Genomic DNA, 68,236 nt, shown 5'->3' with positions numbered 1-68,236 from the left:
GGGTGTTTCCAGGTAATTCAGATCACCTTACCAGAAGAAATAAGGCTTTTGTCTGGTGATGGCTACTGAAAAGGTTTTAGCAGGACTGAATTCTCGTGTTTCTCCCTTGGCAATATTATTTATGTTCCTCAGTTATTCTTTATTCACAAGGTAGCATTTTTTTCCTTTTTGCCATTCCAGTTGCCTATGGAGTCCCACCTGCAGGACATGGAGCCCCACCTCCCAGATATGATGTCCTGCCTCCTGGATACGGAACCAGGGTATATGGATCCCCTCCTCCTCCATATGCAGCTGTCCCTGTGGGCTATGGAGCCCTGCCTCCTGAATATGAAGCCCCTAATACGGAGTATGGAGTCCCACCTCCCAGATACGGAGTCCCACCTCCTAGTTATGGAGTCCCACCTCCCAGATACGGAGTCCCACCTCCTAGTTATGGAGTCCCACCTCCCAGTTATAGAACAACAGCTGTGGTATCTGGATCTCCACCTCTCGGATACGAAGCTCTGCCTATTGGTTATGAGACTCCTCCTTCAGGATATGAGTCCATACCTTCTAGATCCAGAGCCCCGCCTGCAGTACAGGAAGCTCCACCTGCTGGGTCTGAAGCAGGACATCCCATTTCTGTGGCAGCCCAGACTCCTGAATTCCAGGCATCTTTTCCTTCTACCTCATCTTCACAAGCCCATTCTTCTTCTAAGATGTAAACCTTGAAGTTTCACCAAGTAAAACTGCACACTAGCATTAGGTCTGTGATCCCAGCCCCATCCTAGGTAGTTGCTCCCCCACCTCTGAAGTTCTTCATCTCCATGCCTTGATTTTAGAAGTAGTGCCAACTCTTGATTAGCTGGATAAAGGAGTAGCACTAGAGGGCTAATTCCCTAATGACTTGGTTGACATTGGCTGCATTTAAAAACATAACCTTGATGTGAGCTTGCAAAAAGCCTCCTGCCTTTCTCCTTATCTGCATTAGAAACCCTTTATAACCTTCTATTTGGTAGATACTAAGATCTGTTAAAATGTCATGTTGAGAGCTGAGCCTGGTGATGCGGGCTTAAAACTCCAGCTGCCAGAGAAGATGAGACAGAAGGATGGCAAGTTTAAGGCTTACCTGGACTTTAGAGCCAAAGCCAGCCTGGACAGCCTAGTGAGAACCTGTCTCAAAGGCTATAGAAAGGACCAGGGATAAAGCTCAGTTGTGTGCTTGCTTAGTATGCTGATGGTCCTAGGGCTAATCCCCAATACCAGAGTTAAGTGGTTAACTGAAATGCAGGTGCCAGGCAGGCACGGGTGCACATGTCTATAATCCTAGCACCTGAGCGGAAGAGGCAGGAGGTTCAGAAGTTCAAGATCTTCTCTGACCACGTAGGGTATTAAATGTCAGCTTAGGATACATTAGAACTCATCTCAAAACAAAATCAAAACCTATTCACACTGAACATAGTTGTTTCTTATGGTATTCTGCTCTGACCCGAGGGAAATTCAATGTGGGGACTGGGGGACACCTAGGAGAAAGATGGGGGACAAGAGATACGAGGAAGGACGACAAGACAGGATTCTGATCAGGTCGACAACCTTTATTCATCCCAAAGAGATTTATATAGGGGAAGGGAGGAAGGGAAGGAATGGGGGGGTGTTAACTGTAGCTGCAATGAGCCTGGTAGAGCAAAGGTCAGTGGGGTGGGTAGGTCATCCTGTGTCCTCTGGTAACCTAACTGCAGATTCTAACTTTATCTTTCACAATCTGCCTTCTATTGTTCAAGCCTATGCCCTGGTGACTTGGTAATTTACACTAGGCAGATAAGCCACAAGTCTGTTTTCTCTGAACTTGCTTCCTATCTTTAAGAGGCTGTAATTCTGCAGTGTAGCCTGGAGTCACATCTTCTCTATGAGGATGTGATGGTGCTATGGCTGGATTATGCAGAGGCCCCTAACAGTATTCTTTACATTAGAGAAAGAATGGGACAACCTTAATTTCCAATGAAAGGGGATCTTCCAAATTACATCATATATGTACAATAGAAGAGTATGTAGATATTATAGAGAAGGCAGCCTTTAAGACCAAAACAAAGCAACAAAGGAAAAAGATCACAGGTCTAAAGCAACATGTAATTTCATGCACATGTATTAAAAATCTATAGTCAGAATATGCAAAGAGCTAGAAAAAGAAGCAGAGATCGGGGAGATGGCTCTGTTGTTTTCATGCTTGTCACAGGTGTGAGGGCCTGACTCTGATCGCTAGCACACTCATGAGAAACACACATCTGTAACTCCAGTTCTGGAGGTAGGGGTGCAGAGACAAGACCCTTGGGGCTTGCTGGCCAGCAGTCAGGCTGAATCAGTGAGCCCCAGGGTCAGAGACTATTTCAAATAAGGTGGAGAGCAATTGAGGAACACCCCAGACATTGACCTCTGGCCTCTTCATGCCTATGCATACATAGTCATGCACATCTGTACACAAAATTTTTTAACTTTAAAAGGAAAGAAATGTATAAAATATGTAACCTACCAATTAACAACTGAAGTAATAGCAACTGTGCCAGTAGCATTGATGACAAAATACTTAAATGGATGTGCAACTCAAATAGTACTAGGGAGGGTTGACTGAAATAAAACATTTCCAAAGATTGAATGGGTTTGTCCCTGCACTGTACTGCTGAGTCCAGGGTTGTGCACACACCAGCAAATGCTCTACCACTCTTAGAATATTTGCTGTAGCAGATTCATATCCTATTGTCTACCCCTTAGGGATACTTGCACATGCCCACAAAGATGTTTATGGAAAGGCTGTGTTGTGTTCGTTTCCAGAAGTACAGAATTAGAAATAACATGATAGTTAATTTCTATTGTCAACTTGATCAGATTATGAAACACCTGGGCATTACTAGGATACACCCTTGGGTGTGTCTGTAAGGGTGTTTTCAGAGGTATAATTGAGAAAAATCAATCTGAATGTGGTCAATACTGTCCCATGTGCTAGGATCCTCAACAGAATAGAAAGGGCATAAGGAGAAAGGGCAGTGGGCACTGCCACCCCTCTTCTGCTTCCTGGTCAGGGCTGTGGACCAGCCACACCCACCACAGGTCTTCCCTATGAGGATGGGCTGTATTCCTTTGAACTGTGAGCCCCAAATACCCTTTCTCCTTGAAGTTGCTGTTTGGTCAGAGTAGTGAGAAGAGTAATTAACAAAACATATGCCCATTAATGTGAAGCCTAGAAACGGGTACACTTGCTTTATATACTAACCATTTCCAAGACTTAAATTAGGAAATCAGATGTGGGAGGTATATCAGTCTTCAACTCCATCAGAATGAAACCCTTTAATAGCACATTTGTAGCAAATATATTTTAAACTGTGTACAGTTTAATCCTAACATTTGGTGACTCAGAATCAAAGATTCAAGGCCTGTTGGGCCATACAGTGAGACTTTCTCAAGAAAACAAAAATATATTTACATGCAATATTTTGTAATATGTCATACATAGTCAGTGAAATTTGTCAATTGTTACACATGATTCCACACAATTTCAACTAAAATTATACCATAAATGTCATAGATGAGGGTATAGAAGTAATTAGTCAAGTTTTAAGGGTATGTGTGTATGTGTGTAGGCCTGGTGTCTATGGAGGCAAGAGGTCTGATACCTTGGAATTGGGGTTATAGATGGGTCTGAATCCATATGGGAGGTCTGGGAATAAAACCTTAATCCTCTGCAAGAGCAGAAAATACTTTTAGCTGTTGCGATATCTCTCCAGATGGCAGGATTTTCTCTGTGTAACAGCCCTGAATGTCCTGGAACTCCCTCTGTAGACCAGGCTGGCTTCCAACTCACAGAGATCTGCCTGCCTTTGCTTCTGGGGAGTGATGGGATTAAAGGGGTGTGCCACCACCACCTAGCAGGTCTTGTTGTTAAAACTTGTGTGTGTGTGTGTGTGTGTGTGTGTGTGTGTGTGTGTGTGTCTGTGATGGGGGGATGCACATATGAGTGAATACAGGTTCCTGGGAAGACCAGCAGACATTAGATCCTCCTGGAGCTGGGATTACAGGCATTTGTAAGTCATCTCTTCAGCCATTGTAAAGCAATGCTTAGTGGATCATTCTAGTGAGAGAATGGAAGATAAGAATACTGAGAGAAATACAAACAGTTGGGGCCCACGTTACGAGCATTCCTTCCCACCAACCTGGTCCCACAAACTCATCAACCCCAAATGAGCACTCAGAGACTTATGTTACTATGACACTGTTGACCCCTTGGAAAGGGCTTCTTTTTTTTTCTTTAAATTAGAAACAAGCTTGCTTCGCATGTCAATCCAAGCTCCCTCCCCTCCTCCCCCACCCCCACCAGGCTCCCCCAGCCCCACACCCAATCCCCATTCCTTTCCCCAGGGAGGGTAAGGCCCTCCATGGGGCATCTCCAGAGTCTGTCATTTCATTCAGGGAAGGGCCTAGGCCCTCTCCCAAGTGTTCAGGCTGAGAGAGCATCCCTCATTGTGGGATGGGCTTCCAAAGTCCATTTGTATGCCAGGGATAAATATTGATCTATTACCCAAGACCCCATAGATTGCCAAGGCCTCCTCACTGACACCCACATTCAGGGGGTCTGAATCAGTCTCATGCTGGCCAGCCATCCGGGGTCCAAGAGCTCCCCCTTGTTCAGGTCAGCTGTTTCTGGGGGTTAAACCAGCCCAGTCTTGACCTCTTTGCTCATCAGTCCTCCCTCTTTGTCACTGGATTTCAGGAGTTCAGTTCAGTGTTTAGCTGTGGGTGTCTGCCTCTACTTCTGTCTGTCACTGGATGAAGGTTCTGTTTCCCAGACTCTCTGGCAGTGAGATTGTAGTCTGACACTTCCCTGATCCCTGATCCATGTCTAAAATCTATATATGAGTGAGTACATACTATGTTCATCTTTTTTGTTACTGGGTTACCTCACTCAGGATGGTTTCTTCTAGTGTCATCCATTTACCTGCAAATTTCAAGATTCCATTGTTTTTGTCCCACTGAATAGTACTCCATTGTGTAAATGTACCACATTTTCTTTATCCACTCTTCAGTTGAGGGGCATCTAGGTTGCTTCCAGGTTCTGGCTATTACAAATAATTCTGTTATGAACATAGTGGAACAGATATCCTTGTATGAATGTGCATCCTTTGAGTATATGCCTAAGAGTGGAATTGCTGGGTCTTGTGGTAGACTGATTTCCATTTTCCTGAGGAGTCTCCATACTGATTTCCAAAGTGTCTGTAGGAGTTGGCACTCCCACCAGCAGTGGAGGAGTGTTCCCCTTTCTCCACATCCTCTCCAGCATAAACTGTCATTGGTGTTTTTGATTTTAGATGACACTGTTGGCCCCAAGCTATGGCTTCTTATTGTCTTAATTATTAACCCATAACTACTAATCTATGTTTATCTACATGGTCTTCTCCTACGGGAGAACGACTAACTCATGTCCTCTCTTCCAGGGATCAAATGACGAATCCTACTCTGCCTACACTTCCCAGAATCCTCCTTGTCTCCTAGTTCCACCTATCATTCTACCTCATTGGCTGAACAGTGCTTTATTCATTAACCAGTAAGAGAAACATACTTACAGAAATACATCTCTCATCAGGCCCCACTCATGAATTTTCAGAGGGAAGCAAGGGCTCTTTCATGAACTGGGCAAGGGGGCATTTCTGTCATGTTTTGGTCAAGAATCTGGCTTTATTCTGCTCAGATATTGAGAACTTGAAGTTGAATTTAAAGATAATGGATTTAAAGATAATGGAAGAATTTGGTGGAGGAAGGGCACGTCCCTTGAGACGTGAGTGGCCAGGTCCTGCCCCAGACTATTCTAATGGCCATAGTGGCCTTTCCAGCCACTTGAGACACAGGTAGCCAAGTTCCACCCTACAGGAAAAAAAGAGCCCAAGATCAGGCCACAGAATTCCACCAATCCCAGACCACCCTGGAAAGCTCTGTGCCCCCCAAGAAACCATATATCCAGCCTGTCTCCTGCTCAGTTCTCTTCAGCTTCTCTCCCAAGCAGAGGCAGCCACCCTCCTGTGTCTTTCCTAATCTCTTGTGTGAGATTTGTTGCATGGTGTGACTTTGTGTATTACTTGGTTCCTGACTGCCAGGATACCTTTCTCTTCAAACCTGCAACACTTATAAAATGTGTGAGCAAGATTAAGGTTTGATAAGGAGCCGGCAGACAACACAGCATCTCTAATAAAGAATTGGTGCCATTAAAGAGAAACCTGGCACTTGACACTGGGGCAATAAGAAAGGGTTCTTGGGCTCAAGAGGTGGTTCAGTAGGTAAGGGCATTTATTTCTCTTCCAAAGGACCCTAGTTTGTTTCCCAGTACCCACATCAAGCAGCTTGCAAATGCTTGTAACTCTAGCTCTGGGGATCCAATGCCTCTGGCCTTTCAGGGCACCCACACTCATGTGCGTGAACACACACACAATTCAAAAATCGTGTTAAAGTCCTTTGAGGGCAAGACCCAATGCATCAAAAGCTCCAACTTGCAAAGATGCTAATTTATGTGAAAGGAGAAAGCTTGAACTGAGAATGCAGTCGAGGGGATTCCTTGCTCCTCAAAAGCAACTGCCTGAGGTTGTCAGAGTCAGCACACAGACGCTGATTCAAAAGTGGTTCAAAGACTCCATGTTTCATTCTGTGCTGACAGAACTTAGCAATGTCATTCATGTAGTACTGTTTTGGAAGCATGAAAGATGTGAGATTGAGGAGGCCATGTGGTCTTGCTCTATGGTTTTAGACAGCAGCTGAGCCCAAGCAGTGTATGGCAGGGTGGCTATTCCTGCAAAGTGACCTTAAGAGACCATTGTGTGAAGTTGCAAAGATGAAACCAAAATTGCCTGAGTGGAGACCCTTAGATATTGGAGATGCCAGGACAGTAGGACATCCTTTAGATATTGGAGATGCCAGGACAGTAGGACGTCCTTTAGATATTGGAGATGCCAGGACAGTAGGACATCCTTTAGATATTAGAGATGCCAGGACAGTAGGACGTCCTTCAGGAACAACTGCAGGTATGGAGTAGAGGTGACCCAAGAGAGAGGGTATGTGTTCTGCAGAGTTGGAGGGTAAAGCTGCCCAAACCTTTTCTAACCAATTTCACTATGGATACCAGACAGGGAGCTACGGGGTTTGATGTCTGCCTCATTGGTTTTTTTGGTCTTGCTTTGGTCTGCTCTTTCTTTATATGTCTTGATTCTTTTCTTTTGGAAAAAGAGTGTTTACCCTTTTTCCAAAGTATGTGACTTTGATTTTATAGTTTACAGTTAAAAGAGTGGACTTTAAAATGTTGGAATTGTTAAGGACTCTGGGAACTATTTTTTTCTTGAGACAGGGTTTCTCTGTGTACCCTTGGCTGTCCTGGAACTCACTCTGTAGACCAAACTGTCTCAGACTTAGAGATCCACCTGCCTCTGCCTCCCAAGTGCAGGGATTAAAGGGAACTTTTAAAGTTGGATTGATTAATCCCAGCCTTCAGGAGGCAGAGGCAGGAAGATCTCTGTGAATTTGGGTCTAGCCTGATCTCTATCGTTCCAGGCTAGCCAAGGCTACATAGTGAGGCCCTGTCTCAAAAAAACAACTAACTAATCAAATCAGACTGAACACATTTTACATTGTAACAGTCATGAGTCTGTGGGGATGAAGGATCAAAAGTTACGCCTTTAATCACAGAACTCAGGAGACAGAGACAGGAAGTGATTGGGCAGGGCAGAGACACGATTTCAGCCCTTTTGGATGAAGGAACAGAAACAGGAAGGAAGTAACTGGCAGCTGCTCCCCGTTCTCTGAACTTCCAGGCTTTCCCCCAATATTTGACTCCTGATTTTTTATTAAGATTAATTAGATTCGTGCTTCAAGTCCCAACCACAGCACAATATTCGTTATGAGTCGTTGGTCTGGTTCAAGATCTCTGGCACACCATCATCACTGGACCCTCACTGAAACCCCTCTAGATATCCCGCTATTGCCTCGAGTCATGGAAATCCTGTGGCTGTTGTTCCACAGGACCAGTCCCTTCACAAGATCCAGTAGGTCATAGAGGAAGTAGGGTGGGCTAATCCCAGGCTCATTATGTGGGTATGAGTGGTACCTGAGCTGGTCAGTCCAGGCCACTGGGACCACCCCACTCTGGGGAGGACCAGGGTCATCTCTCCCATGCCCATGGTGAGGTTTGAGGTTATCTCTCCAGAGTGCAGGGGGTCAACTCTTCCATGGGGGTGGTAGGGCCAGCTGTCATGCTGCAGTGTTCAGTGAGGGACAGGTCCAGGAATCCCAGGGACAGTGAGGGGTGGGACAGATTCAGTACGGCCCTCAGATTTCAACATGCATGGTTCTTATAACCCCCTGTGGCAACACAGGCTGTGGACTTCATCTCAGAACCTAGCTGCAGCAGGTACATGGACCCAGACATGACCTTTAGCAGCAGCTCAGGCCCAGACATCTCCGTGGCCCTGGTGGCAGCACAAGCCACCCAGAGCACTATGGCCCCAGTGGCAGCAAGTCCCTCGGACACCAGCATGGTTTCAGGTTGCTGTCTAGACTCCACACGGTTCTCGGTGGCAACAGGAGTCACAGACATCAACAAGGACCCTGGCTCTTGCTGGTCCACAAACACAGGTACTGCTGCTGCCTAGGGCCTCTGTGACACCATGGCTCCAAAGTGGCAGTACAGACCCCTCAGGTAGGAATCACTCTGGCTTCAGGGTGTCCCTTGGGCCCTAATATGGGCCCCATTGAGGGCCCAGATTCTGGGCATCCACACGACCCCCGATGTTGACAGGTGCTATGGACATGATCACAGACCATGGATGCAGTTGGGCCACAGATCCACTCATGGCCCCTGGCTGCAGCTCAAGCCTGGAGCACTCCATGGCCCTGTGTGACAACCCAGGACAATCAGATAGGGATAATCCCTGCTGTGGCATAGCTCTCAGACACCTACTTGGCCGTGTGTGGCAGCTGTGACCCCAGGGCTCCTCATGGCCCTCAGTGGACCAATGACATCTATACCACCATGACTGTAGTAGGTCCACAGACACGACATGGCCCTTGGCAACAGCCTAGGACCTGACAACTCCCTGTCCCCACGTGCAAGCAAGGCTCCCATAACAATATGTTCTTCAGGGCTCTCATCTCTTCAGATTCATCTCTCTCCAGGACATTGTCTTAGTTGGAGTTTTTATTGCTGTGAAAAGACACCTTGATCACAGCAACTCTTACAAAGAAAACATTTAACTGAGGTGGCAGCTTACAGATTCAGAGGTTCAGTCCATTATCATCATGACGGGGAGCATGGCGGCATGCAGGCAGACATGAACTGGTGACATCTTGATCAGAAGGCACCAGAAGGGGACTGTCACACTGAGTGATAGCCCGCCCCCACAGTGACACACTTCCTCCAGGAAGGCCAGACCTCCTAATAGTACCACTCCCTTTGGAGGCCATATCTTTCAAGCAACCACACTTTGTTTAGACAAATCCAGGAAGAACTAAGCTGGGCTGCTACATACCCAAAGCACTTGTGCTGGGTCCCTTAGTAGCCCATTTTGCTCCACTCTTACCTTCCATACAGAAGTTATGGTTCACTTGCTCACATAATCTATATTAGGAATATGAAGGAGTGGAAAGAATTAATGCCTTTAAGCCTGGTGGTGTACTCACAAAATGAACCCCCAAGTGTTCATCTTTGCCTGTGGGTACATGTCCAACAGCCTGTCAAAACAGGGCATTCCTTTGTCAACTGTCCTGAGAAATTCAGGAAGAAATATATAGGCAGTATAGGTGGTAAGCTTTGAATTCATTACTAACATATGAAAGAAACAGTGTATGTCTTTGTTTCTTTAAATTTAATTTTGTTGCTAAGGCACCCCTCATCATCTCTCTAGTTGATGTGTTTTCCCACGGTTATGCAAAAGTAAACGTCAGACTGCTACTGTTGGATCCTGCAGTTCCAGCAAGTCTAAGGGCTTGAGACATGGGAGGCCTTGGGGGAAGCTTTAAACCTGTGTGTCAGAGATCCAACCTAATGCCAACACTGCTCATGATAAATGGTGTAACAGGGCCTTATTGTCCATTCCTTGAGAGACCCACCCTTCTCTCTCTAGGCTCCCATATTTCCCCTCTCCTCAGCTGGTATGGGTCTGTATTGTCTCTACCTCCTCAGCATACCCTGGGTATAAGAACTCAGGTTCCACAGAAGACAATGGTGGGTCTCCAAGTACACACTGACACACAGAAGACAACGGTGGGTCTCCAAGTACACACTGACACACTCTGACACACAGAAGACAGCGGTGGGCCTTCAGGTACACATTGACTTGCTCTTCTTTGTTCAGCACCTGGCTGATTGTTTGAAAATCTTGTCTGTGTGAATATCTTCAAAACAGAGTCAAAATCCAGATTAATACTGCAAAATATCAGTCTGCTGCTGAGGTTACCTAGACACTGGGTAGCAAGTGGAATGTGTAGCGTCTGTCCTGGCCTTTCCTTTGAGTCAGTTCTGGGGAGTGGAGAGGATAGGACCTGTTCATCCCACCCTGCTGGAGAACACTCTTTCAGACGTAGTGTGGTGTAGCAGGGATTCCATCCTACACTCATGAGCAAGAGTTCTTGCCTCCTATAGACCGTTAGTACTGACCACCCAGCTTCTTCCTGACCCCAGAACTCTCTGCCCTTCCAATGCCACCCTTGTCTTTTCACTTGTAACCTCTCTTGCTCCTGGGTTCGCCACCACTGGTACCCTCGTCCCAGTCTGTTGTTCTCCAGGCTCCAGCTGAATGGCAGGTAGGCACCTCCTAACACTGGTCTAGAATGAGCTTAAGCATCTCTTGTGAGAATGCTGACAGCTGCTAGAAAATCCCCCTAATAATCTGGGCAGGCGCAGCCAAGCACAGCACTTGGGGAATCAGTTCTTTCCTCCTACTCTGAGTATGTCCATGGTCAAAGTCAGACCCTTAGGCTTGGTGGCAGGTGCCATTACCTTCTGAGCCATCCTGCCAGCACCTGGGAGGTTGAGTTAGGAGGGTAGTGAGTTGGAGGCCAGTCTGAACTGTGCAGTGAGACCCTGTTACAGAACAAAGCAAAATAACCATTGTGCAACAATATTCTAACCTCCAAAATATAATAAATGAAAAACTGAGTCACAATTCATCCCATTTACATCACCATGACTCTTCCCTATCTAGTAGTTGAGCAGGTCTCATGGAGCGCTTTGACAGAGTCAACAGGTTGCTTCTGGGTGGGGAGCTGCATGAGTTAGGGGAAAGATCGGAGGGAGACTATAAACTCCATTTGTACCTTTTGAATCTTGCTCTGTGTTCATGGGAAGTCTACTTTTTAAATGAATAATTTAAAAGATGAGTAACTTGCCTGGTTCCACTTTGCTTCCAAACTGCACAGTGGCTTCCCACAGTCTCCGGGGTCAGGGCTAGACTTCTGGTTCTTGTGCATACAAGGACCTCATTACTATTTGGGCTCCATCTGCCCCACTCTGACCTCTACAGCTGTGTGATCCAGCTGTGCTGAACACTGGCAGACACTGAAGTGAGCTGGCTTTGCCTCTGTGCCTTCCTCCCCACATCATTCCACTTCTTTCAAAACAGCCTGAAGTCCTTTCTCCTACGAGCGTGCTCTGAGCTCTGCTTCCGGGCTAATTGCCTTCTGCTGGGCTTGCGGAGTGCCCTTTGTGTGTTCCAGCAAAGGGCTGCCTCAGTCCTGTAGGGACTGTGTGTACCTCTCTCCCCTGCAACCTGAAGGTTCCTGGAGAACAGAGGCTATGCCTCATTGCCGGGTCTGGATTTAACACACACACACACACACACACACACACACACACACACCACACACACACACCACACACTGCTGACTTCTAGCTGCCCAATGAAGGTTATATTTGTAGAATCAGTTTTGTTGGGCAAACTTTAGAAAATTAGAAATAAAAATTTCAGATTTGGAGGACAGCTATGGTTCTCTGACTGCTTGAGACATTCAGAGTTGGAGGTAGAGCTTTGTTCCACTGCCTCCCAGGCCACAGTCATGGTTTAGAGGGTTCCAGCTAGCCAAAGCAGACAAGTTCTGTGCTCAAAGACTTTTGAAAATGCTCACTACCATAGTAGGTTGCTAGGCAACATGTCAACTTAATCCTAGAGTGATCAGTGAGGTGGGTGCTCTTCATGGCTTCGTCTTGCAACTAAGCATAATAAAGTTTGAGGCACTGGGCAGTGGTGGTAATAAGATGGTAATAATAAAACATTGAAATTATATATAAAAAATGTTTGAATCCGGGTGTTGGTGGCACACACCTTTAATCCCAGCACTTGGGAAACAGAGGCAGGCGGATCTCTGGGGCCACACAGAGAAACACTGTCTTGAAAGAAACAAAAAACCTATATGGTAGCTATAACTGGAGCCAGGATCCTCTACATGGAGACTTTGGTGTGGGTTTTCACAAAATGATTGGTGGATTCCTGCTAGGAAAACTTGGTGACCACAGTGTCTTTCCAGATGTCAGGATCAGGTAGCTGTAATTCTCACTCTACAGTCATAGCTGGCCTAGTGTTCACTATGTAGACCAGGCTGGCCTTGAACTCAGGGAGGTCCACCTGCCTCTAGCTTTAAAGGCATGCACTACTACATCTGGTCACCTCCACCTCTGAATGGTTGTAGACTCTTTGGTTTTCTAGGTCCTCAAACAGGGTTTCTCTGTATTGTTTTGAAGGCTGTCCTGGAACTCGCTCTATAGAGACTGGGAAGTTTCCTGATCCTTTCATAGTACACCATTACAATTGGATACTATAGTTTCTTATATGACTCAGCTTAGCTAAAGCTTAACAAAGTTACCAAAGACAAAGAAACTAGACATATATTACTGTGAACATGAGTAGACTCTAAGAATTTATAAACTTAGGCAGGTGGTGGTGGTGCACTTTTAAACCCAGCACTCAGGAGGCAGAAGCAGGAGGATCTCTGAGTTCGAGGCCAGCCTGGACTACAAATTGAATTCCAGGACAGCCAGAGTCACATAGAGAATCCCTGTCTCAAAAAACCAAAAAAAAAAAAAAAAAACCAATTTATAAACTTTATCTTAAGTATCTATATTGTTCCTTATTTAAAATTTTCTAGAAGCCTGGTGTTGAACATGAGCAGTTAGACACATTTCATCATCTGGTGTCCATTGAGGGGTTGTTTACATTCAGCTTGGCCAGTGGACTTGTCTTGATTGCTGTAGTGGTTTGAATAGTAATGGGCACCATAGACTTGTGTGTTTGAGTGCTTGGCCATAGGGAGTGACACTATTAGGTGTGGCTTTGTTGGAGGAGGTGTGTCACTAGGGAGTGGTCTCGGAGATCTCAGAAGCTCAAGCCACACCTAATGTTTTCTTTACTTGTTGCCTACTAATCCAGATGCAGAACTTTCAGTTCCTTCTCTAGCAGCGTGTCTGCCTGAGGGCTGCCAGGTCCCAGCGGACTAAACCTCTGAACTATAACCCACTCCCTTAATAAGAGCTATTGTGTTTGCCGGGCAGTGGTGGCACATGCCTTTAATTGCAGCACTTGGGAGGCAGATCTCTGTGAGTTTGAGGCCAGCCTGGTCTACAGAGTGAGTTCCAAAGTGACAGAGAAACCCTGTCAAAAAAACAAAATCAAAAAGAGTGGCTGTGGTCATGATGTCTTCTCATAGCAACAGAAACCCTAACTACACCAATTGCCTTAATCCATGTGGGAAAACTCTACCAAAATTTGGACAGCACCTTATGGAGGCAGCCCAGATATAAAAGGACGGGGCCAGATCACCATTGGCTTTTCCTGTCATTGCTGAGTTAATTTACTGCTGAGTTCTTTGATACCAGAACCAACTTTTTGGGCTTTCTACAAGACTGGAGTGGCTTTCCAGGAGCCTCCCAGGCCTTTCATAGCAGGCTGGGATTGCCCAGGTACTCAGCCTTGAGGACTGAGCAACAGGACTGTCAGTCTCTGGGTGTGAGACAGCCATTGTTGAACTACGCCTGTTGAGGGTTTCAGCTTCAAGAACATAGCAACTGTGGGTTCTTGACATTCCAGATGTGAGACAGCTACTGTAGGGACCATTTTGACCATATTTCCTAAACTAATTTAATAAATCCTTTTTTGTTTGTTTTTCGAGACAGGGTTTCTCTGTTTAGACGTGGCTGTCCTGGAATTCACTCTGTAGACCAGGATGGTCTCGAATTCACAGAGATCCTCCTGCCTCTGCCTCCCAGTGTGCCACCACCGCCCAGCTCTTAATAGATCGTTTCTCTCTCTCTCCTCTCTTTCTCTCTCTCTCTCTCTCTCTCATACAAGGCACCATCAAACATGTTCTAGGTTTTTTGCACTTTACTGTAGACTCAAGGAACTCAAAACCCTGAAGGTGGATATAGCTCTACCCAGAAATCATCTCATTGGCAGGGCTGTTACAAGGCCTGAAGCAAAGAGCACCCCTGAATTTAAGACACAAGAAGGACCTTGCTAGCTAGCCTGCTCTGCCACCAGCACTGTGAATGGCAAACAGCCAGCCACCAGGTTAAAGAGGTGTCCCATATCCTGAGCTACATAAAGATGTGGGGCTTGGGAATGAGAGCAGTAACGGGAAGTCCCGAGCTTTTGACTGCTGCCGCTTTCCTTAGTCGAAGAAGCAACAGACCTGGGACAGAAAGAACCCCCAGACTTGTGAACACAGCAGGGAAATCTAATCTCTTCTGCTGCTAGACTGGGAGATAAGAAAGTGGGGGTGGTAGAGCCATCAGGTTGAGGATTAGGGGGACCAAGGAACAGTGCTGTGCAGAGCACAGCATATTGCAGTTCACCTATGATGGCACCACCTCCCTAGAGTCAGGCACACCAGAGACGGCCCCCTGTTGGGAGGCAAGCCTGGCATCTCCAGGAAGTAGAAAATGCAGGAAAAGGAATCTTAAGAGGAATCAGGTTCAAATGTCACTCTGGAAAATGAAGGACCAGAAGGTGCTATACATCTTCCATGTGGGCCGAGACTTGAAGTCAGCCTCTGGGTAATGCCACCCAAAGTCCCTCACTGAGTCTCAACACCCACCCAACTCCTTGGCCCCAAGTCTATAATACCACTACTTAATTAGTGAACAGTTAAAAAACAGCTTTATTGGTGACCTAAGGGAGCTAAGGTCTCCAATCCATCCCTCATTTCCCAGGGTGTCAACTGCAAAGGCCTTCTCCAGTAGGAAGGCCAATCACATGATTTGTGAGAGCTCCTGGCACGGAGTCACAGCTCTACTCTTAATTCAAAAGAATTCCAAATCCTGATTACTGAGTCAGCAAAGTCAGAGGCTAGAGTCCAATGGGCACCGGTGCCCTGCCTGTGGGGGCTCAGGAGGCTGGCCAAATTCTTCAGCAGTTTCTGCAGAGCTGTGGAGGCAGAGGCCGGAAGAGCACAGCAAACTGCCAAGATTAGTTTCCAAGAGGGACCCTGCTCCAGCGGGGCATGGAAACTGGCCCTGCAAATGCACTTTGGGTATGATGGGGTCACATCGCCGAGCAGCCTGGGAAGGACAGAACCCTGCCATGTCCTTGGCATGCCAAGGCTCCGTGGTCCAGGCTCAGTGGGGCTGCCATAGCCTGTCATTCTTGGGTCCTCACCACTGGGACATCAGTGTGTGGAGAGCCTCAGGCTCTTGATAGGATATAGGTACCACATCACAACCCCTGAAGGATTGATGATCACGGTGAAGTTGGTTTCACTCTTGAGGCCGCTGATGACATCCCCTGTGAAGACATTCTGGCCCTGTATTGGGGAGGTACACATCATTGTCGAGGCTAACATGAGAACAGTTATACAGAGACCTACTCCTCGGAAGACCTAGAAGCCTATATACTTCAGCCTGCCTGTCCTAGGCCTCCAGTACACCCCAGTAGGAGTTTCCCAATCACTTATTAGCAAGGTTGACAGATGTTCAAGCAGACAACAGAAAAAGCCCCACCCTGTGGACAACTGTAAGGACAATGGTGCAAAAGCTGGCCAGTGAGCGAGGACCGGCTGGGGATGTCGAGGGGCTCATTCATACCGAGCAGCTCCATCTATGTGGCTGGAAACAACAGTGCAGAGAATAGCACCAGCTTGGTCCCTCCCGCTGCACCTCCGCCCCTGGCAGGCACTTTCCACGGCTCAAAGGCATAGGGGATACCATGTGTGAGCCAGGGCCATCCGGATGCCCGAAGGCTGGGCCAGGGACTGTAGGTGGCAGGGCACTTACCTCATACACTCTGGATCTAGGGAACTTCAGTTCCAAGAGGGAGGAATGGAAGTGGTAAGGCATGTCTGTCCTGCGGCTGAAGAAGACCAGAGCACTTGCCTCATTAGACAGACGCCGTTTAAACACCTCGATTTGGGATTTACTCTAGGCACAAAAGAGAACCACTGGATGGAGTTCCATGTTCAGTTTGGTCCTGCTATCCCTGCCTTCCATACCCTCCCCCATAAGCTCTCTCTCTATCTGCAGCCCATTGCTCTGTCACAAAGACTTGAGCCATCTAGGACCTACACTTTTCTTTCCCTTCTTTCCTGCCTCAGCAGACGCTTGCCTAACTCGGTGCCAGGCCCTGCATTGGATGACAGGAGGTACAGACACAAAGAGCTGAGGCTACACCATATGAGCACTGCCAAGACAATTCCAGGGCTGCAGTTGGGGACACTACTAAGAGGGAACACTAAACCCTAACGGGGGGGGGGGGGGGAGGGGAAGGCACGAGGCGAGCCGCATGCAGTGAGGACGGGCCATTGTGCAGAGCAGCCCTCGGGCACGGTTCCACCATTGGCACCACTGGCAGGGACATCACTAATTCAACAAGTGCCTTCTGTTTTTTGTTTTGTTTTCTGCTTTCTTTTTTTTCTCCCTGGGACAAGGTTTCTCTATATAATAGTCATGGCTGACCTGGAACTCACTCTGTAGACCAGGCTAGCCTTGAACTCAGAGATCTGCCTGCCTCTGTCTCCCGAGTGCTGGGATTAAAGGTGTGCGCCACCACTGCCTGACTTCTTCTTTTTTAAGAGATTTATCATTATACTTATATGTATGAGTGTTTTGTCTGCATGTATATAAATTTACTGCATGCATGTATACAATGCCTGAGGCCAGAAAAGGGTGTCAGATTCCTGGAATTGGAGTTACACACACCACATGCATTCTGGGAATTGAACCCTGAGTTCCTGGAAGAGAGGTAAGTATTCTTAAACACTGAGCCATCCTCCTAGCATCAACACTTATTAACTGTTAACGTGCGTGCGTGTGTGCGTGTGTGCGTGTGTGCGTGCGTGCGTGTGTGCATGTTGTAAGTACATCAGAGAACACATGGAAATCAGAGAACCTGTGGCATTTGGTTCTCTTCTTTACCTTGTGGGTCTCAAGACTGAACCCAGGCCATCAGGGTCTGCAGCTTTACCAGTGAGCCATCTTGCTGGTTCTCTACAAGTCCTTTCTATATTTGATATATTTCTTTTCACTAGAGGTAGGGATTTATGCACAGAACAAAGGCTTTGGGGAGACACTATTGAATTCAAGTACAAATACATGGCCTTGGGGAAAAGTTGCTTAGATTCTGGAAGTTCTAATTTCAGTAAAACAGTGGTACTCAATAAACAGTAGACTCTAGCAGTAGCAACAGTGTACTAAAACACTCATGAAACTCTGGAGAAAAGTACCAATTTTCTGCAGGACATCACCTGCATGCAGCCACTGTGACTTACTGATCCCGTGCTCCTGCCATGCATCCCCACTCTGACGCAGGAACTGTCCTGTTCTGACCCAGACAAGAAGCCAGCAGCTCCCAGCAGCATCCCTAAACCCATGCTACCAGGAGGGAGACCCAGCCCCAGCTCTACTGTTCTCCGGGGAGCCCAGCTCCGTAAGCCTCCTCTTCTGCTCACTCCATTCCAGTACCTTGAAGATCCTGCGTCCCGCGATGCCTAAGCGATCCTGATTGATTTTGATCATGAGTGGATTCTGAAGAATGTCTATGTTCTGGGGGGAGATGGTACGAAGGTCCGTGGACATGAAGAGTGGGGCTGCCAGTATTGTCCACAGGGCCATTTGGGCCTTGGACTCCTCAAAGCTGAGGCCAAAATTTCCGATGAGCAGCTGGGGACAGAGGAAAGGAGCAAATAGCGAGGGCCTCCTTAGGGCCTTTGCCAAACATGTGACCAAGGCAAGAGCAGACAGGGAAGCCGGGCGTTGGTGGCGCTCGCCTTTAATCCCAGCACTCGGGAGGCAGAGGCAGGTGGATCTCTGTGAGTTAGAGGCCAGCCTGGTCTACAAGAGCTAGTTCCAGGACAGCCTCCAAAACAACACAGAGAAACCCTGCCTTGAAAAACAAAAACAAAAAACACAAACAAACCAACAAAAGAGCCGACAGGGGTTGGGGTGAAGGCCACACATGGGGACCTGGCTTAGCATAGCCAAGGGTACTGCAGCAGCAAGTCATATCCCTTCTAGCGTCAGCTTCCCCTGTGCGGAAGGAGTGGGGAGATGCAGGTTCATACAAGTTCAGGACCTGCTCTGGGCAGAGGGAGTTCAGAGTTAGCCTGAGAGATTTGTCTCCAAGCAAACACTATAGAAAGGGTGAGTATATAGCTCAGAGTAGAGTGCTTGCCTAGGCATATAAAGCCTGGGCTTGACTTCAGTACTGGGTGAGAAACAAAACAAAACAAAACAAAACAGAGGAGAGTTTTGGCCTCTGTGGCTCCTGCCTGTAATCTTAGCACTTGCGAGGTAGAGGCAGGTGAACTTCCATGAGTTCAAGTGCAAGAGGTCTATACAGCTAGCCAGGGCGATACAGAGACTTCTATCTCAAACGCAACAAAAGAGGGAGGGCAGGTGAGAAGGAGGTGTGAAAGGAAGAAATGCGTTAGGGAGAGGAGCTGGAGTTCCTACACCTGCCATCGGCCACCCTTCGCCATAGCCACAGCTGGGGGACCACGGAGACTCTTGACTCTAAGACGACCAACCAGTTCATAGTCAAGATGCAAGTAACCACGACTAATGCTGTAGCCTCTGTCATTATCCTCATTTCCAGATGACAAGACTGAGGCAAGGAAGATATTAAGGATCTAGGCCATCGAGACCAGGTGTGGCGGCGTATGCCTTTAATTCCAGCACTGGAGGTAGAGGCGCAGATCTGTGTGTTCCAGGCCAGCCAGGATTCCATAGTGACATAGTGAGACCCTGTCTAAAGGAAAAAAATAAAAATAAAAAAAGGAGAGAGAGGGGGAGGGGAAGGAAGGAGGGGAGGGGAGAGAAAGAGCAAGAGAGCAGAAGAAACTGGGCAGATGAAGCTGAGAGCTGGAGCAGAAGTTCCAGAACTCTGCTCTCCAGGCTGGCCCTCCTCCTGCCTCACCATGGTTACTGACGGGTGATGCTTCCTGACTGACAGAGCTGATGATCCTGAGAGTGTAAGTCACCAGGGCTATGACTGAGATCTAAAGGACAAGGACTAGAAGCAGGATTGGGGGGGCGGCAGTGATGGGGGCAGGACTGGCGGCTTTGCAGGGTGAGAGAGTACAGCATCAAAGGAGCCAGAGGCAGAGAGGGAAAGCTGGGTGCATGTTACAGATAGGCTCTCAGAGCTCTTTGAGGCTCCAGAATGTCCTGGGAGGTGCTTAACAATGGGCATTCCCAGACTGTGCTCTTGAACATTCTGATGCGAAGGGAGGGGGACAGGGAGGGGTTTAGAAGACCCCGACACACCGAGTTCAGGCACACAGTTGTGTTGTTTTAGGCCCTACCTAGAACAACGGTTCTCAATCTGTGGGTCCTGACCCTAGGGGGTCACATATCAGATATTTACATTATAATTCATAACAGTAGCAAAATTACAGTGATGAAGTAGCAACAAAATAATTTTATGGTTGGGGTCCCGACAACAGTGTTAAAGGGTTGAAGCAACAGGAAGGTTGAGGATCACTATCCTATAAGGAGGAGAACACAGGGTGGTTGGACAACTATCCTATAATGAAGAGAGCACAGGGTGGTTGGACCACTATCCTATAAGGAGGAGAGCACAGGGTGGTGGGTGGGTTGTGGAGGTTGCAGGGATGGTACGGGGAGGGCGGGGCTAGAGACCTCCCCTTTCCAAGTTGGTACCATGTCTGGGTCGTTCCAGTGTCCAGGACCCGCCACTGGCTGCAGGATGTCCTGGTGTTTCACAAACCAGTCCACAATGGAGAGCACACTCTTCCAGGAGTCCTGGATATCGTCATAGTTTCGCCAGAGATTACAGATGTTGGCAAGCAGCGTGTAGTTCACCTGGATGTTGGGAAAGGCAGGAGCCAGCACCAGTCACCCTGATGCCCAGGGGCCACCTACCAGCTGGGGAGGCTAGCAGATGGAGGCTTGGAATGAGGCAGAGAATGGGTCTCCAGGGGTGTGTTGTCTGGGAAGGTGGCTCCATTCAGGGGCTGCCCAAGCCTTCCCTCCATACAGGGGGTGTGCACAACACCCTCCCCACTGTGTGCCACATGCATGATGTGCGTTTCTTTGGTGACAGTGCTACCACTTGCCTCCTTCGGTTTCGGAGGTCTAAGCCTTCTGAGGCTCTGCCTGGCCTCAGCAGCCTTCTGGGTCTTCTGACCCATGTGGAACCATCCAGGATTCTGATCCCTTGCTGAACACTGTGCCTATGCCTTGCTTGCCTGTCTTGGATGCTAACACCAACTACCTACCTGATGAGCTGGCTGAGGCCTCCTCTATGGTTCAATGACCTACAAATGGGTATGCCGGCTAACTCTGAGGAGAGCAACTCTGGCTAAGGTGGCAGTCTGCCCTTGGCCTGGGAGTGAGAAGCCGTGGCAGGCAGGCAGGTGCACAGAATGACTTACCTTGGGGGGTAGGCCCCCTTCATAGGCTGGCCAGCTGCAAGAAAAGGCGATGGGACGGCCTGTGGCATTCAGGGCAGCGGCCATCTTGGGATATCCTGCAGAAACCCCAGTTTGGTGACTGAGCACACACACAGGACAGTCTAGGAAGTGCCTCCCTGTACCTAAAGGTTTACTTTCTGGGTGCCAAGCCTATGTAGCTACGGTGTCATTGCATGTGTAGGGGGCCTGGGAGCCGCAAGCAGGGGTGAGGGATTTGGGAAAACTACCAGCACGGGGTACAGGCGAACTGAGCGCCACAGCTGCTGCCCTCTCTCCATACGATGGTGCAGCCAGGCATGAACTCACCCTCTGCTCGCTCTTTGTCAGTAGAGAAGCAGCCATCCAGCTTCAGCATGTCCACCTTCCACTCGGCAAAGGTTTCCGCGTCCAGCTCCACTTTGTCTAGAGTGGTGCCGGGGTAACCCATGCAGGTCATTTTGCCCATGTCCTCATAGATGCCTAACTTCAGACCTAGGGAATGAGCCTGCCGGGGTTGAAGAGACATATGTGGCTCAGTGAGACCTTCTTCATAGGCATATCTCGACAGGTTAAAACTTTCAGTGGCCTAGGGCTGTGGGTGTAGCTCGGCGGGCAGAGTGCTTGGCTAGCATGCTCTGCATAAACTGTGCAGAGTGCATGACCTAAAATACCAGAGCATCAAACGCTTTTGTTTGTTTGCTTGAGACAAGATCTCTCTATGTAGCTGTTCTGGAACTCTCTATGTAGACCAGGCTGGCTTTGAACTCAGAGATCTGCCTGCCTCTGGAGCATAGGACTAAAGGTACACACTACTACATCCAGCTACCACCAGAAGTTTAAGGTTATCTTCAGCTACAGAGTGTTGGAGGTCATCCTGGGCTACACAAGACCCTGTCTCAATGAAATAAAACAGAAACTCTCAATGGCTCCCATTGATTGAAAGACAGGTCAGCTGTGGCCATTTTCCTCCAGCTATCTCTTGCCTTGAGGCCTTTTATTGCCCCAGAGGCCTCATCTCTGGGACCAATTCAACCTAATGCCTACTCCAGGGGTCTTTCTTTTTGCTAAAGTTCCTTTCTGGCTCTCGCCTCATTAGACCAAAAGTAGGTGTTCATTTTTCAGTTTCCACCATTGTACTCAGTTCTCATCGGAGACTGTGCCAGTAGAGCCCCAGGCACATAGGAGGGAGAGGTGTGGCCTTCATCCTAAGGGGCGGGTGCTGGAGTGGAACTTACATAGTCAGCTAGGAAGGCAATCCCATGAGGGAAGCGATTGGGATCAGGCATCAGGCGGCCTCTGGCATCACGCCCACCAATCCAGCAGTCATCGATGTTGAGGTATACATAACCCAGGTCCCGCCATCCATCCTGGGCTAGTCGGTCAGCCATCTCCATGAAGAGCCGTTCGCTAGCAAGGGATAAGAGGATGGTGTCGCTCAACAACCCAGGCTGACCCTCATTGCTGCTCTTTCCTCTGTTCTGAGTGTGAATTCTGGCTATAAATTTGTGTCTCTAGCTGGGTGGGTTGTGGTGCATGTCTTTAATTCCAGCACTCTGTAGGCAGAGGCAGTCAGATTTCTGTGAGTTCGAGGCCATTCTGGTCTACAGAGCTAGGTCTAGTGCAGCCAGGGCCATAAAGAGAAACCCTGTCTCAAAAAACCAAAAGAAGCCTGACGTTGGTGGTGCACGCCTTTAATCCCAGCACTTGGGAGGCAGAGGCAGGTGGATCTCTGTGAGTTCGAGGCCAGCCTGGCCTACAGAGCGAGTTCCGGGACAGGCTCCAAATCAATACAGAGAAACCCTGTCTGGAAAAACAAAAACAAACAAGCAAACAAAAAGCCAGGCATTGGTGGCACACGTCTTTAATCCCAGCACTTGGGATGCAGAGGCAGGTAGATCTCTGTGAGTTCGAGGCCAGCCTGGTCTACAGAGAGAGTTCTGGAACAGGCTCCAAAAACAATACAGAAAAACCCTGTCTCGAAAAGCCAAAAAGAAGAAGAAGAAGAAGAAGAAGAAGAAGAAGAAGAAGAAGAAGAAGAAGAAGAAGAGGAAGAGGAAGAGGAAGAGGAAGAGGAAGAGGAAGAGGAAGAGGAAGAGGAAGAAGAAGAGGAAGAGGAAGAAGAAGAGGAAGAAGAGGAAGAAGAAGAAGAAGAAGAAGAAGAAGAAGAAGAAACAATCATCATGCCTCTGCTATCTGCTGAGGGCTAGGCCAAATAACAAGAGTACATGACATCCCAAGATTGTATCAGGGTGGAATGAAGGGGGTGGTCTGGCCCTAGGCCAAAGGGCAGTACTAGGCCAAGGGAAGCATGTGGGGCCTGTCTGGCCTTTTATCTCTTTTCAGTTAGCTCAGGAGCCATGTCCACCTCAAGGTCCCTACCCACTGAGGCCCCACATAGGTCACAGGGCTAGGTATCATCCTGCAGTCTCTCTAGGCTGGGTGATCCTGACCTTGAACTTTTTGCTGATGAGTGTCCTCCACTCCCTGCCCTCATTTTATTGCCCTGGTTGTGCAAATCTTACTCACCTGATGCAGTTCTTTGGGTCCTGGTCACAATTGATGTTACAGCGGAAACGTTCCCAGGCCAGCCAACCCATGGGTGGCGTTCGCAGGAGCCCATTCTCCAGCATCAGCACCTGGGCCACCAGGGCCAGTAAGAGCACTGAGGGGGAGGTGGACAGTGACTTAAATGGCTCCCACGGCCTCTCCCCCTCATCATCACAGCACCCTTCACGCCATCTTAGCATTACTTCACCCTGTACAGCACAGGGGGAACCCAGACCACCCAGTTCAGGTTAGAGTCCTTAGAGTCATCTCTGCATGTGCAGGTCGACAGGGCAAGGTAGCCTGTCTAAAAGGCGAGGCTACCCACTTGCTGTTGCCACAGGCTGAGCATGAATAGGACTGACCCCTGCAGTCATGCGCTTGATGTATGTGAGATCGTATTCCTCCTCCTCTCCAAAGACAGTACACTGTGGATAGACTAGGTTTCTGAGGCCTTGGGCTCTTAAAGCCTCAGACTCAGACCCGGCTGCTCGCCTATGTGAGCCCTTCCCTCTTGGACTTCAGTGTTCTTACATGTAAGTTACTGTACCCACTTTACAGGTCTGCTACAGCAGGCCGGGACCCCATAAGACAGGGCCTGTATGCTGGAGCAGGGCTGAGGAAGGAAGTGCTCTTTGGAGCAGAACCGATTCTTGGCTGGGGAGCATCACCTTGCTTTTCCTGGCCCAGCTCCAAGGAGAGTCACACTTCTCCCCATATCAAGGAAGAAGAACAAGTATCGGGGCCTGGAGCTTCCCCCTCTACAGCACTACTCCGAAAGCCACCCCGGGTAGGTTGAGGGTACCTGTCTTCTGCAGCATTGCCTTGGAGTCAATTATCAGGACCCAACTGAATCTTCTTTGCTCTCTAATCAGCTTTTTATGTTGAGCTGTGGAAGATAAAAAGTTAATTATCTCACCGGGCATAGTGGCGCACGGGCCTTTAATTCCGGCACTCGGGTGGGTAGAGGCAGGGGGATCTCCACGAATTCCAGGCCAGCCTAGTCCACAAAGCGCGTTTCAGGCCAAGCCAGGGTTACATAGGAAGACACTGCCTCAAAATGGGGGTGTTATGGCAGGGTGTTGAGGCACACACCTTTAATCCCAGCACTCTGTGAGGTGGAGAATAACCTTGTCTACACAGTGAGTTTTAGGACGGTTGCGGCACCAAGTCGCTTTCATGATTGTCACTCCTCCCCCGACCATCAATTACCGGAGTCTGGGCTCTTCCTTTAGAACTACATGGGTTCTAGGACGGTGTCCTTTTGCCAGACCAGTGTCGGAAAGCGGCAGCGACTAGTTCCAGGAAGAAGGGAGGCGTTGGGGCCTACCAGACTCCGGATTCCCGTGTGGTGTCGGGGTTCTCGGCCTCGACCCTCAAAGATCCCAGGTCCAGGGTCCTCCTTGATCCTTACCCTCTCGCTTGCTCAATCCCCCGTGTCAGGAGCCCACAGCCGCTGCCGCGAGTACCTACTGCGACCCGGGAGGCGGGGCATCGCGGGGGCAACCCTTCCGGAGCAACCAATCAGAATCCCCTAGCAACGCCGAGCTCTCCCTCTATGCTCCTTAGCCCAGCCTCCATAAGCTCCGCCCATTTAAAGTAGCGTTCTGCGCGCCCCCGAGGCGTGTCCCTGTTTGAATCGGCTCTGGGACCCTGTGCGCGCTCGGCTACGCGGGAGTATGGCAGGTGTCCTCCTCTGTGCTCCGATCTGGAGGGCGCGGGTGGTGGCCCGCACTGCTCACACTCAGTAAGTGGCAGAGCAGTGAATTTCTACCGAGGGCGAAAGGGACAGCCCAGAAACCTGCCCTTAGTCGCTCAAAAAACTATAGTGAAGAGGCTAGGTGGGATTTCAGCCCTCTAAAGGTTTGGAGGCTGTCCCCTCCTCCATATGTCATCCAAGGGGTTGTTCGCCCATCCACTCCCCAAATTCATTCATTTACCCATTCAGTTATTTACTGAACATATGCTGGTGCCAAATGCTATTTCTGGACGTCTTTGCACTGATAGTAATCATAACCGGCCCCGAACGGGTTAGTGCCATCTTCCACATCTCAGATAATGCAAACTTACTTCTCTATGCCACAGCCCAATGCCCAGTACATTCTACCTTCTCTTTTCCCCAAAACCCTGTGGTCTCAACTTTCAAACTTCACCCTCATCTCACACTACAAGGCTGGGCTCTGGATGATTCACAGAACCCCCAATGACCTCCTGCTTCCATCTGAGGTTACTTTCTCCACAGCAGTCAAGAAAAACCGTGAAAACCCAACTCTGTGGGCTGGAGAGATGGCTCAGTGATTAAGGACACTGGTTGCTCTTGCAGAGGACAGGGGTTGGGTGTCTAGACTCACATGGTGGCTCACAACCATCCCTACTCCAGTTCCAGGGGATCTGACACCCTCTTCTGAACTCTGAGGTCACCAGGCATGCACACGGTGCACCCGTACATACATGCAGGCAAAACACTCATACACATAAAATAACCTACAGAGAACCCAACCAACCCAGCCCTGGTCACTCCTCTCTCAAGCTCATGTTTGTCTACTTGTTTGGAGAAATGGCTTTCCTAAGCTCAGTTTGGAGAAATGGCTTTCCTAAGCTCAGTTTGGAGAAATGGCTTTCCTAAGCCGCACCCTCTACCTGTTGGCCCCATTCCCTGCTGTTGTCGCCTTCCTCGTGACTCTTCAAACACAGCAGCCCTCGGCTGGCCTTTGGACTAGCTCTTCTCTCTGCCTAGAATGCTGATACCCACATTTCCCTTAATTATTTGTCAAAGTGAGGTCTGTTCTACTATTCTATTTAAACCCCAAGCTCCCCACCCTCAGAAACCCATGCTCTATTTCCCCAGGCGATCTTCACCCCGTAAGATATTCACTCTATTATTATTGAAGAAAAGTTAGTTAACAACAACAACAACAACACACACTGCACCCCGGTAAAAAAATTCCAGCCATCAAAGCAGGGTGTAGGGTATGGTTCTCTTTCTCTACATTGTGAGGTCAGGGAGGGGACCTCACCGCTGAGACCTAAATGTCAAGGAGCTCTGAGGCTAGTGGTGGGGGTAGGGTGAGACGGGAGGGCCCTCTGGGCTTCAGAAACTGCAAAGCAGAGGTTGAGGTGGGAACCCACAAACTCTGGGGCAGGCCTTTGAATGCGTTTGCCTTCAGGGCTCCTGGGAATCCCTCCTTACTGCTTTCTTGCAAGTCTTCCCTGCAAGCCTTTGGATGGACAGACTCCAGGTAGAGCCTCGGGATCACAAGCGGACTGCAGACCCGCACTGGCTTGTGATAGAAGCCGTCACGGCTAATTTCTAGAGGCAGAGATGGGGATGACCCAAGGACTTGGTTGAGAAGCTTGAAAGGTTTTGCAGGCTCTGTAGGAGTTCGCCCTAGGAAGCGCCTTATCCAATGGCTTGCCCGGCCTGGCTCTGCCGGGTGGGGTGGGACTGGCTGGGCGATAATGGGGAAAAAGAACATCCGAATTCTCCTTCGGTGGTGAGCTGGAGGTCTGTGAGTAGCCTGAGGTGGGGAATCAGGGTTCGAGGCCATCCTTCATCAAGTACTGCAGCTCAGTTGGGTCCCCACCCTCCAGGGCCTCAGTTTCCCTCCGGTGTGCGTGCCGAGGCGACTTTGCAGATCCCGAGGCCTGGTGGGTACTGGGCGGGGAGAGGCCGGGGCGGTAACACGAGCCTCTCGGGCGGGGTCTCCCGACTCCCGCGGCCACGTTCGCGGCCCTGGCGGAGGCGCGGAATCCGGAGCAGGGGGTCGATCGCATCACACCAGACCGAGCCAGGCTCGAGTTCTGGAGGTGAGTGCCGGCCGGGCGGGCTCCGGGAGGAGGTGACCTGGAGGGCGTGGCTGTGGACGTGGCTGGAGAGCTCCGGCGGGATCCAGGCACCCGCAGGGCCGCCCCAGGGAGAGGCCTCAACTCCAGGCTCTCGAGGGCTCGGCCCCTCGGTGGGGCCCACGAAGGGCTGTGGCTAGGACTGTCTTCCTCTATTCGGGGCCCGCTTCCTTCTCTTTGGAGCCTTTCTCTTCCCCTCCCGCATACTGGCTCCCATTTCATCACTCACTATTTGATTAGTTCATTATTTATTTAATTGTATTTGCTTACTGCGTGTCTCTCTTGCTGCAAAGTAGATTTCAGGAGAATAGGGAGCTAGTTTTGTTCACCGATGTTTTTCCACGAATTCAGCACGTCTTCCGCAGGGCTGATTATTGGAGGTTACTGGGCAATCAAGCTTAAGCCACCCTAGGCATCCTGCAGATGGGGACAGTGACAAATGGGAGGGGGGACAAAAGGGACATAGTCAGAAATAGAGGACTGCTGGCCAATTGACCTTAGAACAAACCACTTTGGGTACAGCAGTGATCAGGACAGGTTTCTGAGATACTCTGTTAACAAGGGTTAGAAGGGAAAGCCTTGACTGGCCCTTACCTGAACTACCTAGCTAGCTTCATGGGCCCATGGTTATAGTCAAGAGACACTGTGCTGAGACACGGAGGGAGGTTCAGTTGCCCTGGGGGATGAGTGGGGCATTGAAACAGGAGAGGCAGACCTTCCTGCAAGAGGCTGCCCTTTCACTGGCCCTAAAGTTAGAACAGCAATTCTCACATTCTTTGAGAACTGTTTTGCAGGCTTCCTGGGAACCATGTGTCTGTGCTGTGTGGTTAGATGAGAGGCCACTCTGCCCGCTCTGCAGGCTCTTCTGATAAGTGTGTCACCAACAAGGCCCTACCTAGAATGTGTGAGACCATGTGCTGCTTCTCCTTCTTGATATGATCCTTGCCGGTTCAGCTGCCCTATAGGAGCCTTGGAGCGCCACAATTTGGTGGGTATGTTTCAGAGCTCACAGTGCCACTGGAGCTTACATGGCAGGTCCCCTTTGGCCCCTCACTGGCTGGCCCTTCCCTTGCCTCCATCTGGCTCTGAAATCACAGGTTCTAGTTAAGGTGGGCTGGCCACCACTGAGAGGCTGGTAGGGGCCCAGGAAGACCATGGGATCCTGAGCATGGCTGCAGGCCTGCAGTCCCAGGACTGGGGAGGCAGAGAGGACAGTAGGATCAGCTCAAGAAAGTTCTTGGATACATAGTTAGGGAGCAGCCTGGGCTTCAAACAAACAAACAAAAAAAACCAAGTGAATGTCCTGCCATTCTTTTTGGTTTTTTTTGAGACAGGATTTCTTCATGTAACAGCCTTAGCTGTCCTGGAACTCACTCTGTAGACCAGGCTGGCCTCAAACTCATAGAGATCTGCCTGCCTCTGCTTCCTGAGTGATTTTTTGTTTTTTCAAGACAGGGTTTCTCTGTGTAGCCTTTTGGAGGCTGTCCTGGAACTCACTCTATAGACCAGGTTGATCTGGAACTCGCAGAGATCCACTTGCCTCTGACTTAAGTGCTGGGATTAAAGGCGTGCACATAATGGCCCGGCTAAATGTCTATTCTTCTGACACAAGTATTGTCTTTTCTGTTACAGATTTTTGATATCCAGTGGGTTTGTGTGTGTGTGTGTGTGTGTGTGTGAGAGAGAGACCCTTACATGACCTTTGAGATGACCAGCAAAGAAGACTAGTCGATCTCCATCACAGATGAAGTCTGAGAGCTTCTGGGACACAGTTAATGGGAGCCACACGACGGGGCTGCAGGTCTTCTGAGCCTGGGTCCTTTCCTCCAGGTGCTACAGCCTCTCTGGCTCAGCTTTCCTGTGGGAGCCATGAAGCTGAACAAGAGGAGTGTGGCCCACTACGCTCTGAGTGATTCTCCAGCGGACCACACTGGCTTCCTTCGTACGTGGGGAGGACCGGGGACCCCACCTACTCCCAGTGGCGCTGGCCGAAGGTACTGGTTTGTTCTCAAGGGCAACCTGCTGTTCTCTTTCGAGAGTAAAGAAAGCCGGGCCCCTCTGAGCCTGGTGGTACTGGAGGGCTGCACGGTGGAGCTGGCCGAGGCTCCTGTGCCTGAGGAGTTTGCCTTCGCCATTCGCTTTGATGCCCCTGGAGTGCGTCCGCACCTGCTGGCAGCAGATGGGCAAGTGGCCCAGGAGGCCTGGGTGAAGGCACTGTCCCGAGCCAGCTTTGGCTACATGCGACTTGTGGTACGAGAACTGGAGAGCCAGCTGCAGGATGCCCGTCAGAGCCTGGCCTTGCATCGCTGTGTGTCCCAGAAGTCTGTCCCTGGCTGCAGTAAGCCTCAGGCTCCTGACCGACGGGCTCCAGGACCTGAGAATGGCCACCTTTTCCCCAGGGACCGAAACTCCAGTGGTTCTGTGGAAGAAAGGGGGAGCAGGCCAATAGGTCGGGATTTGACTGAGTGGGGGCTGCAGGGCCCTGCCAGCCTCCTCCTAAGCAGGGGCCAGAGCCCCGTGTCCCCTGAGACCTCCTGTTTCTCTACCTTGCATGACTGGTATGGGAAAGAGATCATGGAGCTGAGGCGGGGATGGCAGCAAAGGGCCAAGGGGAGCCAGCCAGAGAGCAAGCAATAGAATAGGCCCTGAGCCGGGGCCCTTTGAGCTGTGGTCCTGCCCTGCTGGTTGGGATGCCTGGCTCAGTACTTCAGGGGTTAAATGTTTACTCATTTCCCAGATCGGTTGGTCGGTGTGAGCGCGTGTGCATGAGTGCACACGTGCGTGTGTGTGTGTGTGTGTGTGTGTGTGCGCGCGTGCTTGCTGTGTGTGTGTGTGTGTGTGTGTGTGTGTGTGTGTGTGTGTGTGTGTGTGTCCCTCCTGCTCTGTAGACGTTCTCTAACTTCCAGTCCTCCCATCTGCCTGGAGTGAACTGAGGAATCATGACTTCCAACTTATTTTCTAAGGCCTAGAAAGGCCAGGTGGCTGATGGGAACAGAACGTAACGCAGGAAGAGGGCTGTGCTCCTCCACCCTTTCAGGGCAGTCTCCGGCCACAGTTTCTAGCAATCAAGTCTTGGACATCTAAATGCCAGAGGTGACAGGGGAAGTGCCTTGAGCACTGACCCGGCCATGGTTTGGGCAGGGCTCTCTGCAGGAGAGGGTCTTCAGGTGCTAGGGGGGATTTCTTCTCTTCCCCGCCACCTTGTCAATGCGTGGTGCTGGACATTGCCCTGGGAAAGGCAGACAGCCTTTATAGGAGCAACCCTTCCTGATCTGTACTCCATGGTCACTCCTGGGGACCCTGTCACCTACCGCTTGTTTCCCAGGGCTTGTCTGTCAAGAATCCTTATGGCTTCTTTCTCCTGCATCATGCCAAGTCTCATTTCCTGTTATTCTAAGAGGCTGGGTCACCAGAGCCAGGAGTCAGACTCGTCTGTCCCCTTTATATAGGTGCAGGGTCGGTGACTGGGACAATGCTGGGCTTGCTTGACAGAGCCATACCCCCTTCCCAAACACAATCTGCCTCTTCCTGACATCCCTTCTTGGCCTGTCTGGGGCCTTGGGGCAGCCTGACCAAAGTCCATCCAGGCCTAAAGGGCAAACTTTGGCCTCCAAGAAGCTGAGTTTCCTGGTCTCCTTCCTTGGCTAGGGCCAGTTCCTGTGATGCCAGCCTGTTCTTCAGGCCTGCTTGTAGCATCGTAGCCAGCAGCCCTCGATAGTACACACGGGTCCTGCGCCCTTGCTAGCTCTTGCTACGGAAGTTAGTGTGCATTTTTAATTTGGTTTTGGAGACGAGGCCTCACTTTGTAGCCCACACAGACCTGGAACTCATTCTTAGTTTTTGCAAGTGCTGGGATTGCAGATGTGATCCATTACGCCACACTTGTTTTTGTTGTTTTATAGCAGGACCTGGTGGGAAGGTCTGCCAGCTCAGTCCCTTGCACGTGCACATCTGGCTTCCGTTTTGTTTTGCTCTTCCTTATAACGAGGACAGTAAAGTTTGCAGGGTGTGGTAGCAAGGAGGTAGAGGAGGGCCAGGAATCCAAGGGCTTCCTTGACTACACAGTGCGTTTTTGACTAGACTGGGCTACACGCGAGAGCCTCTCAGGAAATTTATTCATTTTGGTTATTATAATCGGTGTTTACAAATGAAGAGTCAGGGGTTACAGCTGAGAAGCCGGTGTCCGAGGCTAGCAGCTGGGTGAGTCCGGGAACCACAACCCCCACCAGGCCAGTTCCACTCCTTGGGGCCCCCTGCACCTGTTTTTCGAACGTTCACCGACACTATGGGCTCTTGTTAACTTCCTGTTGTTACAGGGTTTTTTTTTTATAAATTTAAATATCAAATAAAGCTTTTCATTATACACTTCGGTTCCTTAATTAAATCAAGTCTTTGAGAGGTGAAGGTCACAACACCTTTACAGAAGGCGCCCCGGACAGAAGGCTCCGCCCCTCGGACCCGGGAGGGGCGTCGTTGTCCTCCTGACGTCACCACCATCGAACTGCGCAGAGGGCTTCCCCGCTCCATCAGCAACGCGGGCACTGCGCAGGCGTGTACGTCGAGAGTCTCGCGAGGCTTGGGGCGGTTTTTCTGTGAGAGGGCCGCGCTGGACGTGCGGGGTGTGGATCCCTGCAAGGGGCGGAGCTGGAGATGGCGTCCGCGGCGGCTGGCCGGCTGGCCCGGATAGCAGTCCGACAAGGGGCTCTCTGGAGCGGGCCGGGGGGGAAGAGAGGTGGCGATTTCTCCGTCGTACCGGGCAGCTCAGGTCGCAGCCTGGTACCGTCGAGGTCAGTCATCGTCACTCGCAGCGGTGCCATTTTGCCCAAGCCGGTGAAAGTGAGTGTCTGACTAGAGGCGGGGCGAAGGGATCCAGGCCAGTCACTGGGGGAGAGCGTGCGACCGTGCTGATTGACAGGCGCAGAGGCCAATCACAGGATAGGGATTGTGGACCTCGAACCCGATTTGCGCCGTTGGGTTATTGACTTTGACAGGTGGAGGAAAATGCTTGCAGAAAACCTAGTGTTAAACTGGGTTCCTGGACACAAGCTGGAAGGCAGCCCCGGAACGTGCACTGTCTTATCTTGAGGGACGCAATGACCCATCCTCTAGGGCCAGAAGAAGAGCTTTGTGTCGATGTATACAAGTCATTCAGCTTCTGACTCAGGTGATGGGTTAAAACAACCCTGAAGAAGCGAGACGGGAACGCGGAAGTAATATACTTAGTAAAAAAGGAAATGAGAAAGGATGGAGGACGCGGAGCGGGTCCCTTTATCCTGAGAAGTGAGCAGGGAATCTTGCAGAAGGGGTTTTACAGATGAATCAGGGCAGAGCCGGCGTCCGAAGCTGGTAATAAGAGTTAGGTCTTGACAACCAGGGACCACGACCTGATTTTCCCAACACTGAGCGCTGTCACTTGACCTCAGTGCCTCTAAGGAAAAGGTGCGGTGTTTGAGTGCAGGGCTGTGTAGACGGAAAATGAAGTCTTTTAGTAAGTCTGACATGCACTAACGGCTGGCCGCACGCAGTTCACAGCAAGAAGCAGAAGGTGCGGTTGCTTTATGAAAACACAGCTAGGGAAACCAGAGAACAAGTACTAGTGAGCCTCCCTCGAGCTCAGACTGTCTTTTCATGGTTTTAATGTGATGTCGTTTCTCAGGCAGCAGGAGCCAGTTACATAAAAAGAACTGCATGGAAAAGCCCTTCACTGCACACTGCTTTTAACTCATTTTTTATGTGTATGGGTGTTTTACCTGCATGTAGGTCTGTGCAGCACTTAAGTTCCAGGTGCCCACAGAGACCAGAAGAGGGTATGGTGTGCGATGGAACTGAAGCTACTTCCTTTTGAGAATTCCTGTGGGGGCTGAGACTTAAACCTAGGTCTCCGGAAGAAGAGCCAGTGTTCTTACCCACTGAGCCGTCTCTGTAGCCCCTGAAACTCACGCTCATGTGTGTAGAGCTGATCGTAGTCTAACCATCCTAGTGCATTCACCCAGTTGTTGATGGTTTTTGCAAGGGATTAGCTGGTTGTGCCCCAATTTTTGGTTGTGTATTTCCCCAAATTTAGTTTAGCTTTATACTTTTCTTTCTGGTATCTATTTTGATGGCCACCAAACTCACTTTGTCTCTTTGTTGCTGTGAGGTTTCCCAAAGCCTTTAAAAATCAGTTGGTGTCTGGATCTGAGGTCATTGGAGGAAATGCCCGAGGCCAGTGCTTGAGATGCAGCCCCTGGTCTCAGTGCTCACAGCACCTCTCTCTCTCTGCAGATGTCCTTTGGTCTTCTCCGTGTGTTCTCCATTGTGATCCCCTTTCTCTATGTTGGCACACTCATTAGCAAGAACTTTGCTGCTCTGCTTGAGGAGCATGACATTTTTGTTCCAGAGGATGACGACGATGACGATTAACAGGTAAGACTTGCCTTTCCTCTAATTGGACAGGGACTAGAAGTAGGGTGGAGCATTTGATCCGTGATGCAGCCTGGTCTGCAGCAGCATTTGGACACTCAGGGCAGAAGACTCAGTGAGTTCACCTACTTGAGGCTTCTTGTCTTTCTCCTATTTGATGGGGTAACTTGCCCGACATTTTCACTGATATCTCTTACAACCAGATTAAGATCCTAGCTGGCCTGTCAGTTGGCCTTGACCTACCTTCATTCAGTCAGCTGGCATTTTCTTGATGATTTCATGTGCTCGACACTTTTTTTTTCTTTTGGTTTTTCCAGACAGGGTTTCTCTGTGTAGCTTTGTAGACCAGGCTGGCCTTGAACTCACAGAGATCCACCTGCCTCTGCCTCTCCAGTGCGAGGATTAAAGGTGTGTGCCACCATTGTCCAGCTGCTTTACACTTTATACAAGTCATGCAATCTCTGAATGGGTAAAACAGGGAATCATGGGGATGTAGAAGTAATTTACAAGTGACAAGGGAAATGGGGAAAGGGTGGGGGATGCAGAGCGGGACCTTCAGTCCTGAGAAGTCTGTAGGGAATCTTGCAGAAGGATTTTTACAAATGAATCAGGACAGACCTGTGAAATTGGTGTCTGAGGCTGACACTGAAGTCAGGTCTTGGCATCCAGGGTTCTTGACCAGGTTAGTGAGGTCAACAGCTTCATACTGAAATTTAGAAACTGGCAAGGGGGGTGGGAGAGATGGCTCAGCTGTTAGCCTTTATAGAGGACTGGGGTTCTATTCCCAACACTCACTTTGGGCAGCTCACAACCACCTGTAACTAAGGCTCCAGGGGAATCCAATGTCTTCTAGCTTCTGTGGGCACCCACACACATGGCAAATACACATATAAATAGAAGCAATTTTTTAAAAGGCAACTAGCATATCCTCACTGCTGTCGGGTTTGTTTTTGTTTGTTCGAGGTAGCTCACTATGTAGCTGTCCTAGAACTTTCTAAATAGACCAGGTTGGTTTCAGACTCACAGATATCCGCCTGCCTCTGCTTCCTGAGTGCTAAGATTAAAGGTGTGTGTGCTGTTACTGCTGCTCTTATTAAACTGTGCACCATCTGAGCCAGTATCCTGCTCACAAACCTTTGCTGCAGGGCTCCCAGTGATCTTCCCATTCAGCTTTCCTGTGTTGATTTCCTGAGTTGTAATGTATGTTTTGTGACTAGACTGTCACAGGCAAGGACACTCCCACTCTCTGCTTGGCATTCTTGTGATCTGGTCATTCCGCTTAGGCCTTTTTTATCTTCCGTATTCCCAACCATAGGAGGAAGTAACCTTGAGAGGGCCAAGTCTTCTGTGGCCATGCCAGAGTGGACTCTCTACAGGAGTCATCATTTTATCTTATTACTAATATTTTAACCCTAATTATGTACCTATGTGTACGAATACAGTACTCATAGAGGCCAGGAAACTAAGGTCCTTTGGAGCTGGAGTTACAGGTAGCTGTGAGCAATTTCTGCCAGGTCAGTATGTGCTCTGATCATCTGAGCAATGTCTCCAGCCCTGGAGTCTCATTGCTTGAGTTATCCTCATTCTTACCCATCTCCAAGTATTGGCCCATTGTTCTTTACTACCGTCTTAACGCCACCCATTCTCCACTGTCTTTGCTACATCTCCCTCTACCTCCTATTTGAAAGTGATTACTGCTAAAGCCTGCTATGGTATCGTGAGCCTTTTGTGTACCCAAGAAGCAGAGGCAGAGCTCAAGGACAGCCTGGAACAGGAGACCTTCTCTCAGAAAGCAGAAACGCAATGCCCCAGGCCTAGTGGTGCACATCAATAATCCCAGCATTGGGGAGGTCGAGGCAGGAACACGTTCAAGATCATCGTTGGCTGCATTGGGTTTGAAGACTGCTCTGGGCTACATGAGACCGTGTCTTTAAAAAAAAAGTGACTGCTGTTTGCCTCTCTTACAGGTCCTGGAGGAAGGACAGAAAGGAGGAAGCACTAATGACAAAGTGGTGGCACGCTCAGCTCCTTCCCTATTGGCAGAAGGGTCAGGGGAGCCCTCAGCCTTGTACATCCCAGAATCCTGCGCCTTGGGAGGGTCCCTCAAACGTGCTATCCAGAGCACTGGGATACCAAGCAAAGGATGAGTAACATAATAAATATGAACTGTGTATGACTGAAAGGCTGCTCCCATGTCTCACTCCCAGCAGGCTCAGCTGCACTGTCCTCCCTTCTGTAGCCAAGAAGCATCTTATTAGGAGCCAGGACATCCAGGCTGTTACACAACCACAGACATCGCCAAGGGGGACTGAGAACTTTCTCTTCTAATTATTTCTAACTGTGTATCTGTTTGCGGGTGATCTTGAAGGCCAAAGGCATATGACCCTCTTGGAGCTGGAGTTATAGATGATTATGAGTTGCCTCATGTGGGTGTTGGGAACCAAATCTGGTTCTCTGCAAGAGCAGCAGTGCTCTTAACCACTGAAATTATGTCCATCTCTCATCATGAGACTAAATTTTTTTTTAACTTTATAGAAGTCCGGCAGAAACTTACCTCAAAGCCACTTAGGCTAATTGAAGCCTTAAGCCTGGAGGAGTTGCCATGTGCTAAACATTTGGGTCTTGTTACTGCTTAATAGTTAAATATTTTGTAAAACTTGGGCTCCTGGGGGGGAATCTCTGATGTGAGGTTACTCAGTAATTATATGTAAAGACTGAGTACCTTTTTCCAGCATTCAGGACTGTACAGGGAAGGAGGTAGAAGCAAGAACATCGGTAGAGTGAGTATGAGGCTATCCTTGGATATATGAGATCCTGTTTGAAGAAAAAAAGCCCCAAAGTAGTAGGATGATTCTGTTCTCTGCATTGAAATAGTTGTGTCCCTGCACAATGAGTAGGGAGTTAATTTCATTTTAAAGACCAGTGCTGCTATGTAGGAGATCTAGGCCTTGGACCAGCCATTTTCTAGGGGAAAACAGATCATTGTCCTACTGCTGTGCCCATAGAGTGGCTCTGCTCCCTGACACCAAGATGCCCAATCTTGGAAGTACAACTACAACACCATAAGTAAGTACATACTTAGTACAATTATAAAAGTTACCCAGCTTCATATGACAGATTCTGGACAGGTAAGAAGCCTTTTCCCTTCCTGCTTCCCCAGGTAAGAATCTGATACAGATGACAGGAAGCACCATATTCCAGGAAAAGGGAATAAACATGGCATGTACACTAAGGCCCCACAGACTTAGGCAAGAAGTGAGAGACCACAGGAAATGGGTTCACCAGTTTATCACAAAGCAATCATCAAATAATGAGTTTATTTGTACTCTAAAATAAATATTAATATGCACCTTCCCATCGGGTGACCTCATGGGTCATGGCCAACATAGAACTTGGACAGGAAGTCCTTTGGCCTCTGCGGTTCTGTTTCATGGAAGAACCGCATGATGTGTGTCCGCTGCTTCCACACGTGGATAGTTTCCTGGAGCTCCATCTTCCCCTGTGCATGTGAAGGGAAGGTAGTCAGGTGAAGTCACCAAAAAGAGCACAGCACTGGAGCTCAGTGGACTTGTTATGATGACTTTGGGTGAGTAACTCTTCTAAGGCAAGTTTCTGCATTTGGAGGGCAGTGGGACTCAGTGACCTGAGGCCTTTCAAACATTGGTAATTAACAGGTTCCAAGAGAAGACTCCAGGGCCCCAGGACTGTGCAACACAATTGGTTTAACTTTGTGTTTCTATGTAACAGTTCTGTGGTATTAACTGGTCTGCCATGAAGCTACTGATGGAATAGACTGGTCACAATCTGACCTCATTTGTACCATACCCAAAGCCATCCTGCCTTCTTCTTCTGGTGTTTGTCATATAGGTGAGACAGTGACTTGTTGGGGTGGCATCCTTCCTGCTTCCCATTGTTAAAGTCACAAAAATGCAAGGCCCAGGTGGATTTCCCCTCCAACAATCTCACAAACTTATTTGGGGGCTGAGGCAAGAGGCTGATTCTAGCCCAGGCTACATAATGTGAATCTCAAAGGTGGAGATCCCCATGCTTTTAGTTCTGGCACTTGGGAGGCAGAGGCAGGCGGATCTCAGGGCCAGCCAGAGCTACATAGTAAGGCCCTGGCTTAAAACAAAAGAAATGGTAACCTCCAGTTGAACTAGGAACCAGCAACAGCTGCTAAGTCGGCAGCTTTCTTTCTTTCTTTTTTTTTTTTTGGAGACAGGGTTTCTCTGTGTAGCCTTGGCTGTCCTGGAACTCACTCTGTAGACCAGGCTGGTCCCGAACTCAGAGATGGCTGCTTCTGCCTCCTGAGTGCTAGGATTAAAGGTGTGTGCCATCACAGTCCAGTAGCAGCTGTTTTTTAATGGAGGTAGTATTCACTTGAAGACTCAGAAGCATGAGACAAGTTGGTGGATCTTTAAGTTCATCAGAGAGGGTCAGTTACCTTAATGACCAGGAGATCAACAACTCTGGGGTCTGTGACATGAGCATTCTTCATGAACATTTCTCGGACTTTATCCCGTCCCTGTTTCACGGTGATGTCCAGCTGAAATAAGTGCACTAAAAAGAAAAAATGATGACTCTGTAGAAATTAGACCGTTTAACCATGTTTTTAAATGCTTATCAGTGGATGCTCATTGAACATGTACAAGTGGCTCCCAGACAGCCCAACCCTCAGCCTGGAAGTCATGCTAAATCATTCAGTCTGGAGCTCAATGCTGTTTACTCAGCCTCTGGAGAAGCTGGGAGTACAGGTGTGCCTGTATGCTTTTTGTATGTATGGGAGGGGATTGGGACAGAACCTAGGGCCTTTCCCATGTAAGGCAAGGGCCCTATCACTGAGAAATGCCCCTACTGTATTATTTTTATTTGTAATAACCAGCAAAATAAGATGCCAGGATTGAAATTAATGTAAAACAATGTAGTGTAGGTTTTAAGTAGTACATGAATTTGAGAGCCAAGGGGTATTGCTAAGGGTCTGTGTGGGGAGGGAAGGGTTTTTTTTTTTAAAGATTTATTTATTTATTACGAATACAACACCCTGCCTCCATGTACACATCAGAAGAGGGTACCAGATCTCATTACAGATGGTTGTGACCCACCATGTGGTTGCTGGGAATTGAACTCATGACCTCTGGAAGAGCAGTCAGTGCTCTTAACCTCTGAGCCATCTCTCCAGCCCCGGGGAGGGAAGGTTTTAATCAAATAATTGGACTATCTGGAAGGAGAGACTTGAGATGGTCATCTATGACTATAAATGAGATAGTCAGCTCTGCCATAACTGCTGCCATCATGGAGCCATGAGCCAACCCCTCTTCATAGTGGTTTGAAATGGCAAAATAAACATATCTTCCCTTAAAAAGGGGTTCGGGGTGGTGGCCTGGAGAGGTGACCCAGCTGTTAAGAGCACATACGGCTTTTCCAGAGAACCTGATTTCTAATTCCCAGCACCCATGCCAGGCAATGCAAAAACACCTGCAACTCCAGCTTCAGGGAATCCATGCCTGTGGCCTCTGCCAACACTTGCATTTACCTGTACCCATGCACACAGATATAGAAACTTACATAAAATTTATCACAATACTTAGCAACCCATTTTGTCAGTGCCCAAAACAGCAGCAGAAACTCAGTGACTGAACATACTGTGCCACGTGGGTGTCCTTTGGAAAATAGTTTGTAAACTGGACTTACTGAGTGGTAACAATGCCTGTAAACCCAGCCTGCCAGTTGGAGGTTAGCCTAGGCCCATTTGGTTCCAGAGATACACAGATCTTGACTCAAAAGAAAGAAAATCAGGTTTTAGCCACTTTCATCCCCCGACATGCAGTCGTTAGCAGATTTGCTGATGTCATCAAGAATACAACAGGATTGGTAAGTATTAGATGGAAGGGCAGGGTGAGCGAGGCATACAAGGCTAAGAAACAGCATCAAGGGTTTACAGACATCATGGCTAAGGAGATCAGTCTATTGAGTTAACTGAGGGTGCCTTGTGCTTTGCCCATTCTTGTGACATGTCCACCCTGATCCACAGAGCTACCTCAGCCACCAGCAATGGTGGCACATGCCTGTAATCCCAGCACTGGAACTCAGGCTGACGGATCAAAGGTTTGAGGCAGAATCCTAATGAAAATGAAAACAAGGCCAGTGTGGCGGCACACAGGCAGATGGGTCTCTGTGAGCTTAAGGCTGGCCCGGTCTACATTAGCAAGTTCCAGGCCAGCCAAGGCTACTAAGTGAAACCCTGTCTCAGAAAAAACAACAACAAAAAGTCACAAAAAATAGTAACCCCTCAAAGCATCATAATCATCTCTGGAAACCATTAATTAGGGACATGCTCTGCTTAAATCAAGGTTGAATTGAGTGACCACAGAAATGGTAAACACTACAAGTTTAGGTGCTCAGAGATCTCGTCAGTATATGCATAGGGGTTTCAGAAAAGAACAAACGGACTGTAAGATAGCAAAGACCCTAAACAAATATACAGTAATACAGAACCTGGAATTTAGAATCTTACAATCTGTGAAGCATCAGGCCTAGAGACACCGAGGCACTCAATGTTGTATAGCTGCTCTCAGGTAAACGGGCCTGAGAGTGTTTTTGGTGTTTCACTCCCGTCTGTTCTAAGAACTATTAGGAATTGCCGCCCCGCCCCGCCCTGCCCCGCCCCTCATCAGCGCCTTCCCCAAGTTTCAGGTCAGTTACTATAGTAACCTATTTAATACAGTAACTCCCTGAAGACAGTATTATGCTCATTTCACAGATGAGCAAACAGCACAAATGGGAATCTTACCCAAGGTCACACGGCTAACAAAGGACAGGACCTGAGGAAAGCGCTGCTGCCTCTCAACAGCTCTGAGGTGGGCCAGGGTGCTGTCTGCCACCCACTGGGAATGCCTTTCCCTTCCCATCAGCTGCGGTGGTCCAAGTTAGATAGAAACGAGATGTCTGTCTTCGTGACTCTCCTTCACCCCTTTTAAAATCCCGCCCAGTGGCAGCCCTGAGAGAGATGCCAAGGCAACAATCTGACTAGTTTCTCCGCCATCTAAGGGTAAAGAGCAGTTGTGCTGCACAGGAATTAGACTTCAGCATACTAGAGCAGGCCGAGTTAGACAGCAAAGCTACGGAGACTGGAGAGGCCATTTCACCTGGAGCCTTCAAAAGGCACCAGGAAGCTACTGATGACCTTGCCAAGTCGTTTCCCTCCTATGGCCGTTTGTTTTCCAGAACGGGGAATGGATAACTGCAAGTCCTTCGCCAGTTTGGTTACAAAACCCAACAGGCATCTGGAACATTTTCTAACTGGAAGCTGACCCTGGGTTAGCAGCTCCCGGGGCTAGCGTCAATCCGCCTCTCGGTGTCCTCAGCTACAAGCAAGAATGGCTGTCCCTGCTCTCCCCTCCTAGGGGCTTGGTAAGAAATACAGAAACAAATGTCACCAAAGCCAGGAGGTCGCTCGGAAGCCCTGTCCCGGTGTGGGGTACTTCTGCCTCGTGTGACCCTCTTCCCCCGAAGCCCAGGAGTCGTTTCTGCCCTAGCCGGTGACCTCAGCTCGGCCGTGAGACCTTGGGCAGGGGCCTCGGGGCCCCGGATGCACCTCTGCCTCTCACCAGTGTTCGGCACCTCCCGGTACCAAGCGCGGTAGAGCTCGCGCACCCTCCGCTTGGCCTCGTTCAGGTCGCGACTGAAAATGGGCTTCACCGAGGTGCTGGCTGCGGCGGCAGCCTGCCGCAAGCCGCTGGCCGCCATCTTGCCGAGGAAAACCCGCCCACCTCAGCGCGCGCACGCGCAGTGCCACTGACGCGACGCCCCGCCCTCTGCGGTACGCGTGGGCGGATTGGCTGGACGGAGCTCTCGGATTGGCTGGAAGCCTCCACGAAAGCCCGGCTTTGAGAAGCGCTCGCTCCGCCGTGGCAACGCAGACCAGCGGTTGGGGCGTTCTGTGGTGGCGCCGAGGGTCTCACGGGGCCACCAGGGGGGCGCAGCGTCGCGGCGTCTGTCAGTGGTCTGATGCGCGACGACCGCGCCTAGTCAAAAGTTGGTTCCTAGCCGGGCGTCGGTGGCGCACGCCTTTAATCCCAGCACCTTCTTCCTGACTAGAAGCCACCGTCTTTTCCTGAAGTTCAGGTGACAGGGACTTTGAAAGTACTGAGGAATTGGGTAGATGAGTGCTGTCCTTGCTGGGGACACCAGTTGGTGTAGGTATGTATGGCCCTATATCACTTAGTCTTTATCCTGTCAAGGGATAGTAGATATTTTTCCATTTAATATTTGGAAACACATTTGTATATTATGTGTGTGTGTGTGTGTGTGTAGAAGTCAGAAGACAACTTTCGAAAGTTTTCCATGTGGTCCCAGGGATTGAATTCAGGTCATCAGGGTTGGTGGCAAATGCCTTTGCCCATGGAGCTATCCTGCCAGCCTGTATTTGTATGTTTTCATGGGTATACAATCTTTTTTTTTTTTTTTTTTTTTTTTTTTTAGTTTTTTGAGTCAGGGTTTCTCTGTGGCTTTGGAGGCTGTCCTAGAACTCGATCTGTAGATCAGGCTGGCCTCGAACTCAGAGATCCGCCTGCCTCTGCCTCCCGAGTGCTGGGATTAAAGGCATGTGTCACCAATGCCCGGCTCCAAATTATTTTTAAAGACCGCATAAAACAGAAAACATATTAAAGTCTTGGTTGGTAATTTTTAACCATTTTATTTACTGTTATACCTATAACCATTATACCAAATGTTCAATAGACCTGTGCTGCTCTCTTCTTTCTTTCTTTCTTCCTTTCTTTCTTTCTATCTGTTTTTTCTTGCTTTGGTTTGGTTTTTCAAGATAGGATTTCTCTGTATAATAGCCTTGGCTGTCCTGGAATTTGCTCTGTAGACCAGGCTGGCTTTGAACTCACAGAGATCTGTCTGCCTCTACCTCCTGAGCACTTGGATTAATGGAGTGTGCCACCACTGCCCAACAGACCTGTACCTTCTTAAAATTCTAGAATAACCCCCTTTCTCATCTTGATTTCCTATGATCTATACCCCAAACTCTGGGAGATTGAAATTAGACTTTTCTCTGATTGCGGGGCAGATTCTGAGGCCCATGGAGATATTCCTGAGCATTTCTACACCCCTGACCCCTGACAAGTTTTTTTTATAACTGTGACCTGTAGGCCAGGCCTGCCTGATCTCTGTGTAGGCTTTTGCTGTGTGCCACCCGTAATCTGTGGCTTTGCTTGCCAGCCACAGAAATGGTGTTTGGTTTATGCTGCCAGAAAGAAAGGTAAGTTTATGTGCAGCCAATGGCCTTCCCTAAGAGACAAGATGAGTCTCCTACTTTAACCTAAGAAGAAAGGAACATTGCATGCTCTCTTTCCCTCCCCCTGCCTTTTGTAATGTAGTCTCCCTGGGGATTCAGAGTCAGGGTTCAGGCCAGGCAGGAAGCAGATGTGAGAGAGAGCAACATGGAAGGTCAAACCCCTGGAACTGGGATGGGGGTGTATATACACCCTTGGTCTATCCCAGAAGAGCTGGCTGCCTCTGAGATGTCATTTCCAGTCTTGGTTGTGTGGTCTGTCAGTCCAGAGCACCCTCGAGGAGGGGAGGAAGAAGAGCTAAGCAACATGAAATGAGCAAATCATGGCTGCCCAAACAAGGTTACAATCTGCCTTTTCCCTCCCAACTGGGCTTGCCCTCTCAGCCAGATGGACAATAATGGAAAGAGGGAGGGATGCAGGAGTATGCTCCACACTGCAAGTCTGGTAAGTTTGGAATGACTGGGCAGAGGTATGCAGTCATGCATGGCAGGCAGCAGGGAGTCTGGTCTGAGCTCTGTTGCAGCTGAGATGTGTTCATCCATAGATTTTGACTGCATGTATCATAATGGAGTAGGCCTGTGTCTTAGCTAGGGTTTTTATTGCTGTGGAAAGACAACATGACCACAGCAAGTCTTGCAAACATTTAATTGGGGTGGCAGTTTACAGTTTCAGAGGTTCAGTCCATGATCATCATGACGAAGAACATGGCGGTATGTACACAGTGGTGCTGATAGCTCAGAGTTCTACATCCTGTAGGCAACAGGAAGTGGACTGAGACATTATCTTGAGCATAGGAAACCTCAATTCCCACCCTGACACTGACACATTTCCTCCAACAAGGCCATACCCACTCTAAAAAAGCCACACCCCCTAATAGTGCCAGTCGCCATGAGCTCCTGGGGGCCAGTTACATTCACACTGCCACAGCCTGGGAAGGGTGAGGATGAACAGCTGTACCCACAAGTAAGGCCAGAGAGATCACAGCCTCATGCAGCAGTGCTTTTCTTCTAGACTGCACAAGTTCCTGTACATAGCACACATCTTCATTTTCACAGGAAAGGCCTGGCTGCTGGGTTGGGTTGAAACTGATTCCCACCCCTCAACTTGCCCACCAGGGTTCCTCTAGGTCCCTTCTAAGGCTGCCATGTACCTGATTCCCAGGAGGGACTGATACCTTTCTCAAGGCCAAGGCTGCCTATCCATTGATTTCTTCCCTCTGGACTCATAGTGAAATGAATTGGAACCTGTTTTTCTCTAAAGTTCATGATACCCCATAACAAAAACACAAACCAACTAAACCCCATACAACCCAATAATGCCCAGCAATAGTTTCTTTTGAAAAACTATACCTCTGTTCAGACATCTAATTAATACTTAATATTTTCACATAAGTTTAAATGACTTCCAAGGGTATTTTTGCTGAGTGTAGTGGTATACATCTGTAATCCTAGTTAGTACTCAGGAACCTGAGGCAGCCTAATTTACACAGTGAATTCCATCAGCCGGGCTGTAAAGTGGGGCCCTGCTTCAAAAACAAATAGTTCTTTGCACTAGGGATATAGAAGCAGGTAGATCTCTGTGAGTTCAGGGCCAATCTGGAATATATAATGAGTTCTAGGCCAGCCCAAGCTACACAGTGAAACCCTATCTCAAAAACAAACAAACAAAGAAATTCACTCCCTTAAAAAAATAACAAAACAGAAGTAAATAAGATAAAATAACAGCAGTTTAAAAGAATATAATAAGAATGGCACTTGAAGATAAGGCAGGGACATAACTCTTTCCAATGTTTAACTAGTCTTTCTCACCAACATGCGGGAGAGTGTGTTACTGTCCGGAGTCTGTGGGGAAAACCATTCTGGAATGAGATTGCTGAGGAACTACCACAGTAGGTCCTGGAGACTGATGCTCTCATGTGAACCTAAATAAGGCTCAGCTCCTCATAGTCAAGTACCTGTGTTAATAAGATGATGTGTGAGCCAAAGAACTCTGGAGAAAGCAGGCATGGTGGCACACGCCTTTAATCCCAGCACTCGGAAGTAGATCTCTGTGCGTTTGAGGCCAGTCTGGTCTACAAAACGAGTTCCAGGCTAGGCAGGGCTACATATGAAGACCCTGTCACAACAAAAGAAAATACAGCATAACCAACTAACCAAAAGACAAAAATGAACAAAGAAAAATCTTCTAGAGAATTCTCTTGTGTCTCTGGCAAAGCTCAAAGCAGAACCTTAACACCCTAAACCCCACCCCTTCCAACCATTGGCTAATTCTCCATAGTAGCTACCCAAGCAACTCTTTTGTAGCAGTACATTTAAGTGATTTTAGAATGTTGTTCAATGTTCATAGCTCAGTGAGGTAGGTAGTGGTAACCAGGACACCCATCAGGGATTAGAGTCTCCTTGATGTCCTAGACCCAAGAACCTAGGGCCACACACATGCTAGGCAAGTGCTTTACTCCTGAGCTGTATTCTCAGGCCCTAGGCGGCTACTTATGCAGATATCAGCAGTATCTTACACTGAGTTTCCCCTCATATGGGAGTCTTCCCTGGAAAAGTTAGGCTGTGACTCACCGATCACAGCTGCAAGAGTCCCAGGGGTTAGATCGAGTCCCCTTGAGGAGAACTTACCAATTTATCACAGCTTAGGACATCTCTGGAAAAACAAAAGACTATAACACCCCAAGTGTGAGAACAGGAGGCATGAGGTGTTCTGAGGGCCCTGGTGCTCATATTCTGCCTGCTTGATTCTCCTTGAAGGCCATGACCACAAGGGAAATGGGAGGATGGAGTGATGCTGTCTCCAAGGAGATTGGCATCTTGTCTTGAGGAAGGGCAGGTGAGGTCCTCCAGGGAAGATGCAACTAGCCTCCCAGGCTGGGAGGTAAGGAGATCTGAAGTCTCAACCAGAGTATCACCATCATGGGTTCTCTTGAGATACCATGGCCATTGCAGGGTATAGATGGGGGGCTATAGGACAAGGGGACCCAGAGACCAGTTCAATCCAGAACTGCTAGGTTTAGCTGTCATCCTGGTAGGCCAAGGAGCTCTGTGTGGTGCTGAGCGGTAGCAAACCTGGCATAATCAGGGAATGGGTGCTCCCCCAAATTTCTGGGACCCAGGCTTCAGTGTCCCCATCTGTACCAACTCTGACTCCTCCCATTGCTGTGTTCCTCTTCCCCATCCCAGGAAAAGGGAAATGTGGAACAGGAAGTTGGTGTAAATCCATCTGGTGAGCTAGCTGCCTGATCCTATTGCAACAAGACTGTTTTGTTCCCGATCTGTGACACCTGTTAGACTTGTCAGGGACACAGGTCATTCCCTCCCCGGACCCCTTTGAGCTGGAAGGGAGAGAGAGGAATACCAGGTAGCTAGAAGGCTTGACATATCTTAGTGAGCCTCCCTTGTATGTTGGCTGGAACTCTAGACCACTTGCCGTAGCTGGCTATATACCTACCCTTTTAGTGCAAATGACTGGTCCCTAGGCATTAGGGGATACTTGGTGCTGAATGAATTTTTCCCTCAGCGAGTGACCCATAGGGTCCACCTATTTGTGTTTTAGAGGCCTCTGTGGAAGACAGCAAGGATGAAAGTTTCAGGAGCTGGCTCCTGCATTTCCTGAGAAAGTTCTGGTTGGGGTGGCTTCCAGCTTCTGATACTCTGAAAGTGAAGAACCACAAACGAGATATAGTAAAGCCTGTATCTGTTGCTTCCGAAAGCCTAACTGTCTTATTGTCAGGCTTTCAAAACTGCCTTGGAATATTCATGCTCTTCCTACCAGCTGCAGGGGCATACCTCCTACTCCCTAGCCTAGTGGGCATTCTTCAGTGACCCACAGAGACCCAGGTCAGCCCTTTGACTGCTAGAGTCCAGATGTTGCTGAAACATGAGCTACACCGCCCCCAAGGGAACCAGTGGCAGGACCCTAGCGAGGCACTGCTGGATACTCTGGAGGAAATAAGCCTCAGGCTCTCTGCTCTAAATGTCTATGAGTTTTCTGTCCTGGAGTGTTACTAAATGCACTAACGTGTCAGGGAAGCAAATGATTCTTAGATACTCTGGGGCACTATCCCTGGGCTCAGCTCAGCTCAGTTACCATGTGATGAGGAGATATGACAGACAGCAGTGCCAGCCCTCAGCAGGTGTGGTAGTTACTCTGTGGTGCTGGGACACAATGCCCAGCAACAGAAACCGTAGAAAGGGAGGGCTTGTCTTTCAGTTTGAGGGTGTAGTTCAACATGGCAGGGAAGGCACGGCAGCAGAAGCATGAAATGGCTGGTCACATGTGTCTGTATAATCAGAAAGCAGAGAGAGAGAGGACTGTTGTTCCTCTACTCCATTTTCCCCTTGATTGATTCAGCCCTGGACCCAAGCTTGCGGAATGGTGCTGTCCACATTAAGGGTGGTCCTCCCACCTCAGCCAACTCAATCTAGACCCTCTTCAGACATGCCCAGATGTTTGCCTCCTTGGTGATTCTAGGGCTTTTCAAATGGAAATTGTCCCTCATAGCTGGGACTGTAGGCTGGCAAAGGTCACAGCCCAGGAGTCAGGACAGTGAGGCAATCTGGCATAGATTCCTCTGAGAAGAGGACAAAGGCAAAGATGAGGCCCGTCATACCTAGTGTGACACACAGCAAGGTTCAAACGGTTTCTTTCTCTCAGATGCCCATGCCACCATCTTGTTCTTTGCCCATCTCATTGACAATGGACCCCAAGCTTGACTTATCTTCTTATGACAGGCCTACTGTAGCCATTGGGGCTCAATCCCTGTCTTCCCAAGTGTTAATAAGATTATTTAAAAATAGCTGGAGAGAGAGAAGGCTGAAAGAAAGGCTTAGTCTGACCTTAGGCAAGACCCTGATTTTTCACTGGGATGGGGCATCTTGCCACCCACGTGTATGGATGGCCAAAACATCTACAGAAGCTGGGAAGTGTAGTCTTTAAGCAGAAAACTCATTATAAACTCTGAGAGGATATAGAAAATGCAGGGCAAGGTTGTAGAGAGAAGTCTTTTCCTTGCCAGCCGCTGTGGTTTTTCCCACCAGTCGCCTGGGCTCTGCCGTGTTATAGTCCCCAAATAACACATAAGACACTGTATTGATTATGAAGCTGTTGGCCTTGCTTGTTTCTTACTGGCTAGCTCTGACTTAAGTATTTACTCCATAATTGTTAATCTAAGTATTTCTCTTACCGGAGAAAAGGTCTGGACTTCTTACCCTTATGGCAGATACATGATGACTCCCTGTGTTTCTCCTTCACAGAATACACCTCGACTCCTAGTCCCACCTATCTTGCTTCCCTATTGGCCAACAGTGCTTTATTGACATATACACAGTACTTCCCCATCACAAGGTGTTATAGCTGTTTTCTGTTGAGGAGGGTATAGATGGAATTTCTGTTCCACCTAGTCCTGCCAACCTTCAATCCCAAATAAACACACTGAAGCTTATATTAATTATAAACTGTTTGGGTGATGGCTCAGGCTTCTTGTTGCCTAGCTCTCTCTTAATTATTAGCCCATAACTATTAATCTATGCATTTCCACATGGCCTTATCTTACCTGGAGAATGACTGGGCATCCTATCTTCCCAGCAGCTGCATGGTGTCTCTCTGGTGGCTCCTCTCTGCCTTCCTCTTACAGAATTCTCCTAGTCTGGTAGCCCCACCTATACTTCCTGCCTGGCTACATCCTGTCTGTTCATTGACCAAAACAGCTTTATTCATCAACCAATAAGAGAAGCATATATTCACAGCATACAGAAGGACCTCCCCCATCAGGAGGGTCTTCGTTGCAGGTATTGCTGCCTATATGTTGGGTTCCAAGGCCTGAATGGTACTTCCATCATAGTGTCAGTTGTGCTAAGGTCTGGAGGCCTGTTACGTGGCCCATTGGTTCTATGGGTATGAGTCAAGTCATAAACTCATCTGGTGAAATGGGATTATATTGTTTCATTAACATTAATAGTTTAACAAAATTTGTTTTCTGTTTTATATAGGCAGTTGAGCAATCAGGATCCTGTAGTAAGAACTAGGAGCAAAATGATTAATGACCCAGCCATGGCCTTAAGTAGAGTAGTTAGCCAGGGGTTCAGAGAAAAGACTGGTACCAGTTGTCAGATTTTGATGTTTCTCTTCTTATTTATTTATTTTTTAAGTTATTTTTGACCGTGGCTAAATCTTTTTAATGATCTCCAATTGACTGGCATAGAAGTAACAAGTTTTTTTTGTTGTTGTTGTTGTTTTTAGTGTTATTTAGAGACCTCCCTTATCTCTTAAAGAGGATGTTCAGTCCCTCTTCATTCTGAAGAAAAACCTTGGATAAAGAATCTAACTGGGCTTCTAGACTGGAAGCAGAAGTTTTTAGGTGGTCCAAAAGTCTATGTTTACTTGAGTACTGAGTTTTTAAAAGGTTTTTATTCTTCATAACTAGCTAAAGCTAAAATTTCAACTGCAGTGGAGCCCATGATACTTGCCCCCACCAATCGGTGGTTGGGGACAACTTGTTGTGCACAGGGAGGCCAAGAATCAAGATTTAGGAGGGCCTCATGGCTACCATTGCTACCAGCATTATCATAACAACGGCAGCAGCCGCTGCCTGTGAACCTTCCGCTGCCTGTGAACCTTCCGGAAGTTGTGGCCCATGGAAGGAGGACTAGGGTAGCTGTGGGTGGGATCATTGTCCTTCCATTTTAGATGTTTCTCCAGTCAACAGAACTGACAGAAACAACACAAGGAAAGAAGTACAGAGAGACACACAGTAAAGACGACGAGGGGGTGGCCACCACACATTCATACAGCCGAGCAGACGAGGGGAGTTTGGTGGTGTCACACATGGATCCCGGACACTGGATCGGTAGCACTCCTTTGCACTCTAAACAGAAGGCACCAAAACCAGACTCACCTCCGCAGTTAACAGACCAGGTAACAGACTTTACAATTTGTTTCCTTTTTGGGGTGGAGGTGACAGACTCCTCCAAAACTTCTTAGGCAATGATTGATCAAAGGGAACTGGAAAGTCTTCAGGTTGTGCACTTCCTAGGAGTTCTTTGATCACTGCGCTCTTTCCTGCCCAAGGGGATCTGAGACTACCAGTATCTCAAGGTCTGGGCTTTGGGGCTCTTGATGGAACCTCCAGAAATGTTGTAGGTGTCCATCAGAGAAGACTGTTCAGACACAGGTTTAAGCCAATAGAAAGGCTTTATTAACCCGCTGGTGACTACACTGAGTGTTTAGGATCCCAATGTAGCCCCGTCTTTTTTTTTTTTTTTCTCGAGACAGGGTTTCTCTGTATTGTTTTGGAGGCTGTCCTGTAGACCAGGCTGGCCTCAAACTTACAGAGATCCACCTGCCTCTGCCTCCCGAGCGCTGGGATTAAAGGTGTGCGCCACCAATGCCCGGCCAGGGTGAGCTTTTAAACACAACAACCTTATCCTGGATTGACACATACAGTTAACAAGAACAGTTAGCCAGAAGCAGAACTACAGAAGCCAAAAAGCAAGGTGAGTCCATTTAGAGACTGTCCCAGAACTATGGACTTCGATGGATGGATTGGGTCTTTGTTTTCATTATGGCAAGAGGTGCTGTCAGTGTGCCGAGTTTTATGGTCTGAATGGTATTTCCATCTTGGAGAAGGCTGTGCTAAGGTCTGGGGGCCTGTTACAACACCAGGCTTGCCCATTCTACCAAGCCGGGTCTCAGAAGCACCTTACTGCTGTGCAGGGGCCTGGGTACAAGTAACTCTGAGGGGTCATAGAAATAGGGGCGACTAAGAAGCTTGGGAGGTAACCCCCTTCTGGACTCCCATAAAGCCTTTCAGGGAAGCACCTGGTACTCAATGGCTAACCTTGGATACTCAACCTGGCATATTATTTCCAGCCTCCCTGACCTTTATACATCTCTGGAATGTCATAGAAGTTAGGCAATAGATGTGATGATGCTTGCTGAACAGTTAGTCTCAGCTGTGTGGCAGGAGGAAGTGGGTCTGAAATGGGGGCTTCCAGTAGGAATCCTGCCCTTCTATTCTCTGTAACTTACAGTCACCTATGTGGAGTCCTCTCTGACCCTCCTTCCAGATGTTGGCCCCTGTGCACAAACATTATCAATTGGGTGAGAAAAGAGAGGACAGGGGAAAAGGCAAGGGTAGCTATCATTCTCTGAGGTTCAAAGACCAGTCCTTCTTTTAGGGTCAAATGGCCAGGTAAGAATAACTAGGGGGTTGTGAAGGTCCAAGCTGGGGGGGGGGTTACTGAGGTCCCATTATAGCTTAGAGATCCAAGGGGATGATTTAGTTCAGAGAAAATGATTTATTGCACGTTAGAACCCCAGCAGGACAATGTGTGAGATTTCATATCTCCTCTTAGCGGGGAAAAGCACAGAGCTGGTAGGGGGATGGAGTTGTCAAAGCACCAAAGACCCCATGGTCGCTGGGCCGGGGCTGCCCAGCGGGCACCGAGAAGCTAAAGCGCTGCAGGAGGCAGGTGAAGAAGAGGAAGAGCTCCATGCGGGCCAGGGGCTCCCCCAGACATGCTCTGCGGCCTGTGGGTGGGAGAGGGGCTCAGTCAGTCTGGGGCCTGCTTGATGCTCCACCCTCCAGGCACCCTGGGAAGAGGCAGGGAGCCAGGGGCCCACAGCACCTGCTGAGAATGGCATGAAGGCCTCCTGCTTCACAAAGTGGCCCTGGGCATCCAGGAAGTGTTCAGGATGGAAATGGAAGGGCTTCTCCCAGACGGTCTCGTCCTTCAGCACTGAGGACAGGTTGGTGATGAGGGTCGTCCCCTGGCAGGAGGCACACGGTGTGAACATGGACTGGGAAAGAGTCACCATGATCACAGGCAAAGCCTCCACCCCACACACTTGATACTTTCATCTAACCTCAGACCTAGAAGCTCCTCAGCCCTCTTTTTGATACTCTGACCGGAATAAGTGACAAGTGACATAGGTATACACAGTCACCTGTACTTGTGGGTAGTGGCTGCTACAACCACCCCAGCCATGTTTTGACATGTTCAATTGTCTAGCTGGGGGTTCCGGTGTACAGTTCTTGTTCCACTTCCCATATTCACCAGGGGGGAGTTGGTACTGTTGGGAAGTAGATTGCCTATTCCCAGTCCTTAACTGGGCAGCTCAGGCCACTAGCTGGCTGGTAACACTGGCGGGACATTGGAGGTCTACCTTAGGGATAATGAAGCCTTGCACTTCAATGTCACGAGATGTCTTGTGAGGCACCCCAAGTGGGAGGATGTCACCAAAGCGCTGCACCTCATGAACGACAGCGTTGGTGAAGGGCATGCGGACCTGGTCTGCCATCTCTGGATGCCGTTCCTGCCCTATGACATCATCGATTTCCTTTTGGACACGGCCTGGAGAGACAGCAGCCCCACAGTTAAGGAGCCCCAGGTGGATGCCCCTTATCCCTCTATTACCTCCATGTTAAGGGCTGGGTTCATGGGAAGATGATGGCTATCATCCCTTGCCGAAGTCTAGTTCAGGCCAGTGCCGGGAGCCACAAGTGTCCCAAGTAAGCTTAAGGAGTGTGCCTCTCCCGTCCTTCCTCTTTCTTCTTAGCCCCAGCCAGGCTCACTCTGCACATCCGGGTGCAGGATCATGAGCAGCAGGGCCCACGACAGTGTGGTCGAAGAGGTCACCATCCCTGCCATGAACAGGTCAGCCACCACCATACGCAAGTTCTCATCATTGAAGCTGCTCTCAGGATTCCCCTTGGCCTGGGCCAGGCAGAAAGGGTGGACTCAGTGGGGATAGGAAGTCCCTCAATAGCCTCCCATTGTGCCCGGGCAGCTTGGGTGCTGAGTCACTAGGTGACACACAGGATGCCAGCCCATAGCCCCTGCAGCTGCCAATCACCTTCTCCACCTCGGCCAGGAAGGCGTCAGTCAGGTCTCGGGGTGGCTGGGTAGAGTCCCGGGTCATCTTGTGCTCAGTCAGCAGCTCATCCAGCATGGCCATGAAGGCCTTTTTTCCAGAGAAGACCTTGCCAGGCAGCCCTGGGATGTGCAGGAGCGCCGAGAACACATTCAGGAACTGTGACCAACAGAGAAGGACCAATAGAGAGGCCTGGATGCTTCCTGCGCAGTGCTCTCCTGGAACAGACTTGGGTCCTAGCCTCCTCCAGGGGAGACTGGTGACATAGTCCTTCCCAAATGCCAACCACTAACCTTCCTTTTTGGCCCTGAGCTTCCAGAAGGGCTGGCATACAGTGGAGATTTCAGACTTGCGTGGTTTTCACGGGCACTCATCATTTCCAAGCACTTGACCCCAGTCTAACCCCTCTCCTCCCAGAATGCCCTCTCCCTGTCACTCCTGAATGTTGATCATCTTTCTGAGAGGCCCCAGTGCATGAAGTTATCTGGGTACAGACACCCGTGAGCCCCGCACCATAGGCAGGAAGCCAGATTCCTCCTCGAGAGTATCTTTCAACAAGTCCAGCAGCCTGATGAAGCGTGGGTCGTCGTACTCAAAGCGGCAGGCATACAGGAGGGATGCTATCACATTGCACACTGCTTTGTCCAACAGAGCATTAGGGCTGAAAGGGAGTCCTGGGAATGGAAACACCGATCAGGGTGTTTGCTGTCTGTCCCCACTTGTACCCACCAGCCCACCACCTACCGTTATAGTCAGCGAAGGCAGCACAGAGACATCTGGCCTCCTCAGTCACCCACTGCTCCAGTGACTTCTTGCCCAGGCCAAAGTGACGAAAGGTGGACACGGAGAAGCGTCGCTGCTGACGCCAGGCAGAGCCGTACTGTGCTAGGACCACACCTGGGGGACCACACTTAGGCCTGAGACCTAGTCCTCTTTTCTGCTCCTGCCCCCTTTACCACCACGATAGTCTATCACTACTGTAAGATCCTCTGTCCACCCTTCAGCTGTCAGCCTTTGCTGTCTCTTCTCTGTGCCTGTACCTCCCCTGGAATTAAGTCCCCAACTGTCTCTAACCCCTGAACCCCCTCCAGTCCCCATTTTCCCACCACTTCTGTCACTCTCTGCATTTGCCTTGAGAGCGTGGTCCAAAGCCCACGTGGTCGCTCGTATGCAGTAGCGGCCGGTCAGCGGTGTCCTCGCTGTATCTCACCAGGGCCTCACGCAGGGCTGTTAGCCCATTTAGCACAACCACTGGCTCAAAGGCCAGCTGTAGGCTGAACAGGTCCCCAAAGCGGCTTCGCAGCTGTAGGCAAGGAGTTAGTGCATTACTGGCAAGCCTGGATCCCAGTGCTTGGCTGTACTGGACAGAAGTTGGCAGGGGAGGTCTAGGAGTGAGCCCCACAGAAGGAGGAAATCAAACACTGCACCATGGCCTTGCTGGCGTCACACATTTCCAAATGCCAATTGGTTCCACTGGGATCCTCATGTCTAGATGAGGAAACTAAGGCTCATAGATTAAGTAGGGACTCTGAGAGTCTGAAATAGCGAAAGGATGGGAACAATCGCTGTACCTCTTTCAACTTTGATTTCCTGACAGAAACACTAACTCAGGACCATGGCCTCTCCCACATTCGCAAAAACATTTCCCCCTGGTTGTATGGAAAGGAATATGAGGCCTATATAACTTGATTCCTCATTTATTTATTTTTATTTTTGGTTTTCCGAGACAGGGTTTCTCTGTATTGTTTTGGAGGCTGTCAGTCCAGCCTGGCCTCGAACTCACAGAGTATGTGATTGTTTTTTTGAGCCAAGATCTTGGAACTAGCTATGTAGACCAAGTTGAATTCACAGAGATTTGCTTGCCTTTACCTCCTCTGAATGCTGGGATTAAAGGTCTGTACCACTGTACTGGGCTTTTTTTCCTTTAAAAATTTTAGAGTTTGCTTTTTTTGAAATGGGCTCATTTATGAGCATGGGCTAGCTTAGAACTCAAATAAATATGCCTACCTCTGTCTCCCAAGTACTGGGATTAGAGGCATATATCCCCTCACCTGGCTCTCAAATTTTGGTTATAGAGATAGTTTCATTATGTATCTTAAGGTGGCCTGGAATTTATAACCCAACTGCCTTAGCCTCCCAGTGGCAGGCATGTTGGAATTAGGATGCAACCCCAGAACCACCATCGCCCACTATACTCTGTCCTGCTAACTGAATCTCAAACTGGCTGTTAGGTCCCATCCCGCCTTTTGGGCACTGCCTTTGGGAAGTTCAGGGTGTCCTCAGGTCCTGCACCACTCTCCCCAAGGGAAGGTAGCCTAAGCTTTCTCCTGGAGGCTAGCTCCTGAGCAGCATGCAGCTACACTGCCACCCACTGTGCTCTGATGGGAGTTCACCATGGCCTCTCAGACATCAACAGTTCCCATACCTTTTGGAAGCCTGCTGGCATATTCTGGAAGTCCACCTGCAGCAGGTTTCCAAGCACAGGCAATGGCGTAGGGCCTGGCGGATAGCGGGCAGTCCAGCAGTGGCGCCGGTGCATTAGGTCCACCAGAAGCAGGAAGATAGCCATGAATATGACTACGGACCACAGCTCAGCCCCAGTCAGCAGCCTCATGGCTGTCCTGATGCTCTCAGGGTTTTTTTCTGGAAACACCTCTTGGTTCTTACTCCAGCCACTAAGACCAAGAAAAACAGTGTTACCACACTCCAGGCACTCATCTGGCCCAGGCTGATCCCTTAGGAGCCAATGCTGCCCTTTGCCCTCTGCCTTAAAGCCAAGCTGCTGTTGTCAGTGCAGAGTACAAGGAGGGGCAAGGCAGGCCAGAGCCAATGGTAGCCTGAGGGGTCCATGCGCTCTGGTCCTTAGGGGCTTATGCAGGAGAAGGGGACAGAAACCCTGGGGAACCATGTGGGCTTAGCATACTGGGTGTGCTTGTCTGGGTACTGGGAGCTTCATGGGCAGATGACAGATGCACCCCTCTGTTCAGGCACTTGCTCAAGAGGAGGTATACAGATAGCACAACTTAGAGGGGCTTAGGACTATTGCCTCCATCTGGAGTGGGACTTTCCTGGCAGTGACAGAGGGCCTGAATGGCCCTGCAGGGCACTGGGCTGTGTGACCAGGTGCCTGGAATAGACTGCAGGCAAGCGAGGGACACTGGGAGGAAGGCAGAAGCTGATCACTGGTACATCAGGTACTCTAGGTTCAGCAAAATGGTCAAGGCCAGGCTACAGACAGTGTTTCCCTGACCAGCAGCCCACCCCATGGATGCCACGCTGACCCTAGGCACCCGAGCACAATGCAGTCTTCCATACTCCAGATACCTGGCACAGGTAGGACACTTATACCATGCAAGGCTATACCCTTCTAAAGGAGCAGAGATCACCCCTTGTGCTCTGCTTTGAGCCAAGCTGCTATGCTGTCTGTGTAGCCAGAAGAAGCAGGCAGAGCAGGGGGCAGAGGCTGCTCCATAGGCCTTTCCCCCCTTTCTTCTCCATCTACTTCCCAGGGTAGGGAGGTGAAGTAGTAGACCTTCTCCATCTTTCTGATACACCTGAGCTCAGCCCCAGCTCCCCTCAGAACTATGTAGTCTGGAGCCTGGTGTAGTGACTCACATCTGTAATCCCAGCATTTGTGAGGCTGAGGCAGGAGGATTGCTGTTCTACTCTAGCCTGAGTTACAGTGTAAGACGACCCCCACCTCAAACAACAAAAAATTGGGACTTTTTCCTATTGACTCAAACTCTCAGTATGGTGCAGGCTTTGTTTCTCTTCAACTCACTTGCCCAATGCTGACAGATCCTCATCTGACCCATATGTCATATGTCATCCGCTCTTGCGGGGGGCCTTATGGAGTACTCTTAGAGACCATATGACAGGAAGCACAGGAAACGAGGATTAATACATTCATAAAACTACTGTGACAAAAATACTTAAGGCATACTATTTTATCAAGGAAAGGGGGCTGGCAGGCGACTTAGTGGGTAGAGGCTCCTTCCTCTAAGCCTGACAATCTGAGTTTGACCCCAGGACCACACAGTGGAAGGAGGGAATCAACTCTCATAAATTGTTCTCTGACCTCTATGTGGGTTCATGAATGTGCACACACGTACAAGGTAATTAAACCTTAGGTTTACTTTGTCTTATGGTTCGGGAAGCTCAAGGGCTCCCTTCCACCTGGTGATCAAGTCCCAGTGGTATTTGTGATGCATTACATGACAAGAAACACGAAGTCAGCCGGGCAGTGGTGGCGCACGCCTTTAATCCCAGCACTCGGGAGGCAGAGGCAGGTGGATCGCTGTGAGTTCGAGGCTGGGCTGGACCGACAGCCTCCAAAACAATACAGAGAAACCCTGTCTCGTAAAAAAAAAAAAAAAAGAAACACGAAGTCTATGTGTGTGTGGGGGGGGCACTGTTCCTCTCCTAAACCACTGAACTCAACCATAGGGTCTGCCCAAATGGTCTCATCTAAAGCTATTTTTCAAATAGTCTTTTTCCACCTTTTATTACCATAGAGGTACCTCAGAGTAGGGATTACGTGAAGCTCTGGGGACACTCAGCCAAGTGCAAACTATAGACAGTCACTTCTGTCGGGCATATGCCATTTTGTAAATGTTGGTTGAACTTTGACAACTCCAGTGACTGCAGTAGTTTGGTTTTTAGAATTGAAGTTAACTTGGTTGCCTAGGTGACCAGAAAACATGTTTATGGATCATCTGACCTTTCTGAGCTGACTATTCACTGGTTACTCCTAGCAATGGCCAACTGCAAGCCAAAGGGAAACGAGAATCTACCATCCCTCCTCCTTTCTCTGAAATGTGTAAGAACGGATTGTCACTCTGCCATGTGGCCCTGATCTTTCCTCCTCACCCTCCTGACGTCTATGGCATTAACAACTCAACAAATTTCTTACCTAAAAGAACCCTCTTGCTCAGTGTCCCCCTTGAGCTGGAATCGTTACCTCAGACTGCACAAGTGAGGCACTTTCACTGAAGTGCATAATCACACAAGTCTACAATTGGCACATTTTCACGTCTTCCCACAGGCACAACACACACTTGCACACCCATCAACAACACCTTGAGACAGCACTAACGCACTCCAGACCCACAGACACTCACATGCCAGACACATCCCAGTGGGATCTACGAGATGGGTAGCTGGCACCAAGAGCGCTGCTTCTGATGCCCAGACTGCCCCTGGTCTACGGGCAGCTCCCAGTGAGGCACACGGCTCCACATGGCTGGTCCTAGCAAGTCACACATGAGAGTCAGGAAGCAGCGGCTGGTGGGACCCAGAAGACATTTCTACAAACTCTAGTCTACAACATGTCTAGCCACTTCTGGAGGGACAATGTCACTGTTGCCTCCAATTGCATTAGAAACCAGATGCCAATGCTATTGATGGCCCTCCCAAGGTGAACTGCTTCTTTCTTGCTTTTAGATTTCTGTTTTTTGATAGCTGGATTAAAACTGTCCAGATATAGCTTTGCTGAAAGCTATCCTAGGAGTTTCTTTGAGTTACTTTTCTCAAATCTGTGAGGAAATACTTGCCTCAAGGGAACAGGAAAAGTGGGGATTAGTCAGGTAGAAGCAGGAGAATCACACAGTCAGGCAGCAGCAGGATAATCACACAGTCAGGCAGCAGCAGGATAATCACACAGTCAGGCAGCAGAAGGAGATCACACAGTCAGGCAGCAGCAGGATAATCACACAGTCAGGCAGCAGAAGGAGATCACACAGTCAGGCAGCAGAAGGAGAATCACACAGTCATGCAGCAGAAGGAGAATCACACAGTCATGCAGCAGAAGGAGAATCACACAGTCAGGCAGCAGAAGGAGAATCACACAGTCAGGCAACAGAAGGAGATGAATAAGGATTCCCCCTGCTCACTTCCTCCTTCCCCCACTTGTATTCAGCCTGTGGCTCCAGCCCATGGTATTGTACCAACAACATTGGGTAGATCTCCTTGCCTTAGTTAAACCTTGCTGGAAACGCCTCACAGAAACACTCAGAGGTGCGTCCTAAGAGATTATAGATGAGAAACTGAAAATTTAAATTTATCATTACAGAGTTTCTTGAACTTCTTATACACACAGATTAATGGCTTCATCAAATTCTTTGTTTATTTAGGTTTTTGAGGCAGGGTTTCTCTGTGTAGCCCTGGCTGTCCTGGAACTTGCTTTGTAGACCAGGCTGATCTTGAACTCACAGAGATGCATCTGCCTCTGCCTCCCGAGTGCTGGGATTAGAGGTGTGCGCCACCACAGCCTGGCTGACTTCATCAAATTCTTAACTGGGCCTGCACTACGTGGAAATCAGGATACATAAAGGTCTCTGTATCACTCCCTTTCCTCTTCATTCTTGGGCATGAGCTCTTGGTTGACCGTCTTTATGCTTGCTGACTATTATTTCTGACTGCTCATATCTGCTCTTGGACTCTGAAGGGATTTTCATTTTGATTATTTTCATTTTCAGCTACAGAATTTCTTTTGGTCTCTGTTCTTAGTTTCTGTCTCATTACTGGTATTTGGTAATATTTTAATTAAAAATATTTGTTTTTATGAGTATGCTGGTAGGTAGTCTGTGCACCAGGACATTGGATCCCCCTGGACCTGGAGTTAACAGATGGTTGTGAGCTGCCATGCAGGTGCTGGGAATTGATCCTCGATCTCTGGAAGAGCAGCCAGAGCTCTTAACCACAGAGCCATCTCGTCAGCCCCAATCTTTTCCTTTCTAGGGACATTTTCTTTTAGCATTTTGAACAGATTTTAGTGAGGTGATTTAAAGTCTGGTGCCTTCAGTGTCATGGGTAGTCTGCATTCACTGTTTATTTTCCTGGGTATGGACTTTTTTTTTTTTTTTGGTTTTTCGAAACAGGGTTTCTCTGTATTGTTTTGGAGGCTGTCCTGAACTAGCTCTGTAGACCAGGCTGATCTCAAACTCACAGAGATCCGCCTGCCTCTGCCTCCCGAGTGCTGGGATTATAGGCGGGCACCACCACCACCTGGCTGGACTATTCATCCTGGCTCTTTCGCCTGTCTCATTATTTTAAACTGGATGTTTCAAGCACTACTGTGTGGTTATGCTGAACACAAGATTATTGTTTGGGTTTTTGTTCCTGTGACTGATGCTAAGAGAAACACCTAAGAGACCAAAAGACTTATCTTGGTGCATGGCTCAGGTGTCTCCCTCCGTGTCAACCTGCTTCATGGCTGGGAGACTATAGCTACACAGAACACACAGTACTGAGAGAATGTGGCAAAGCAAAGAGCATCTCATGACAGCTGGGAGAGAGGGGAAGCTCGAGGGACAAGATGGATCCTTCAAAGACAGAACCCCAGTAACTGACTGCTTCCAACCCTCTCAGTAGTCCAGTCATGTGTGAACTCATCAGTGGACTAACCCATTGATTAGACTGAAGCCCTCTGGTAACAAAGAAATCTCATACATGGGCCAGAGATTGAAAAGCCAGTGAAGGAACCCAGTAAGACTCTGTGGTTGTGGATGGTAGGAACCTCCAAGTGTGGGGAGATTGTCTCCACAATGGGTACACAAGAAATCCCCGTATGAGGGGACTGAGTGACCCTAGAGAAGTCCATGGACTTGCAAGACACTTCCAATATGGAGAACCGGGCAGTTCTAGAAAGGATTGCTCCACAAGATACCCCTTGTTATTTTGGGGAGAACAAAAAGATCATTGTGTGTGTTTGTGTGTGTGTGTGAGAGAGAGAGACGAGAGAGAGAGAGAGAGAGAGAGAGAGAGAGAGAGAGGAGAAAGGAGAGTTGCATCTCCCTAGGAAAAGTCTGTTACACAACAGCTCTTCTTGAGTAATGACAGAAAATTGTAGGTCCCGGCCCGTGGCCACTGATGGCATAGGGAACTAGAAAGTCATGATTAAGGGCTTGTCTCCCAGTCAGAGCTTCAGTGCATGGATGTCCATGACATTATTTAGAGCAGGTTTCCGAAGAATCAAGGAGCACAGGCACTATGAATGAACCAGTGGACAAGCACCATGGCTTGCCTGGGCTCCTGAGTGGTGTCTCCCCATCCCACAGGCCCCATTTCAGTTTTTCACATGCTACTCATCAAACTGGATGGCCAGTTCAGACGTTTCCTCCCCTTAACCTTGAGCAGTTGGCAAACGCTGGTAATTGCATGCTGCAGAAAGCTCCCCAGCCACTATCTTTTAATAATTAAAATTTAGAGAAAAATCTGGGCTTTTTCCTAGCAACCCAGACCCATTAGAATGAATACCATATTTCTCTGTACCATCTGTACAAGTTTGCAAGTCACTGAGTTTAACATTAGTTTCCAATACTACTAACCTAAAAAGCTCACTATGGCTGTCTGCAACCAAGATACATTCCATTGGCCTTTTATGAAATTGCCTGTTTGTGGGCAAAGATCCAAACAAGAAGAAAGCACCCTTTGTTGAATTACAATCAACATCACTGAGTAGAAATCACAAGGGAGCGAGCTCAAGTTTCCCATCCTGTCCCCCACGCCCAGGCCTTGTTGTTTCCAGACAGCTGCATTATTTGGCAACCTCGAGGAAGTCACTTAGAAACTCTGGCTGCTTCCCTAGCTGCGAGAACCTTGTTGGTGCTTTCGTCTCTCTGGATGACAAGTAAGGCCTGGCCAAGTAGGTACCGAGTACATACATACTGCACACAGACCTGTCTGTCCATGTGATTGGTGAGGCTCTTGTTCTTAATTCACTGAGCCCCTCTGAAATAATAACAACCAAGGTAAACCCTATATTCCAGTCTAGCTGTGTCATGTATCCTGTCCTCTTTCTCTTTGAAGGAAAAATTCAAACACAGGAACCAGGTTCAGATTTAGAGGGGATTACCATTTTTTGAACACATTACTTCACACACAATTTTGACCAAACACTCATGATATCTCCATGCAATAGCAATGCTGTACCATCCAACAGGTAGACCAATCAGAGGGCTCATAGCACAGATAAGGAATCCCGAAGATGGTGACGAGAAATGTGTTTGGGAAGATGATCCAATATCGCCAAATTGAATTCCAACTGCTTTCATGAAAAGGGTCAGAATGTCACTGGCCCTCCCTGCATGCCATGGTTTCCCATTACTGCTGCTACGTCTGAAGCCAAGGAAAAATGGACACAATGCACACAGCAGACACAGGTCTTCACATGGCCTAAGCATAGCTCTTCACCTATCACAGATATGTCTACTGAGGCTCTGGGAAGGCTCCTGCCCTGTCAGCCAGCTTCAAATTGACAAGAGTGGGACCTCCTGTGTGGTCTGTCAACCTTGAATCAGCATGGTCCTGGGATCCTACTTTTAAATACCACAATGTTGCCTGGTGAATCGCAGAGCAGGATAGGCAGTGACAAGACCCAGCAGGGTCACAGGTTCGGGTGTGGGATGAGCATCTCCCTGAGTAAGCCGACCTGCTGGGGTAGAGGGGATACAGGCACTTCTCCACTGTGCAGCACTGTATCCCAGCCCCCCCCAAGGACTACATGTGGGAGAACTTTGACTGGGCAGAGAGAGGGAAGACGCCTGTGAGGTGTCCTGGAAACCAGAACATTTCCATTTTAGTAGTCTGTTTCCCACTACCCTTGTGGGGACACAAGTCATTTTCCAGGACAGCCAACGAACAGGCCCTCTTCTCCACCGCAGTCTTCCCCTGAGCACCACCTGAGTACTGCCTTCTCACAAGTCTATGTTCAGGGCAGAGGCAGCTGCACAAAATGTCAAGATGCTAACTGCCACACCACCCAAACTATCTTCTGTGAGCAAAAAGATGACCCTGCCCTCTGAACAGCGTTTCTGACAGTGGAGACAAATTTCACAGGCCACACATGTCCCTTCTCTCCCTCCCAGACAGCTGAATTCGGGGAGGGGGGGTGTCTGTGGTTTGTGGCTGAGCAACACCTGGACTCACCGATCTCAAAGCCATAACCTTTGACTCATCACCAGCACGAACTTGCCAACTGTGCCCTAGAACTTAGAAATCACACATGGAGCCAGTGGACTCAACCTGGGCAAACTAGGAGTACACAGGCCAACCACCCAGTTCAGTCACTGCCAACCTGGTCCACGGAGACTTTCAGAAAACATTCCATTCACTTCTCCTGAAACATTTTGTTCCATAAGAATCATTCTGAAACATTTTGTTCTTTGAAGCATTATTTGCACACTCCATGTCAGTCCTTAGGATCAAGCTAAATGGTGGACAGTTGCTTTCACGCCCTCCTCAGAGACCTAGGGCAACTCTTTCCAGATCTACAGACAGCCCCACAGAAAAAAACCTCAAACCCCTTCACATCCTGGGGCTGGGAGGCAGACACGCTTTAAAAATGTCTGGGCTAAATACACACGGTAGCTTACTTGTAATCTCAGCATTTGGGAGGCTGGACGCAGGAGGAGTGCATTGATTTCCAGGCCAGCCTGGGCTACAGTATAAAATCTGTCTCAAAACACAATACTGAAAAGGAAACCCAATCTCCAGGACTTCTGTCACTTGGCATACGAAAGAATTCCAAGACTCTGGCGAGGATGCAGAATGTATGCTGGGCTCTCTCAGAGGGGAGTTCAGCAGTGTCTGCACACACCAACAAGAACAGGATGGGCTGTTTGCGTGGAGATAAGGATGATAAAATACAACAGGGTATAACTGTGCATTCCAGTTGGTGGTCTGTGGTCCTTCACTGTAAAGGTCCTTGTATGCTCAGTGTAGAATTTCTTGTTTGGAGGCAGGGTCTCCCTATGTAGTTCTGGCTGTCCTGGAACTCCCTATGTAGGCATGTAGGCGAGACTGTCCTGGAACTCCCAGAGATCCTCCTGCCCCTGAGTCCCGAGTGCTGGGATTTTGGCTCAGTGTAGATTTCTTTTAGTTTTTCCTAATTGAATGGGAGTGGGTCCTCCAAGGCTGCCAGTCACTGACAACATTCCAGCTGTGGGCGGGGCAAGCAGAGCTGGCCTGGTCCCCTCCCCAGCCCCACCTCCCTTCCCCACCTTCTGTGAACCCCAAAGGGCAAGAAGCAGGGTCTGTGAAGAGAGGTCTGGTTTGCTCAGGTACTGCCTGTCTGTGCCTGCTAGGCCAGGAATACACTCCAAAGGGCAAGTTATGCAAAGGCCCAGGGTCGGGTTTCCACCCTGCTGGCATCAGAACAGAGGTCCAGCCCTGAGGCCTGGCTACAAGCAGGTTCCCCTTTCCGTGACTTCTGGGGTGAGCCCCAGGAACCTGCCTTTATCAGGTCCAGGTTGGTTCTGGCAACTTAGCCTCGGCCTGGGACAACTGAAAACTGCTTACCCCATCCACACTGGGGGGTTCCCCTCTGCTCACTCCAACAGGGGAGAAGCACCCAGCCCAAAGGTGAGGGTCTGCCACACTCGGGTGCCCAGGTGACTCCAGCTTAGGGGTGGGGTGGGGCCTGCCTTGCATCCCTTCCCCAGTGGAGGTGCAGACTCGCAAGCCCTGCCTTTACCTGTGTGGTGCGTTCTGAAGCTCAGCAGAGGAGAGGCAAGAGGTGTCTGGAGCCCTGCAGGAATCCGAGGAGGCACTCAGAGGAAGAAGAGCTCTGAGGAGGACCCTGAGGAGGAGGGCACTGGAGGAGGTGGTGGGGATCTCTGCTGAGGAGGAGGAGGGGACATTCTGAGGAGGAGGATCTTCTCCGGGGAGGTGGGGACTCTCTGAGGAGGAGCCATGCTCTGAGGAGGAGGAGGAGGAGGAGGAGGAGGAGGAGGAGGAGGAGTTTGAAGCACTGGGAAGGGAATCTGAAATGAGGAGGAGGAGCTCCGAGGAAGAGGCCACAGCTCTGACAGGGCTGAGATCAGAGCCTTGCAATCTCTCTGAGCATCCAGAGCCCAGATGGTTCTTGGGACACTGAAGACAGAGGGAACTGCAGGGAGAGTTTAGAAAGCAGTATAGAGAAGCATTCGTCCTTTACACACAAGGGGAACCGTCATGAGATTAATTAACTGTTAATTTCCCATCAGAGACTATGGAGGCCAGAAGATACAGGATAACACATGCAAATCCTGAAGAATGTCATCCAAAGTTTGTCAAGAAAAATTGTCCTTCAGGAATTAAGTAGAAAGCAGGATGTTTCCAGATGAAAGCTGAAGGGACTCATTATCAGTGGTGAAAGGATTCAGGTATTATGCTGGCCTGCCCCTGTCACCTGGCAGAATGCTTTCAGGCAGTGCTCTGGGCAGCCCAGGGTTCCATGAGTACTAGTTGAAGTGTCAAAACCCCAGATCAGCCCTTCCCCTGCCTTAGCTCCTCAAGACTATGTTGTATGCAACAGGCCTAGGGCCAAAATTAATCACAAAGGAACTCCAAACCCCCACAGCCTCCTAGATACTTGGATCCTGGGGACTGTTTGACTGCAAAAGAAACTCCCCTGTAGTCTCCAGGAAATTCAATTCTGAAAAATTTGGTACAATAGACCACCTGGAAAACATAGAAACCAGAGAATGTACCCTCCCAGCAGCAGTCTACAAGAAAAACGGGTACACAGGTGTTACAAGCCAAAAAACATGACTTAGAAATAATTTCTTGAATATTCCCCAAATATCAATCAATCAGCCACCAACCCGTACCAATGATGTAGTCCTGTAGCTTTTTTTCTTTAAAACCTAGCAGTTGACAGGAAGCTTCACCCCCTCCTGAGGCTGCTGTGTCAACTCGCTAGACCGCGTCCCTCCCGTGGACGATTAATAAACCTGGTGCATTTGCATTGGTGGTCTCTTCCGGGATCCTTGTGACTTGGATGCAGGTGTAAAGGACCCTTTAAAAAACAGACCCCGCCCACTCACGCTCTCTTGATCTTTGCTCTCTCCTCTTGCTTTCTCTCTTCCCCTTCACCCCGTCTCTCTTCCCCTCTTCCTCTTAATTTCTCTCTCTCTTGTTCTTTCTTCTCTCTCTTGCTCTCCCCCCTGCCCTGTAATAAACGCCATGGTTAATGTATCTCCTGGTTTGTGTTCATGTTCTATAGCATGCATCTTCTAACCTAAACAAAAGCATGACACGTGGACTTGCCTTATGAGGCAAGGCAGAGGAAGTTCTCCAGGCTGAGATGAAATAATTCGACCTGTTAAATCCACAGAAGGAACGAGCACAGGGCACGGCAACAACACCATGAATAGAAATGTTAGTGTGCTCCAGGGTTGTAATTCCTTCCTGTTTTGCCTGTATGGCTACAGACACCAATGCATAAAACAATGATTGCCAGTCTGTGCTGACAATTATGAAACGTGTAAATACGTGATATGCAGCAATAATAGTATAGGCAGAGGGACAGAGATGAAATGCACAGAGTCTGCATACTACAGAAAGTAAATTGATATTCAAATAAGGTTTCTGTGAGTTTAGGTGTTGACTTACACCCGGAAGCTCACTGGCCAGCGATCCTGGAGTGTGTATTGTGGCAGGAGCAGCAGACAAGACCTTGCTTCCGCAATGTGGAAGATGAGAACCAAATCCCAGAAGTTATCCTCTGACCTCCTTGGGCATGTCCTCCCCCCACCCCATGCACACAGCCTAATAATGAGTTTTAAAAGATGTTGACTTAGTCCCCAAGGTTAATGATGGGAAAAAAGTGTGCAAACGGGGCTGGAGAGATGGCTCAGAGGTTAAGAGCACTTGCTGGTCTTCCAGAGGTCCTGAGTTCAATTTCCAGCACCCACATTGTGGCTCACAACCATCTATAATGAGATCTGGTGCCATCTTCTGGCTGAACCCTGTATGCATGATAAATAAAATAAACATTAAAAAGCTGTGCAAACATGAAACGAGAAGCAGAAGAACTCTAAGAATACCAACTAAGTGAGCAAGGCAAAGGCGGGGATTCAGGGAGGAGACAAGGAGGGCAGGAAAAAGAGTTGGGTGTGGTTAGAGGCAAGTGCCCTTGCTTGCTTTCTGTTAGTGTGATATGAACCCTTGGACCAAAGTGGCTTTGGGGAGGAAAGGGTTGCTTTTAGCTGTTGGGTCCCTGTCCAGCATTGCTTTTGCATTGCTTGTCCGCCGATAGCCACAGGTGCATCCTGTGTACAGCCCTGACCTTGCCTGCCTGACATCAGTAGGAGGAAAACATGAGCTCTTACATCTGGGTCTTTTCCACTGTGCTATAAAAGACAGACACACACGCATTCTCTGGCAATAAAGGCGGCAGACACATTCTCTTAGCACAAACGGTTGGACGTCTTGTTTTTCATTTCCAGAGACCTTGGACGTGCCCGTGGCGCAGGTGCCACATTGAGCTTACACTTCCAGGTCACAGTCCACCCTGAAGAGGGTGGGGCAGAAGCTGAAGCAGACCAGAGAGGATGCTTCACACTAGCTCACTCACAGGGTTATGTTTAGCTCGCTTTAGATCCAGCCCAGGACTTACTGCCCAGGGAGTGATGCCACCTACCTTGGTTGGGCCTTTGTTTATCAATCAACAATTAAAGTAACTACAAAGAAATGCCCATGGGTCAATATGACCCAGATTTCTCTCAATCAAGACTCCTTTCTCAGGTGATCCTAGACTGTGTCAAGTTGAGAGCTAAAGCCGAGAGAGCAAGGATTTTCTCTCAGTAATTAACTGAAGACTAGTTGAGGTGTACCTGAATTGAAGGTTAATTGAAGTAAACCCTCTTATTGGAAGCAGAGATGGAAAATTGGTTAAGAAATGAGATCTGACAAAGTTAAGCCTGAACTAGTCTCTGCTGGAAACGTGTTGCTTTCAAGGAACTGAGATGGGAAACTATCTAACCCGTAAAGTTATCCTGCCACAGTGGAAATTCCTCAAGATCTGAAAGATCCACACCTATTTCAAGTGTAGACGTGCTGCTAAAATATCTGTTTGGACCACAGGGATCTCAAATCCTTCACATGGAGCAGGTGAGTCACGACATCTTTCCAACTCCCTGAGGCCTTAGTTTACAGCTCTTATGACCACAAGCTTTGGGCCAAATGGATGCTTCAGTCCATGGCTTCGAGGTACCGCCTGTGCCAGGAGAGAGGAATGCTCAGGCTGCAGGAAGCCATGAAGACTTTGGAACTAGGTCTGTGTTTGAAGTGAAGCCAGTTTCCAGTCAATGTGACAGATTAAGCAGTGGCCACTGTTGGAGCGATTCTGGTGTGGTTTTTAATTTTGCTATATCCTGTAGTGAGAAACCTTCCCGCCAGCCTGGTTCCAGAGCCACATCAGTCCCAAATAAACACATAGGAGGCTATATTACTTATGAAGCTGTTGGCAGTTTGCTTGGTTTCTTACTGGCTATCTCTTACTTAAGTATTTACTCCACAATTTTTAACCTAAGTATTTGTCTTACCAGAGAAAGGGTCCAGATTTCTTACTCCTATGGCAGCTACATGGTGGCTCCTTGTGTTTCTCCTTCCCAGAG

The 68,236-nt window shown here is 49.0% G+C and overlaps 6 protein-coding genes across 14 annotated transcripts in view; 3 read left to right on the top strand and 3 right to left on the bottom strand.

Annotated features, from left to right (window-relative positions):
* The window catches only part of Wbp2nl (WBP2 N-terminal like), an 18,528-nt gene extending 17,594 nt beyond the window's left edge, over positions 1 to 934 (top strand). For both annotated transcript variants that reach the window (XM_040752712.1, XM_040752711.1), the window contains one exon: positions 181 to 934. In XM_040752712.1, coding sequence (XP_040608646.1) covers positions 181 to 704 — 524 coding nt within the window. In that variant the 3' untranslated portion in view covers positions 705 to 934. The remainder of the gene's footprint in view (positions 1 to 180) is intronic.
* A 14,189-nt stretch (positions 935 to 15,123) lies between these two features.
* On the bottom strand, positions 15,124 to 24,966 carry Naga (alpha-N-acetylgalactosaminidase). Of its 3 annotated transcripts, none has more exons than XM_040752701.1 (10): positions 24,851 to 24,966; positions 24,242 to 24,325; positions 23,419 to 23,554; positions 22,128 to 22,299; positions 21,220 to 21,397; positions 20,875 to 20,969; positions 20,141 to 20,302; positions 17,942 to 18,139; positions 16,259 to 16,402; positions 15,124 to 15,789 (listed from the first exon to the last, which is right to left on the bottom strand). In XM_040752701.1, the coding sequence occupies exons 2-10, from the start codon at positions 24,255 to 24,257 to the stop codon at positions 15,655 to 15,657; spliced, it is 1,236 nt and encodes a 411-aa protein (XP_040608635.1). In that variant the 5' UTR covers positions 24,258 to 24,325; positions 24,851 to 24,966; the 3' UTR covers positions 15,124 to 15,654. The 3 variants fall into 3 exon arrangements, with proteins under 3 accessions (XP_040608635.1, XP_040608634.1, XP_040608636.1); XM_040752700.1 differs by having other exon boundaries at positions 24,649 to 24,939; XM_040752702.1 differs by having other exon boundaries at positions 24,767 to 24,939.
* Positions 24,967 to 25,000: 34 nt separating this feature from the next.
* Pheta2 (PH domain containing endocytic trafficking adaptor 2) lies at positions 25,001 to 31,642 on the top strand. Of its 6 annotated transcripts, none has more exons than XM_040752707.1 (3): positions 25,001 to 25,183; positions 28,074 to 28,271; positions 28,912 to 31,642. In XM_040752707.1, exon 3 carries the CDS (start codon positions 29,149 to 29,151, stop codon positions 29,914 to 29,916), a length of 768 nt encoding a protein of 255 aa, XP_040608641.1. In that variant the 5' UTR covers positions 25,001 to 25,183; positions 28,074 to 28,271; positions 28,912 to 29,148; the 3' UTR covers positions 29,917 to 31,642. The 6 variants fall into 6 exon arrangements, with proteins under 6 accessions (XP_040608641.1, XP_040608639.1, XP_040608643.1 ...); XM_040752705.1 differs by lacking the exon at positions 25,001 to 25,183 and adding an exon at positions 26,498 to 26,675; XM_040752709.1 differs by lacking the exon at positions 25,001 to 25,183 and adding an exon at positions 26,783 to 27,243 and having other exon boundaries at positions 28,074 to 28,267; positions 29,110 to 31,642.
* Positions 31,643 to 31,866: 224 nt separating this feature from the next.
* On the top strand, positions 31,867 to 35,863 carry Smdt1 (single-pass membrane protein with aspartate rich tail 1). The gene is made up of 3 exons (XM_005067036.4): positions 31,867 to 32,115; positions 33,544 to 33,684; positions 35,649 to 35,863. The coding sequence occupies exons 1-2, from the start codon at positions 31,930 to 31,932 to the stop codon at positions 33,679 to 33,681; spliced, it is 324 nt and encodes a 107-aa protein (XP_005067093.1). The 5' UTR covers positions 31,867 to 31,929; the 3' UTR covers positions 33,682 to 33,684; positions 35,649 to 35,863.
* Positions 35,864 to 36,966: 1,103 nt separating this feature from the next.
* Ndufa6 (NADH:ubiquinone oxidoreductase subunit A6) lies at positions 36,967 to 41,460 on the bottom strand. The gene is made up of 3 exons (XM_040752710.1): positions 41,289 to 41,460; positions 38,126 to 38,241; positions 36,967 to 37,180 (listed from the first exon to the last, which is right to left on the bottom strand). The coding sequence occupies exons 1-3, from the start codon at positions 41,425 to 41,427 to the stop codon at positions 37,049 to 37,051; spliced, it is 387 nt and encodes a 128-aa protein (XP_040608644.1). The 5' UTR covers positions 41,428 to 41,460; the 3' UTR covers positions 36,967 to 37,048.
* A 9,800-nt stretch (positions 41,461 to 51,260) lies between these two features.
* On the bottom strand, positions 51,261 to 64,509 carry LOC110340366 (cytochrome P450 2D4). The gene is made up of 10 exons (XM_040752699.1): positions 64,330 to 64,509; positions 55,282 to 55,531; positions 53,988 to 54,159; positions 53,601 to 53,753; positions 53,370 to 53,530; positions 52,839 to 53,015; positions 52,558 to 52,699; positions 52,149 to 52,336; positions 51,611 to 51,752; positions 51,261 to 51,512 (listed from the first exon to the last, which is right to left on the bottom strand). Exons 2-10 carry the CDS (start codon positions 55,468 to 55,470, stop codon positions 51,334 to 51,336), a joined length of 1,503 nt encoding a protein of 500 aa, XP_040608633.1. The 5' UTR covers positions 55,471 to 55,531; positions 64,330 to 64,509; the 3' UTR covers positions 51,261 to 51,333.
* Between the last annotated feature and the right edge of the window lie 3,727 nt (positions 64,510 to 68,236).

Source organism: Mesocricetus auratus, unplaced genomic scaffold (genome assembly GCF_017639785.1).
Source record: "Mesocricetus auratus isolate SY011 unplaced genomic scaffold, BCM_Maur_2.0 Super-Scaffold_100010, whole genome shotgun sequence".
Taxonomy (NCBI): Eukaryota; Metazoa; Chordata; class Mammalia; order Rodentia; family Cricetidae; genus Mesocricetus; species Mesocricetus auratus.
This window is presented reverse-complemented; position numbering and strand designations above follow the sequence as displayed.

Coding starts and splice junctions, on each gene's coding strand:
- Naga (XM_040752701.1), bottom strand. Junction 16,403..17,941: donor CGGGACGCAGGATCTTCAAG/GTACTGGAATGG, acceptor TTTTGTGCCTAG/AGTAAATCCCAAATCGAGGT. Junction 15,790..16,258: donor CTAGATCCAGAGTGTATGAG/GTAAGTGCCCTG, acceptor TCCCCAATACAG/GGCCAGAATGTCTTCACAGG.
- Pheta2 (XM_040752707.1), top strand. CDS start 29,149: ATGAAGCTGAACAAGAGGAGTGTGGCCCACTACGCTCTGAGTGATTCT.
- Ndufa6 (XM_040752710.1), bottom strand. CDS start 41,427: ATGGCGGCCAGCGGCTTGCGGCAGGCTGCCGCCGCAGCCAGCACCTCG. Junction 38,242..41,288: donor CCGGGAGGTGCCGAACACTG/GTGAGAGGCAGA, acceptor TTTTCTTTTTAG/TGCACTTATTTCAGCTGGAC. Junction 37,181..38,125: donor TTGATCTCCTGGTCATTAAG/GTAACTGACCCT, acceptor TCACATGCACAG/GGGAAGATGGAGCTCCAGGA.
- LOC110340366 (XM_040752699.1), bottom strand. CDS start 55,470: ATGAGGCTGCTGACTGGGGCTGAGCTGTGGTCCGTAGTCATATTCATG. Junction 52,700..52,838: donor TCCTGGCCGAGGTGGAGAAG/GTGATTGGCAGC, acceptor TGCCTGGCCCAG/GCCAAGGGGAATCCTGAGAG. Junction 52,337..52,557: donor CCTGCACCCGGATGTGCAGA/GTGAGCCTGGCT, acceptor CTGTCTCTCCAG/GCCGTGTCCAAAAGGAAATC.
- Smdt1 (XM_005067036.4), top strand. CDS start 31,930: ATGGCGTCCGCGGCGGCTGGCCGGCTGGCCCGGATAGCAGTCCGACAA. Junction 32,116..33,543: donor TTTTGCCCAAGCCGGTGAAA/GTGAGTGTCTGA, acceptor CTCTCTCTGCAG/ATGTCCTTTGGTCTTCTCCG.